This window comes from Capricornis sumatraensis, chromosome 13 (assembly GCF_032405125.1).
Source record: "Capricornis sumatraensis isolate serow.1 chromosome 13, serow.2, whole genome shotgun sequence".
Classification (NCBI taxonomy): Eukaryota; Metazoa; Chordata; class Mammalia; order Artiodactyla; family Bovidae; genus Capricornis; species Capricornis sumatraensis.
The window spans coordinates 6,679,067-6,751,155 of record NC_091081.1 but is presented as its reverse complement, the minus strand read 5'-3'; the positions used below and the strand labels follow the sequence as shown (position 1 = coordinate 6,751,155).

Genomic DNA, 72,089 nt, shown 5'->3' with positions numbered 1-72,089 from the left:
TATACAGCCCTTTGTCAGCAAAGTGATGTCTTTGCTTTTATACTAAAGTTTAGCGGCTTTCAAATGGTACGAGCTTTTCAATGCCCACATAATATTGGCCCTGGAAGACGTAGCACAAGGAAGACCTTTTCAGAGGGCAGAGTCAGGGAGTATGTAGAGAAAGTGGGCATGGGAGATCCTTCTGGATATGAGACTTTGCCATCAAGGGTGCCAGATGAGTTAGTCAAAGAATTTAGGTGCTAGAGAATGAGCCTTGTCTACCAGTAGCAATATATCAGGTGTTTGGGAAGCAGGTAGCTTGGCTACATCCAGACTTGATGGAGAGGACTGAATAGCTCTGGGAGTCTTGGACTTTGAGCTGGACAATGTAAATGGAAGAGATGGATGGAATTTGAGTGGTTTCTCCCAGAAGGTGAATCTGTTGTGTGTGTGAAGAAAAGACTGGACATGGGTATTTGGGTGGCCCATGGAGGGCATTGTGGCTGAGATGCTAATGTGTTCAATTTCTACTGTGGCTGAGACAAAGTACCGTAAGTTTAGTGGCTAAAGACAAGGAGATTATGATCCTACAGTCAGGTCAGAAGTCCAACATTCTTGCTACTGCACTAGAGTTAAGGTGTTCCTTTTGAAGGCTCTGGGGGAAAATCTGTTCCCTTGCTTTCTCCAGTTTCTAGAGGCCATCTGCATTCCTTAGCTCATGGTATCCTTCTTCTTCAAAGCCTGTATGGAATCTCTGACCTGTCTTCTGACCACAGCCAGGAAAAGTTCTTTGCCTCTTTAAAAAAAAACATAATTTTACCTACTTATTTATTTTTTGACAGTGCGGGGTCTTCATTGCTGCAGGGCTTTTCTCCAGTTGTGGCACGCAGGGCTACCCTCTAGGTGCTGTGCGCGGGCATCTCATTGCGGTGGCTTCTCTCGTTGCAGAGCGTGGGCTCTAGGGCGGTCGGGCTTCAGTAGCTGTGGCATGTGGCTCAGTAGCTACGGCTCCCACGCTCTAGAACACAGGCTCAGTAGTTACAGCTCACAGGCTTAGCTGCTCTGTGGCATGTGGGATCGTCTTGGATCAGGGATAGGACCCGTGTCTCCTGCATTGGCAGGCAGACTCTTTATCATTGGGCCGTCAGGGAAGCCCAAGTTCTCCACTTTTAAGAGTCGATGTGATTATATTGGGCCCACTTGGATGATCCAGGAGAATCTCCGCATCTTAAGGTTCCTACTGAAAGGTCATTTCTCCATAAACAGTAACGTATGCACAGAAACACCCTGAGAACTAGGATATGGGTATCTTTGGGGGATAATTATTCTGTCTACCACAGGCATATATCTCAATATCTATTTTCCACTTCTTCAGAAGTAAGACCTCCATGTTATTTACCAAAAGCAGGGGCTATCACTGCCCAGAGCAGAGATCATGTTGCCCAGTTTCCTCTGATATGTTTGACATGATTGAATTCTACCATGTGATGGAAGTGGAAGTGATATGCGCAACCTCTGGAAGCTGCCTTAAAGAGAGAGGGCATATCTTTCCCTTCCTTTCTTTTTATCCTTTCTGCTGGCCAAAACGCACATGTGAAGAATGACGCTGGATCAGGCATTGTGGAATACGACAGAGGAGGTGCATAATGAAGAGGAGAGAGTCACGGGAGACAGCATCCCAGAGGATTGTGAGCTATCCCACTGACCCTGTGTCATTAATGCAAGCGGCAGGGCGGGCAGAGGAATTAACATCTGTCTTCTTAGCTTCTCTTATCAGGGGGTTTGGATGCTCAATCAAACCTGCTCCTATCAAATACACAGGATGCAAAGACGCTGCCAATCCAAAGTATAGGAGACGAGATAAATGAAAAGGAAATGAGAAAAAGGGATTTGAAATTTCTCCAGTCTTTGGCCAGCTGAAGAAAAAGGCATGAGTATGACAAAAACACAAAACCTCAGGAGGAAAGTGTAACTGAAGAGACACAACAGAAGAACAGGGTTCAAATGAAGCTACACTGGGGGAACCTCTGATCAATGTCTCTCTCTGCAAACTTCCCAGGAGTTAAATTTTCATTTTAAAAGTTAAACCCTGACCAGTTTTCACTGGGGGGGAAAAGGACCCCAAGATCTTAGTGCCTTAAAACAACAAAGGCTTATTTCTTGTTCACTGCACATGTTCAATGTGGGCCAGCATGGAGCATCACTCATTTTAATAATTCAGGGACTCAGGCTGAGAAACGCTCATCTTAACATGTGCCTTTTTGCTTGTCACAGCAGGAAAAGGGGCTCTTAAAAATGGTGCTCAGCAAATCAGCACTATTCACAATAGTCAAGAGGTGGAAACAACCCAAACACCGATTGATGGATGAATGAATAAACAAAATGCGAGAGACACACACAGTGGAATACTATTCAGCCTTTAAAAGGGAGGCTATCTTATCACATGCAACAATGTGGATGAACCATGAGGACACTATGCTAAGTAAAAGAAGCAGTCACAAGCAGTCACAATCAAGCAGTACGCTTGATTCCAGTTACGTGAGTTAGCCAGAGCAGTCAAATTTATAGAGATCGAAAGCGGAATGGTGGCTATATGGGGCTGAGGGGAGGGGAGGATGAGGAGTCGCTGTTTAATGGGCATAGAGTTTCAGTTTTGCAAGGTGGAAAAGTTCTGGAGACCTGTTTTACCGACATTCCCATGAGTATGCTTCACACTACAGACATGTACACTTCAAAATGGCTACGATGGTAAACTATACACTACCGGGTTTTTAACCACAACTTAAAAAATGTTGCTTAGGAAAAGTCTGGCTTCTGCTCACAGTTAATTAGCAAAGTAAGTTACAGTAGCTGCGCCTGACTTTAACAGTAGGGGGAGGGGCGGTATAAACATAGTATGGGCCCATTAGCAGTAACGCAAATCCATTTGGTGAACAGTTATTTTTTAAATAATTTTATTTATTTTTGGCTGCGCTGGGTCTTCGTTGCTTCACAGGCTCTTCTCTAGTTAGAGCAAGTGGGGGCCACTCTGGCTGTGTGCACGGCTTCTCCTGTGGTACAGGCTCTAGAGTGCTGAGCCTCGGCAGCTGCAGCCCCAGTTTTCTACAGTACAGGCTCAATAGGTGCTCAATACACCCTAACCCTAACCCTAACTAAGCACATGGGCTTAGTTGCTCCGAAGCATGTGGGATCTTCCCGGACCAGGGATCGAACCTGTATCTCCTGCATTAGCAGGCAGATTCTTTACTACTGAGCCACCAGGGAAGCACTGGTGAACAGTATTATTATCACAAGCTCTTCTTCTGCGTATGAAATAATTCTTCTACCCTGCTTCCTGCATGTAAGATGCATTAATTCACTCGCTTTCCAGGAAGTCCCAGTGATGGCATCAAGCTCAAAGCCCAGGGTCTCTGGGTGATGCCTGGGAGTTTGTATCAGAGGGGAATGTGCAACCAGCCTCTCTCACAGGGCCAAGTGCAGCTCCTCTTGATCCACAGACTCAAGCCTCCCCTAACATACACACACACTCCAGTGGTAGAGCAGGATCAGGATAACTGCAATCAACTTTACTGACACTTCCCTGGTGGTTCAGCGGCTAAGAGAACTAGATCCTGTGTGCCACTACCAAGACCTGGTGCAGCCAAATAAACAAACAATGTTTCAAAAACTAAAAGTAAAAATAAGACAGATGGAAAACACACGGCAGTCACTGGCCTATGACAATCCTGATATTAGTCTGCACCGAAGGTGCAGGACCCCCCTGGCAGGGTGAGGAGCTCTCCCTGAAGAGGCTTCATTTGAGTTTCCTAGGAGGGAGCCCCCTGTCTGTTGATCTCCACAGGGCCTTGGATTTTCCTTTTGGGAGGCTCTTCCCTTTCCATAATTCTTCTTCTTGGCCTTGTCTGAAGTAGGTATTGAGAAATACAGTCAGCCCTCCATATCTGGGGGTTCCGCATCTGAGGGCTATAGGTACCACACCATTTTATACAAGGGAAATCCTTGATCACTGTGGAGTTTGGTATCCACGGGAGTTGTGGAACCAGTCGCCCAGTGGATACCCAGGGACAATGATTTTATCTATTGTAGAGGCTGAGCTGTCTTGTCAGCATACTTCTTACCCATTCTGATAGGAATCAAGGATCATTTTAAGTTTCAAGAGGCTTCAACTGCCTTTAATCCAAGTTGGTACCTCTTTTAACAGTAAAACAGTTTTTCAGATTAAACCTTGTTTGACTTCTTACTTACCCCCATGTTTCCTTTCTAGACATATTTCTTTGCCATATTTCCCTGCTTTCTCTCCCTCTTTCTCTGCCTCCCTCCCTAATTGTGGGTTCCTTGAGCTCAGCAGTGAGAGCAATATGTCTTCCCCTGAACCGTGTTTAAGTCATTTGGAGCCATTTGGTCCAACTGAAGGGGATATCAGCCACCATGCCCTAATCCAATTCCACTGTTCTGATCCTCACTGCAATGCTGGGTTTTAATAGACTTCATGGCTCAAAGTATCAGTTTTATCTTACATTGTTTGGGTTGAGAAGCCGTTGCCTTTCCAACCTTGTAAGTCCTTGAATTTGCAAACTCTGTCTCTTTTATGCATCTTTACCAAAACTGACCATCTCCTCCTCATATCTCTTTCTTGCAATATCCTGTCAAATGCAGTCAATAGCAAGCAAATAAACAGTAATGATAATAATTTGCTTTCAGTCTCTTCCCTAAAGTTAGGTATGCCTTTTACTTTCCAGTTGACCACTGGCAACACTTTACCGACTTTTTGCCCACTAGAGAACATGGATTTCCAGGGATTTCCGTGGTGGCTCAGTGGTTAGGACTCCATGCATTCACTGCAGGGGCATGGGAAAAACTTATTTAAAAAAATAACATGGATAGACTTTCAGTCCTTCAAGAATAGTTACCTTGATTCCTTTGACCAGTGGTTAAGCCAAATGCCACATATTTTAGGGTTTATTATTAAAGTAGCAGCTCACTCTTTCAAATTCTGTGTCATTTCAGGATAATATAATTCCATGGTGACAAACTTCCCTCCCATATCAACAGCTTAAATAAGAGGTTTCTTTTCTATTGTGTCCCATGTCCATTGGAGGGGTCTTGAGATGATTCTGTTCAAGGTGGTCACTCGGGAAAACACACGGCCAGTTTCTGTCTCAACAACTGCTCTCTTAAGCAGAGCTCTGGGGGAAGAGAGGGCGCCTCTTAGAGCTGGAAATATTTGGTAAGCAGCAATCCGCCTGCCAGTGCAGGAGATGCAAGTGACACGGGTTCAATCCCTGGGTCAGGAAGATCCCTTGGAGTGGGAAATGGCAACCCACTCCAGTATTCTTGCCTGGGAAATCCTATGGACAGAGCAGCCTGGAGGGCTACAGTCCATGGAGTCACAAAAAATGGGACACGACTGAGCACACATACACAAGAATAGAAGCTCTATAGCTCCGAGTTCAGATGCAGGGAACAGAACCCACTGTATCTAATTCAAGGAGGAAGAGAGGGATTCGAAGGTTCAGTGGTTTGTGGACAATTGGGAGGAATAAAGAAATAGATTGTAGGTTGAGCTTTCAGAAGTCTCCCAAAGTCACACCCCAGAACCAGGTCATCAACGGAGCTGTGTCTCCCCTGCAATCAGGAGTCCACTAGCATCAGGACCCCTTGAGGATGAAAACTCCCCCTCTCCATCAGGAAAGCAGCATTGCCACTAGTTCCAGACCACACCACACCACACCTGGCACCGTCTAGGTCCACAGGCTGGGTGCCAGGAAGCCCGCCTCTCAGAACCCACAGAGCTGGTGCCTGGTATCTCTGCTGATACTGTCACAGGACAAGAGAAAGTAGCAGACAGGACAGACAGATGCAAGCATGGCCTTCTAGTCTCACTTTTCTAAACCCATGCTCAGTCGCTCAGTCGTGTCCAACTCTTTGCAACCCCATGAACTGCAGCACGCCAGGCCTCCCTGTCCATCACCATCTCCCGGAGTTCACTCAGACTCATGTCCATTGAGTCCGTGATGCCATCCAGCCATCTCATCCTCGGTCGTCCCCTTCTCCTCCTGCCCCCAATCCCTCCCAGCATCAGAGTCTTTTCCAATGAGTCAACTCTTCGCATGAGGTGGCCAAAGTACTGGAGCTTCAGCTTTAGCATCATTCCTTCCAAAGAACACCCAGGGCTGATCTCCTTCAGAATGGACTGGTTGGATCTCCTTGCGGTCCAAGGGACTCTCAAGAGTCTTCTCCAACACCACAGTTCAAACGCATCAATTCTTCAGTGCTCAGCCTTTTTCACAGTGCAACTCTCACATCCATACATGACCACAGGAAAAACCATAGCCTTGACTAGACGGACCTTAGTCGGCAAAGTACTGTCTCTGCTTTTGAATATGCTATCTAGGTTGGTCATAACTTTTCTTCCAAGGAGTAAGCATCTTTTAATTTCATGGCTGCAGTCACCATCTGCAGTGATTTTAGAGGCCCCCAAAATGAAGTCTGACACTGTTTCCACTGTTTCCCCAACTATTTCCCTTGAAGTGATGGGACCAGATGCCATGATCTTCGTTTTCTGAATGTTGAGCTTTAAGCCAACTTTTTCGCTCTCCTCTTTCACTTTTATCAAGAGGCTTTTTAGCTCCTCTTCACTTTCTGCCATAAGGGTGGTGTCATCTGCATATCTGAGGTTATTGATATTTCTCCCGGCAATCTTGATTCCAGCTTGTGTTTCTTCCAGTCCAGAGTTTCTCATGATGTACTCTGCATAGAAGTTAAATAAGCAGGGTGACAATATACAGCCTTGACGTACTCCTTTTCCTGTTTGGAACCAGTCTGTTGTTCCATGTCCAGTTCTGTTGCTTCCTGACCTGCATACAGATTTCTCAAGAGGCAGGTTAGGTGGTCTGGTATCCCCATCTCTTTCAGAATTTTCCAGTTTATTGTGATCCACACAGTCAAAGGCTTTGACATAGTCAATAAAGCAGAAATAATCTGATTGGCCAGATTCAAAGCACACCCAGAACCCGAGCTGCAGTGGGCTCTGGGATCTGGTTTTTAGACTCTAGCATCTATACACATGGGGGCCCACCAGAGCGAAGATGAGGTTGTTAGGCAACACATCCATCCTTTACGACTCGGCAGCAGGCCACAGGTGGGGCAGCAGGTGCTATAGCAACAATAAAGCTTGTTTATAATTTTCACATACCCCCACGCCCCACCTACTTTAAGAGGTTTACACTGAACATCCAAAGTCAGGCCCTTAGGGATTCTGGAAAAATTAAAATTTTTTTGTGTTATCTTTTACAATCTATGGGGGAAGATAATATACTTAAAAAAACCTAGATTTTTGATGTAATGTCTTTATTGAGTTTGTTACAATATTGCTTCTATTTTTGTTCTGGCTTTTTGGGCATGTGGGATCTTATCTCCCCAACCAAACATCAAACTGCTGTCCTCCCCCATCTTTGGAAGACAAAGTCCTAACCACTAGGCCAGGGAAGACCTGATAATACAGTTTCATCAAACACAACATGTTAAGGACTGTGCTTCAGGCTTTTATGCATTCTCATAGCTTAGTCTCCAATTCTGACACCAATTCTATGAGGTCGTGCATCAGTGAGGGATTGTGTTTAGCTGTATGTCACAGGCACCCAGCTGCAGCGGCTTGAACAAGCAAAGCGTTAATTTTCCATATGTAATAAGCAGTCTCTATGTGTTATGCTCAGTCATGTCTGACTTGTTGGCACCCTGTGGACTGTAGCCCACCAGGCTCCTCTGTCCATGGGATTCTCCAGGCAAGAATACTGGGGTGGGTTGCCATTTCCTACTCCAGGGGATCTTCCTGACGCAGAGATTGAACCCTCATCTCCCATGTCTCCTGCATTGGTGGATTCTTTACCACTGAGCCACTTGGGAAGTCCCAGTAAGCAGTCTGCAGGGGAGCAAGCCAGGACTAATATAGAGAGCTAGCTGCCTTTCTTTTCTTTAGTTCCAATCTTCTGGCCCTGATCCTCACAGATATAAGACCACCTCCAGACATTACTAGAAACTTCCAGAATGGAAAGGAGAGGTTCAAAGGCAGAAGGCAGCAGTGGGGTAGGTCCACCCAGTTACAGGTGGTGTTTACACTACAACCTCTTGACTTCTGCACACATCTTATTTCCAAAACAGTGTTACATAGCAACCTCTCTCTTCTGGGGAATTGGGGGGACTAAAGGTTTTGTTTTGGTGACAGCTATTACCAAAATCAGAATTCTGTTAGTAAGAAAGAAAACCACTTTGAATATTGGTCAGGTAACTGGTAGTGTCTGGCTCAGATAAACATTATTTTCATTCGACAACAAGGAAACCAAGGTTCAAAGAGGTTGAGTAACATGATAATAGCTCAATGACTTGGGAATTCAAGCTCTGTTAAGTGCAAATTCAGGGCTTTCTGATAAGAATTTATTTATTTGGCAGGAGGAATTTTTTTTATTGAAGTATAGTAAATCCGATGGACAGAGAAGCCTGGCAGGCTATACAGTCCATGGGATCGAAAAAGAGTTGACACAACTTGACTGAACAATTAACATAGTTAATTTACAATGCTGTGTTAGTTTCAAGTGTACAGCAAAGTGATTCAGTCGTACATATACATACAAATTTTCCTTTTCAGATTATTTTCCATTATACTTTATTACAAGATACGGAGAATAGTTCCCTGTGCTGTACAGGAGGACCTTGTTGTTTATTTTCTATTTAGTAGGGTGTATCTGTTAACCTCAAACTCCTGATTTATCTATCCCTTCCCCCACAATTTCTTTGGTAACTATAAATTTGTTTTCCATGGCTGTGAAAGAATTTACTTTTAAAATAGTTAAATCAAAAATATTTTGACCTATGAAGGGATAAACTGAATTATTCAGAAAACAAACAAACAAAAAAGAAACCATTTGCTAAATATTCTGGAGAAGTAGAAGTAGGAATGAAAAAGGAGGAAAGGATGAGATTTTTGGTGGGAATAGCACAATCTCATGCTTAAACAATAAAAACAACAATGATAAAAACCCTCCATGCTTAAAAGCAACCTTAAAGATTATGGCATATTTTCAGGCTAGTTTCCCACTGTGGGTAAAAAATTCACTGCCTTGTGGCTAGAACTCATTCTGACCTGGCAGTCATTTTATTGCTTCTATTAACTCTAAACTAATGCCCGAGAATTAGAGCAGTTCTTAACCAAGCTAACCTGAAGACCTTCTCCAGTTGCTATATGGTGTTTTCCAGAATGATTCATTTGATTCTCATTTCCCTAAACCTAGATATTTTTATTTCTTGGTTGGTGTTGTTTTGTTTTGTTTTTGCTACCATTGAGGAAAGGAAATGGTTTGATCTGCCCTGAAAGACAGGAGCCCTGTGAGTAGTGACGGGGGTGGAGCTATTGGATGCTTTGTACAAGCTCGCAAGGATATTGAGGTTTGAAGAAAATGCAGGAGACATCAGAAATGGGTACTAAGATCCCAGCTGGGAGGACAGAGGTGGGTCTGCTTGAGAGTGCATTGCCCTGGCCATAGTTTGCAAGAATGTGCAACTCAGGGGACTTCCCTGGCAGCCCAGGGGGTAAGACTCTGCAATCACAATGCAGGGGGACCCGGGCTGGATCCTTGGTTGAGAACCAAGATCCTGCACGCTTCACAGTGAGGCCAAAACAATAAATAAATAAAAATTAAGACACCAATTAAAAAAAAAAAAGTACAGCTCTGCCTGGGAGCCTGACAACAACCCCTAGCTGGCCTTGGGCACCTGGCAGGCTGTGGCTTCTGCCTTAAAGGGATAGGACGTGTCCTGACTTGGCTGTGTCCTTGCCTTGAACCTTGGGATTCCCCCACTTTCAACACCTTGAACTTGGCTGGCTCCTGGCACAGGACACAGGGATCATCCAAGCCGAAAGGGACGGCTGAACAAATGCAGTCCAATCCCTGGTTCTAGTTACAGAGCATGGCTAATTTCTGCCCAAATAGTCTTTGGAGAACTACAAAGAGCAAATTAATTACACTCCTGTGAGTTTAAGCAGCAGCAAGAAGAAGGAGGAGAGGTAAATAACACAGAGATGGAACCTGAAAAGGACCAGGGGGTGGGGGGAGGTTGGGAAAACTGTGTAAACCACATTTGTTGAAGGCTGGGAAAACAAAAAGGGGGTTACTGTTGGAAGATCACAGAACACCCTGGGCCTCCTCGTTAATGCAGTTACAAGGTGTGCTTGTCCAGTTGCTGAAATAATAGAGCGTTGGAGGCATGGCTTGTGGGGTTTTGCTCAGGTTGCGTACCCTTTGAGGATGCGAGGCCACGGAATTTAACCTTGCCAGAGGCTGAGGAGCTGCCTGGGAAGCTGGGATGAGGTGCTTTTCTAAGATCTCAAGGTGGGACATTTTTACTCTCCTTGCAACTAGAGAAGGTGGTAGGTAGTGCCTGGCAAAACTGGAACTGAGCAGGGATGAAGCCCGAGCACAAGATGAGGTCTGGGGGGCAAAATTTCACCCACAGAATGAAGGTCCTACTTTGGAAGTTAACTTTAGAGGCTTTCACAGATATACAGTCTAAGTACCAGCATTCAGGTCCAGACTAGAATTCTCAAATTCTAGTATTAAAAACACACGAGAAGCTTATTTGAAACTTATGTTCCCAAATCTAGCCATATAAGATTCTGATTCAGTAAACTGGGGTTAGAGTGACGGAACCCCACAAACGTCACAAAGAACTCCAACTCTTTGTGACCCAGGCTCCTCTGTCCATGAATTTTCCAGGCAAGAATATTGGAGCGGGTCGGCCTTTCCTACTCCAGGGGGTCCTCCCGACCCAGGGATCAAGCTTGAGTCTCTTGCACCTCCTGCATTGGCAGGCGGGTTCTTTACCACTGCGCACCTGGGAAGCCATGGACCATTCTAGTTACTTTGTAAAAACTATGGTCTCTTCAAAAAAAAGCACTCAGTCCAATTAGAGACTTGACTGATAACAATACCACCACCACCAACAAAGGAGTACTCTTTTGCCACCTCTCGTTCATTTACTTCTGGAGTTCTTTGGCCTATTCACTGAAGAACAGTAACTTATCCAGGAATTACAGATCTATCAGGAGCAACAAAATATGATTCTACTTTTGATTTCTCCACAGCTACCATTACTTCAAGCAAAACCTGTCCGTGCCTGCCTGAAAGAGGGAAGGAGGGACAGAAAAAGGAGGTGACCTCTCCCTTTCAGATTTTCTTTCCAAGACTTGAAGATGAAGCATCTTTCCTCCAGAGGAAGAAACTGCCGGAGCCCCCAAAACCACAAGATTCATTAGGGCTATTATTGCTCATCACTCAGCTGTGCCCAGCTCTTTGCGACCCCATGGCCTGCAGCACGCCAGGCTTCCCTGTCCTTCACCATCTCCCAGAGCTTGCTCAAACTCATGTCCATTGAGTCAGTGGTGCCATCCAACCATCTCATCCTCTGTCATCCCCTTCTCCTTCTTCCTTTAATCCTTCCCAGCATCAGGGTCTTTTCCAATGAGTTGGCTCTAAATATCAGGTGGCCAAAGTATTGGAGCTCCAGCTTCAGCATCAGTCCTTCCAATGAATATTTATTAGGGCTGTGCAGTAGCTTCAAGATTTTTCACCAAGACCCCTCCTAAAAATAAATTTCAAGTCACAACCTAGAACACACACACACAGACACACTCCACATATGTGTATCTAAGTGTGGCATGTGTTTACGTGGAAACATATGGGAAATGGAAACACTTTCTAAAACATGACTTGCCTTTATCATGTGACGTGCACTCTAGTATTTTCTACCCTCTGCCCTTTTTTCTTTTCCCTTCTCCCTCCCCTATTTTCTTTAATGACAGTCATGGTACCACATATGGTTTCACCCTGGTGTTTGAAAAGTGCTGGGGTCCATGTAAGATTCCAACCATTATGGGAAGGAAAGAAGGCAAGAGGAGCTGGAATTGGAAAAGAGGTCTGTTCACTCATTTTTCCTTCTTCCTTCCTCAGGCAGTAACCCTCTTCATTTATCCTTTGTCTATCTTGGCTAAAACAGCATCCACAACCTACAGAGAAGACTTTACAGTCTTAGAGGTGGATCGGTCAAAGTAAGTGAAACACTCAGAGGAATTTACTGATAAACCAAGGAGTCTTCTTACCAGGTTGGCCTTCTCGCTGACTTGCAAAGGGCATGCTCACTTCTGCTTGGGTGTCTTTACCTCCTAATCTGGAATCGCAGCTACCTGCAAAATCATTCTCCTTGCTTGCCTCCTCACCCCTGGGGCTGCCAGTGAAGGCTATTGAAGGCACAGGGAGAGACCTTCCTTCCCTAACATCCTGCTCAGGCAGGTACAAGTGCCTTCAAAGTAAAAAGAACCAATGCTGTTATTTATTTTTACAACTAAAGCCATTATTCTTATCACTGGTGAATGAATTCTGGGGCTCAAAGGACCCAAGGTCCCCACAATCAACCCTCTTTATCCAATTAGCAATGCTCATTTTCACTGAATGGCTATCCACTCCGGTACTGGGCTTAAAGAATTCCATAAACCAGTGCCACTATTTAATTATATGCAGTAAAAACAGTCCCAGTTGTGTTTGCTGTTGTTGGTTGAGTGGTTAGTCTTGACAAACATCAGCTAAAGCAGCCAACTTCATGAATCACTTTTCATCACAAAGGGGAAAAAAAAATCACTCCAGTCCCACTTTTGTTGTGACATCATTTTATCTCCATAAAGAAAAACAATTCAACCCAGATTTCAAGTGCTACTCAGCATCCTTCCCACACATACCTTATTTTAAAATGTTTTCATTGGTTTAAAATACACTTTGCAAGGACTTCCCTGACAGTACAGTGGATAAGACTCTGTGCTTCCAAGGCAGAGTTTGATCCCTGGTCAGGGAACTGAGACCCTACATGCTATGCGGTTCAGCCAAAACAAAAATTTTTAACTGAAAAAAATAAAAATAAAAAGCACTTTGCAAGTTAACTGTCTTTCAAAACAATTTCATTATAAATTAATTACCATGGTAAAATTATAAACAAATTCCATCCAGTGTTGAAGCAAAGAACTGGTTTTATCCCAGTTCTTTTGAGTGTATTGTGATCCACTGAACACCTGAAAATAAGGAGTCTATCAAAAACAATTGGGATCATGTCAAAAGTATACAAGCACTAATTTGAAAAAAGTCTCTCACATTGGAGCAATATGAGTATCAAAAAAAGTAATAATGGCAACAGGTTGAAGCATGCCAAAAAAATATCCATGCCAAAAAATCCATGCATTCCTAAAGATATTACAGAAAAGAAAGTCATTGATCACTTCTGTAGTTTTCTAGGATACTAATTCATTATTGTGAAAATTAACAAAGAAAAATGTCACACATTAAAATTAATTACTTGATGATGCTATTTAATACATATTTGTAGCCTTTGGGTAACTAAAGGGGATTTGGCCATATTTGTAGCGTAAGGTCTCATTAGTGTTTTCCTATAATGTGAACTTTTGCCTTCCAACATGATTATAAAACTAACTATGTGTAATTTTGCTTTAAAAATTTTTATGTAAGTGGAATTATTCAGTATGGCCTTTTATACTTGCCTTCTTTCACAAAGCATTTTGTTTTTGACATTCATCCAGGGAGGAATATTTTATTCCTCTTCATCAAGCTGAGTAGTATTCCATTGTATATAGTTACTAAACTTTGTTTAACCATTCACTAGTGCTTTTCCTGTATCTGTTGAAAAACTGTTTTTTTTTTCTTTATTCTATTAATATGTTGAACTACTTTGATTGACTTTCAGATGTTAAACCAATTTTGCATTCCCAGGATAAACTTCACTGGTGATGAAGTCTTATCCTCTTAAATGTTGCTGGATTTGACTTCCTAAAAAGAACTTTTTTAATTGAGGTAGAGCTGATGTAGAATATTATATAGATTCCAAGTATTCAACATAAAGGTGATTCACAATTTTTAAAATTTACATTTCATTTACAGTTAATTTACTAAAATATTATTCAAGATTTCATGTCTGTGTTTATGAAGGAAAGTGATCTCTAGTTCTCTCTACTTTTGAGGTTTTATCACTGGTTATGGTATCAGGTATCAGAGTAAGAATGATTTCATAAAATAAATCCAGAGTGTTTATTTTATATTAAAATACTTTATATTTTATTTTATATATTTTATATTTATATTTAATCCAGGCATCCAATGCCTATTGAATGCCTTGCAGAACTTTGAGAAACATTAAATTGTGCATATTTGAATTGTCATTTAAATATGTTCCCAAAAATAAAATAATCCTATCTGACCTTGTTCAGTCTTTTCTAATTTCCATAGTGCTGCTGCTGCTGCTGCTAAGTCACTTCAGTCGTGTCCGACTCTGTGCGACCCCATAGACGGCAGCCCACCAGGCTCCCTGGGATTCTCCAGGCAAGAACACTGGAGTGGGTTGCCATTTCCTTCTTCAATGCATGAAAGTGAAAAGTGAAAGTGAAGTCCTCAGTCCTGTCCGACTCCTAGCGACCCCATGGACTGTATGTAGCCTACCAGGCTCCTCCGTCTATGGGATTTTCCAGGCAAGAGTACTGAGTGCGGTACCATTGCTTTCTCCGAATTTTCATAGTAAACACACCCTATTCACCTTCAAGCCTAGTTTGCTGGTGACTGAATTAGTAAGCGATATGAAATCAGATTTTAGGAAATTATTCCTTAGCAGTTTTAGAGTTTACTGTCACTAGAAATCTAGAAGGGGAAACTGAGACCCTTAGAGACTGCCAGACTGTCTCAGAACAGAGTACCTTCCCACTTTCAAAGCTCTGCACCACATAGCACTCATTACAAGCTTTTACAGGAAACAAAATGCTTGCTGCGTATACATTTACCTTATAAAGTTAATGTGTCCATCCTTACTCTTTTTCCTTCTTATGAAGGCCCACACTTCCTACTGATAACAATCCAAATACGGAGCAACAAAACAATGAAACTCCAGGATCCCGTGGCTTGCGGGGGTTACTAGTTGAACTGGGCATGCTCAGTCGCCAGGCAGATTTTTCGGTGAAGTGGAAACTACAACAGCGCGTACCCTGCGCGCGGAGGTGGGCGTGCCCTCGTGGAATTTAGAACGTTGCCGCAGCCAATGGGGCCTCGCGGCCGGCTGCCGGGGCTCCTCATTGGAGGAGCGGGGAGACCAGCGAGTAGAGGGCCCCTGGAGGGAGCCGCGGAGGTTGAGGTCCCGGAGGCCGGGCTACGCCAAGACCTGCGCGTGAGCAGCTGCGGCGGCGGCAGCATCCAGCGGCGGTGCCAGTAGTTCCAGCCCGTTGCTTTACTTTTAAGCTGCACGAATACAGTCATTATGCCGAAGAGAAAGGTAAGTCTTACCCAAAAAGACTTCAAAGGCCTTCAGACTGTGAGAAGAACAAATCTTGCCATTGCTATGGATGGCGCGGAATGCACTCGGTAGTAACTCGGGGGCGGCGATCCTCTTTGCTCCTTCAGGCTTGTTTTCAGGTGCCTGTTGCAAATCTTGCTCCCTCCCTCTGTCTTCATCGGTCTCTGGATGTTACTTTCTTTACGGCGACGCGACTTCCCTTCTTTTCGAACTCATTCTAGCCGGAATGGTTTCTACCTCGAACAAGAAGCAAAAGCGCTTTGCACCCCCCCGCTTCCAGAAGGGGAGTTTTCTCTTTCCAAAACTGCCAGGTTGAGGTTAGTGTGCAGGAAAAAGCAGCGAGACCGGGGGCGGGGCGGGGGTGGGGGGGCAGAGGGGAAGGGAGGGGTAACAAGTAACACGCAGAGGGAGATCGAAAATGAATCCAGTAAGTCGGGCAGATGTCGGGGTTATTCCCTTGTGGGCCGTGCCCACGCCGGTGCGCCGCGAAGGCGCTCAGGCCACGGCAGAGGGAAAGCCATGTTTTAACAGAGCGCTCACCCCGCTGCCGCCCCCGCTGCAGACCCGTATGTGCCCATTCCAGTGTCGGGCAGGGCAGGGCGGCTGGACCTGCGTGCAGTTGGCGGCGGGGACTCGCGGAGTTGGCCCTGCGCAGGAATGGGACGCCTCCGGGGGCGCGCGCAACTGTGTTTGCAAAGGGCAGGGGTCACCGGGTCCGATTCGGCGACCCGAACTCACACTCGGTCCGGGAAGGCGGGCTCCGCGTGCTCTCGCGCCCCTGGGTGCGGAGGGGGGACCTGGGGTCCCTCCTGGAGGACTATTATGTGTCCCCTTCCGCGCAGGCCCCGGACACCCAAGTGACTCGCACCAGGGACGCACGTTTCCCTCGGAGTCCGGCTGCGACTTGTCATTGTCCCAGGGAAGGAGGGGAAGGCTTTTTTCCACCCTGAGGAGAAACTGCAGTGTGGCGGCTGTCGCTGAGAAAATACTTTGCACCCTCCCACCGCCTGGTCTCGCGTGTCCAACAGTGTTAAACAGTGAGGGTATTAAATTGGAAGCAAAAGGGCAAATAGTATGTTGCTATATCAGTTAAAGATGGTGGAATGATTTGTGTTTGTAAGTGATCTCATTGTTTTCAAAATCTTGCAGCTTTAAAAATACAGAGGCTTTTGCCTTTTTATCTGTCCTTATTTAGAAGTTGATGGAAACTTGTCTCCATTTGGAAAAAGAAATATTATAATTAAAAGTTTTTTTAAAAAAGAGTTTATTGTGCACATACTATATGCCTCATACTGTGGGCGGAGTTTGATTTAACGTCGCATTTAAACCTCAGAACCCCTTGAGAGATGGTGGTATTGCGATTGAACTGGGGCTATGACAGGAATTACTTAAGAATCTCAGATACCAATAACTAGTACCAAAGGTTTAATTAGATGCTGTAGGTAAAGACCTTTCTTTCAGACATTGTTTACTCATTCTCTTTATTTACTCATTCATGGGTAGTGAAGAGGAATTTCAAATGCAAAGAAACGCCCAGCCTGAGAAGATGAATGGCATATTAAGAGTACTAATATTACAGATTCATTAGTTAAACTTAATTATTATGAAAGTACGGTTTTTCCAGTACTACAATGAGGATGTTAGAATGATGCCACCTTTTTCGGCATTTTAACTTTGGTTTAATGATGAGGTTGGGAATTCTAGTAGAGTCACCAAGAACTGGGTTCCAGAGTGAGTTGATATCATCTCCATTCTGGGAATTATTAACAAGTGTAGACAAATAGTTAGATGGTACAAAGTCTTTATTATAAGAGATCCTGATGTGCTGGAATCCTGTTGTCCAGGAGTCAGAGTTGGTGAAACCATTACTCTTACTTTTTCTCACTACCCTCCTCTCTCAAGGGAACAGAAGGGAAGAACAGAAGAGCAGTAGAGAAACTGGCCTTTGATTATTGTTCTATTTCCCTAGAAAGCAGAGAAGAAGCTAGCCAGGCATCCTGGGACTAAGGGCGGACCTGTGTGCAGGCACCTGTGTGTCACTCTTCTTCAGAGATAGGAAACCTCTCCTTGATTAATAGAAATTCTTTTCATTTATACATACAGCTCAAAGACCTGGGTTGTTACTTGGATAGGAGCAACCACAAATTAAATGTGGCTCCCATGGCCATCTTGTTCACCAGGCAAACCTTGATGCTGCCCCATAGAACCCTGGAACTGCCTCATGCAACCCTGGGCGGGTGGGGGGGGGGGGTCCCTGAAACTTATATAGGAAACTATAGTCATTAGATAAAGCCTGCCTAGGTGCAAAGAAGAGAACTGGAGACAATCTGTGCTTTGCTCTTTGAGATCTGTAAAGCTGGGGTATCTGCCAAAGCATTTACATACTACTCCGTGGTATTTTTCTTAGCTAAAGCACTGCCTGTTTTACATTGTAAGTTTTCAAAGTGCCCTCACAATACTTTTTTTTTTTTACCTTCTTGGCCCTTTTTTTTCAGCTTTTTCCAGAAATCAAGAAATGTTATTTAATGAGCACTGTTGAGGCTGCAGAGGAAGAAATGGCACTAACAAAGTCAGTAGAAGCATCTGGAATCCTAGCACTGCTTGAATGCCATAGGAATACAAATTTTGCCCTCATGGAGCTTATGTTTAATTTGATGAGTAATGGGCACAAAACAATTAAATAATATTAAACCTGTATATAGGTCCCAGAATATACAGTATAGATTCTAAAAACTATAGGATAGATAAGGAAAGAGGTTGAATTGGGGCCAGTCTTGAAAGTGTATGTGTGTGGGGGAGACTCATATACAAAGAAAAAAAATCAGTCATTTTCTATTTTCAGGCGTTTGAATGCCTCTTCTGATTGTATCTAACATGACTGGGCTTCAGGTATATGCCTTAAAGTCCATAGTGTCCACATTAATATAAAATGTTTTTATGGCATTTGTTTTTTTAAAATGCTGTATAATTAAAAAAAAATTTTATCCAGTTATAAAGGTTATGTTCCATTTACAGTTAATGCAAAATATTATCTGTAGCCCCTGTGTTGTACAATACATCCTTGGGCCTCTCTTACCTTTATGAGTTTTCTCTGCATCTTTGTGTGGTAGTCATAGCTACATGAAAGCAAGTGGTTTTTGGAACTGCAGTAGTATTTTTCAGTGAGTATATCACTCAGTAGTGACGAGTTCTTCAGTTAGTGAGACGGCGAGATTTAAATAAAGTTGTTTCCTGTATTCATTACCTAATGGATAGTGAGTGACCACCCACTAATAGTGAATGGAGCAGCAGGAAAAATGATAATATTCCTGGACCCAGGTGGTGGTGGGACAGTGAGTGACTGAGTTCTAGACTGTTCCGGTCAGACATCCACAAATGCCTGATCACATTGAATGCAGTGATCACGTTGTTATGGAATGACCTGATGGTCTACAAAGAGGCCTCAGCCAGTGAGCCCTCTAGCCATGGTCCTGGCATGACTAGCAGCAGCGGGCACATTTTCACATCCTTCTTTTTATTTTTCCAATTCCTCATCACCAGAACTATTGGAAATGTCAAGTGTATCACATCAGAAGTTTTCTCTAATGAGACAGTTTTCCAGGAATTTGGGATGTCAACACTAGTCCCTCTTTACCCGTAAAGGTTAAAGGCAGAAAAGTCCGTCTGCCTCCAGCTTTGAGATTTGAAATTATGTTTTATCTCTTTTCATAAAATGGAAAGGCCTAGTAACGCTGGGCTTGGGACAGGGGATGCTTACCTAATAATACTCAAGGTTTCTGATTAATCTTTCAAAAGGAGATTGCATATTGTAACACCAGAGACAGACTCTGTAAATGAAAATACAGATAAATTTGACTACATGAAAATGAATATGTCAGTATGGCAAAGAAAAAGAAAACCATGTTAACAAAATTTTAAAACTCATGTAAAACTGGGAAAAAAGATTTCTACCACATACCACTGAAAAAAGCATGCTACTTTAAAAAAGATGTCCTTATGAAATAGATGTATATCTTTATAAGAAAATAACAGACCCAATAGATGAAAATCTTTAACTAGAAGTCAAATAAATGTATATTATTAAGAATAATGAGATGTGAGTTTTTTAAAAGTCTTGTTTTTTTAAAAAAAGATTGTGTCACTGTGCAGTGTTGAGTGGCCCTGATGTTTCACCAACTCCCAAGCAATACGGATGGGGCTATAATTTCCTTAAAAAAAAAAGCTTTATTGAGGTATGATGTACTTACCATAGGATACAAATCAGTGACTTTTAATACATTTATAGAGTTGTGTAACATTTCTATAGTCCAGTTTTAAACCACTTCCATCACTCCAGAAAGGTCTTCTCCATTGTTTGCAGACAGTCCCTACTCCCCCCGCCCCAGTCCTAGGCAACCACTGATTACTATCTGTATAGATTTGCTTTTTCTGGAAATTTTATATAAAAGGAATCAAACAATATGTAGTCTAATAGTGTCTGGTTTCTCTCACTCAGCACAATGATTTTGAGGTCCATCCACAGAGTAGCTTGTATCCGTACTCCATTCTTTTTTACTGCCAAATAGTAGTCCATTATATGGATTTTTGACTTTTTGTTTACCCTTTCGCAGGTCAATAGACATCTGAATTGTTTTCATTTTGAATTGTTATAAATAATGCTGTCATGAATATTTATATGTAAGTCTTTGCATGGACATGTTTTGATTTTCTCTTGGGAAGTTTCCTAAGGGTGGAACTGACAGGTGGTATGAAAGTATGTCTTTAATGTTTTAATAAACTTCCAAACTGAATTTGATGGTAATTGTATCATCAGTGCATGAGGGTTCCAGTTTTCTCTGCATCTGTACTCATAGCTAATATTGTTGGGGTTTTTTGCGTATAGGTTTTTAATTAGCCTAATTTACATTTCCATAATAAGTAATGATGATGAGCATCTTTTCATGTGTTTACTAGCGTAATAGATACCTTAGGTGAAATGTCTATTCAAATGTTTTGCCCATTTTTAAGTTGGATTTTCGTCTTATTATTGATTTGTAAGAGTTCTTTACCTGTTCTGGATACAAGTCCTTTATCATAAATGATTTATAGATCTTTCCTTCCAATCTGTGGCTTTTTAAAAAGTATTGTCTTGATGTCTTTGGAAGAACAGAAGTTTTTTTTAATTTTGATGAAATCTGTTTAATGTCCTATCTAATATATCTTTGCCTAATCTAAGGTCACAGATATTTACTTGTAGAAGTTTTATAATTTTAGCTCTGATGTTTAGATCTATGATCCATTTTCAGTTAAATTTTTAAATAGTGTGAGATAAGGGTTTCAGTTTTATATTATTTTCGTTTTGGTATATGTGGATATCTACTTGTCACAGCTCCAGTTGTTAAAAAGACCATCCTTTTTCACTGAATTGCGTAGGCACCTTTGTTGAAAATCAGTTCATCATAAATGTAAAGGTTTGATGTCTGTTCATAATCTATATATTTATTCATATATTAATACCACATTATCTTGATTACTATGGTATAGTAAGATTTGATACTGGTAATATCAGTTTCTCACTATGTACTTTTTCAAAATTGTTTTGTCTTTCATACAAATTTTTGAATCAGCTTGTCAATTCCTACAGCATGCCTGCCATGATTTTGGTAGGGCTTGAATTGAATCTATAAATTGGTTTGGGCTTCCCCGGTGGCTCAGCGGTAAAGAATCTGCCTGCAATGCAGGCGGTGCAGGAGACATGGGTTCTATCTCTGGGTTGGGAAGACATCCTGGAGGAGGAAATGGCAACCCACTCCAGTGTTTTTTGCCTGGAAAATCCCATGGACAGAGGAACCTGGCAGGTTACAGTCCATGTGGTCACCCAGAGTCAGGCACGATGGAAGCAACTGAGCATGCACGCATGCCATTCTGAGCTACCCAGTCTGAATGTGAAAGGGCCTGGCATGTAGTATGCCATCCATAAATACCTGCTGAGTTTAATTGAGTTGATACTTATATGAAACCTATATTTGAGTAAAGGCTCCAAAATGTCAGGGTTATACATTTTGTTCAGCCCTTCACTCACTTCATGTGACATAAACATTTATCAAGCATCACCTTAATGCAGAGTACCATTACCTTGGGAGAGTAAGTGAATTATTGACATTACAAACTCTTTCTGAAATGAATGAGTAAAGGCCCTTGTTTTTAAGGATCTTTCAGTCTGAGAGGGTAAGTAATATAAATATGACAGTATTTATAATTCATGGCAAGAAATGATAATGAGCCACAAGAAAAAACATGAGCTCTAAACATTCAAAAGTTTGGCCAGACTGCATGTCCAAAGGAAAAACACTGACAAAAAGTTGTTTGGTTAAAAGGGTTGGGGGTTACTTTTTTTTTTTTTTTTTAATCTCAAGGGGATCTTTCTAGTTTGTTAATAGAGGTGGTCTGTGAAGTCTTGGCTTTCTTTGAAGTAGAAGAAAGTTTAATTCAAGGCCTGTCATATTATTAGCAGTTGAGGTTAGATTGTGCACAGTAGGTACCCTCATTAGTGAAGATTCTGTGACTTTCTGGCCCCATGCTTTTCTTGTAACCACCCTCTGATGTTTAAAAGGGGAGGACCATGTTTCTAAATTGACATATATTATTTGATTGATTACCTAATTTTGAATTAATTTTGTAGTCCTTCTAATTTCACTTGACCATGAAGTGTTTGAGGGCTCTGGTCTGTTTTTTAATCCCTGCCACAGCACCTAGCACAGGTACTGTAACTGTTGAACAAGTTCATGAATGAATCGTTTTCAAAAAAAGAAAGCAGTAACTTGAATTACTTCATGTCTTTGTTGGGGAGATCGTCCAGTTTGACCTGGCTTTACTGTTTACTAGCTGTATGTTTTAGGGTAGGTTGCTTAACTCTGTAAGCCTCTCAGGTCTCTGAGACTCAGATTCCTCATCTGCAAAACTGGCCTAAAAATATATTCTACCTTGTTGGGTCATGGGAGACATTAAATGAGGTAGTGAATGAAAAGTTCTTAGCGCAGGGCCTAGCATGTGTGAAACTGTCAGTAGATGTTCCATATTGCGAGACAGGTTTTTTTTTTTTTAATTCATGTATAGTTGATTTACAGTGTTGTGTTAATTTCTGCTATATAGCAAAGTGATTCAGTTTTATGTATATATATCTATCTTTACGCATAGAAATATATATATTTTTTCCATTATAGTTTATCATGGGATACTGAATGATAATTTTTAATTGTTAAGAGAATTGCAGTGAAATAGCCTTGTAGTAATCCAGGCTTTCATTTTACAGGAGGACCAGTGGCACATAGATCTCACCTGTGTGTCCAATTAACTGCAATTATAGGAGTCAGTGTTCAACAACCAGATAACAAATGTAGTGTTTTTAAGAGAACACAAGCTTTCATCTGGTGCATTTTTACATGGTTGATTTTTCTCACAGGAAAAATTATGCTTAAAAATATTGCCATATAACATTAAAATTCCCTTGGCAAATCAGTTATCAAGTGATCCACTTCTTCTATATTTTTTCCCCCTAAACCACTGCCTTTGTTTACACCAAATTTAAATATATTCCACTTTTCTGCAGGTTACAGTTTGGAAATGGCGACTGACATAAACACCATTTAAGCTGTCTGCTTTCAGAGTACCTAGTGTGTTGAAATACGATGTTAGTCTCCTGAGTAATTTAAAAATCAGTGTTGAAGATAACAAACCAAATCAAAATGTTGAATTTTCCCCCCACTGGCTGCTCATTTATTGTGCATTTCACTGCCTTCTTAGAAGAGTTCAATCGAATCATGTATTGGTTGCTGGTCAAGGTGTTTATTGAGTCCAGTATTTTTATATCTTGTGGGCATATCCAGAAAACAGGGCCATTTAGACCTGCCCAAAGCGAATGCTTGTTCAGTCACAAAAGGGAATGATATGCATAATCAGAAGTAGGGAAGTAGAGTAAAAATGTTTTAAATCTCAAAATTGGTTCCAAAATTTAATATTTTAAGAGTAACTTACCAGTAACAACATATACGTATATTTATTACCATTAAAAGTTAAATAGCTACCATTTATTGAATGCCTGGCTGAGCCTTGTGCTTTATAGTCATTAGGCACCTTCTTTTAAATAAAAATATGTGAAGTTGTTAGAAATAAACCTGGGTGGGAAGCATTATGGAGTAATTTCATATTATTTCATTTTATTCTCCCTGCACTTCTGAAAGGCTGGTCTCGTCTCACAGAGTATGATATTGACAGCCATAATAAATAACATTTAGGTAGCTTTCTATGACTCAGGCACTGTTCCCAGCACTTTGCATTCATAACCTGAATCATCTAAGCACCTGGTCAGGTGTGTTCTCCACAATGACATCTTCCGAGGTAGGGGGTGGCCGAGACGGGTCTGCTTCCAGAACCATGGAGCCTGCAGCTGGTCTCAGCCCCAGACACAGTGAGAAAACTGGGACTTAGTCAGATGAAGGCATTTCCCCTGGGTCACACGGCTGGGAAGTGACAGAACTAGGAATTCCACCCCAGCCCTCAAGCATTTTACTCCTAACTGTGACAGCACGGTACTTGCCATACGTGTTCATTTCTAATAATCTCAGTGGTGGTCCTTGCTCAGTTTCTAAGTCGTGTCCGACTCTTTGCGACTCCATGGACTGCAGCAAGACAGGTTTCCCTGCCCCTTCACTAGCTCCTAGTGAATTTTTATTTAAATTCCTGTCCATTGAGTCAGTGATAGGTATTTAAATAAAGGCGCCCAATGAATGAAACAAGAAGGACTCAAGCTATGTAAATATGTGTGTCCATCTGTTTAAAATGTTCTCTTTATTAAGATATAGGCTGATGCCATTGCTTCTAGGCACCAGTCAGAGGAAGTTACCCCACAAGTCATTATTATCTGTGATCACACCCTAAGGCTGCCCTCAGGGTCCAGACCTCTGGCTTCTGAAAGATGCCCATTATCATGAAGCCTTCTGGGTATTTCAGGAACTCATGGACTGCAGGCTCCTATGCAAGGTATTTATGTGAAGTTTCCATCCCTAAGCATTGGTATCTTCGAGTATTGAAAGTCTAAAGCTTCATATTTTCTCAAATTCCACCATGAACTGGTGGATTTACTATTTCCAAGATATATTGTCTTTGTTATATTTCAGTTAACAGGGATATTTGCCTGTCACCAGAAATATGTAAATACACTTGCATCAGTTTCAGTTCAGTCCCTCAGTTGTGTCCGACTCTTTGTGACCCCACGGACTGCAGCACACCAGGCTTCATTGTCCATCACCAACTCCTAGAGCTTGCTCAAACCCATGTCCATCGAATTGGTGATCCCATCCAACCATCTCATCCTCTGTCGTCCCCTTCTCCTCCCGCCTTCAGTCTTTCCCGGCATCAGGGTCTGTTCCAAAGTATAGTTTTCAACTATACTGCAATTAAAAAAAAAAATACTGGCCTCACGATATGACGCATCCATTGACTGTTTAAGAACTTTGCATTCACCCTCTCGTTTAATGTCTCCAGTAACCCAACAAAGTAGAATATATTTTTAGCCCAGTTTTGCAGATGAGGAATCTGAGTCTCAGAGAGCTGAGAACCCCATGAACACTGGCATATTATACAGTAATAGTGACAGGTTGTAATACATGTTTGAAGCCCCCATTGCTTAGGCATTGGATTTAAAAACAAGCAGGTGCTTTTGTGTTTGGAACTCATCAAATAAAGAATAAAAGCCTCATAGCTTGGAAAAGCTGTTTTACCTAGAACTGAACGGATTTTTATTTCAGAGTTCTGGATTACCAGCTGATTAATGTTTAATTACAAAAGTTATTTTTAAAAGGTATGAAGTGACATTATTTTAAAATTATATCTTTATTATTTTGATCCCATCCAAAGATAAATACAAAGTTTACCCCAAAAGATAGGTGTTTTGTTTTTTTTTTTTCTTTTCTAACTTTCTCTTTTTGGGTATAAACTGTGGCTTTTTACAATACTGGACACAATTAGTTAAATTCTGCTTTGTGGGAAGTTGCTGTGAGTCCTAGACCCGGTGTATGTGGGAGGTAAACACACCAAAGACTTAAGTGTGAAGCTTGAAAGACTTCTGACGTTCCATATGTATGCCATAGAATACATTTTTGAACTCTTTTATGTCTCCTCTTCATTGCTTTCCTTTATCTCTTATTTACAGTTTTTAATTTTACTGTTCCCCCTTTTAATGGTCACACGTCCATCACATCAGAGCCAGCTTGATTTCATTTTGCAAAAATATAAGGAGCATCATAACTTGCTTACCATTTAGTAGAAGTAAATTCGTATCTGAGCAAATAGGAAAATTAAGGGATTTGGTAACATCCCTCTAAAATCCCTGGTGTAAAAGTTGAAAGACTGGGGTCTAGGGTGGTCTCCCCGACTCTTTAATGGGGGAAAGTCGCTTGATCTCTTTGAGCCTCTATTCCTCATCTGTAAAATGGGAGTATTGAGACAGTCCTGTGTATCTCAGTGCTGTTGAGATGATCAAATACAGCAACAAGTTGAATGTACATAGAGAAACATAAAGTGCTACGAAAATGATAGAAATGATTTGTTTTGTCTTTACTTTTAATAGTAAGATGAAAGTACTTGTAGCCATGTGTATGAACATTTAAAAACCTAGAATAGTAAATTTATGTGCATCTCAACATGTAATATTTTTATTTTTTCAGAATTATATTGTTTTATTTTATGATAGGTTTAGTCTTTTTCAAATTTTTATGTTTTTATTTGCAGTATAAGTTATATTTCAGTATAGTTGATTTACAATATTATGTTAGTTTCAGGTATCCAGCAAGGTGATTCAGTTAGACGTGTACATATATATTCTTTTTCAGATTCTTTTCCTATATAGCTTATTACAAAATATTGAATTAAGTTCCCTGTGCTATATAGTAGGTCCTTGTTGATTATCTGTTTTATTAATGTATATAATAGTGTGTATATGTTAATCCGAAACTCCTAATTCATCCCACCCTCACCTTTCCCCTTTGTTTACTGTAAATTTGTTTTTGAGTCTGTTTCTGTTTTGTAAATAAGTTCATTTGTCTCATTTTTACAGAGCCCACATATAAATGATGTCGTATGATATTTTTCTCTGCCTGACATTTCACTTAGTGTAATAATCTCTGAGTCTATCGATGTTTCTGCAGGTGTCATTGTTTCATTCTTTTTATGGTTGAGAAACATTGCATCGTATATATATGTACCACATCTTCTCCTGTTTGAGTCTTTATTTATTTGGCTCTGCGGGTCTTAGTTGGGACATGCAGGATTTCTGATTAGGGCCTGTGAACTCTTACTTGCAGCGTGTGGGATCTTGTTCCCAGACCAGGAATCAAATCTGGGCCCCCTGCACTGGGAAAGAGGAATCTTAGCCACTGGGTCACTAGGGAAGTCCCCACATGTTTATCCATTCAAATGGACATTTAGTTCCTTAAAAAACTACAAGCAGAGCTACCATATGATCCAGCAGTCCCGCTCTTGGTCATATATCCAGAGAAAACCGTAATTTGGGAAGATACATGCACCCCATTGTTCACTGCAGATAGCCAGAACTTGGAAGCAATTAACATGTCATATTTCTAACGGGAAATTGTTTCTTGTTATTCTAAAAGTTAAGTCGCTCAGTCATGTCTGACTCTTTGCGACCCCATGGACTGTCGCCTACCAGGCTCCTCCGTCCTTGGGAATTTCCAGGAAAGAGTACTGAAGTGGGTTGCCATTTCCTTCTCCATGTTATTCTAAGAGGCTCACAAATGAGGCAGAGAAGGCAATGGCACCCCACTCCAGTACTCTTGCCTGGAAAATCCCACGGTTGGAGGAGCCTGGTAGGCTGCAGTCCATGGGGTCGCTAAGAGTTGGACACGACTGAGCAACTTCACTTTCATTTTTCACTTTCATGCGTTGGAGAAGGAACTGGCAACCCACTCCAGTGTCCTTGCCTGGAGAATCCCAGGGACTGGGGAGCCTGGTGGGCTGCTGTCTATGGGGTCGCTCAGAGGTGGACACGACTGAAGCGACTTAGCAGCGGCAGCAGCCAAATGAGGCAGAGGGGGAAACACTCCATTTCATATAATGTGCTGCTTGCCCAGCTCTACAGGTTAAGATACTTCCCGGACTGGAACCCTCTTGCTGCCCTAACGTCCCAGATATGCACCCAGTTTTGAATATAGCAAAGCCAGAAGAAAGCACTTAGAGCCTGTAGTGGATGAGAGGATGAACTCTGAGCCCGTCCCCCCGGGTCTGAATCCCAGCTCTTACCCTTACCAGCGAGATTACCAGCTGTGTTGTCTCAGGCAAGTTACCTAAACCTCTCTGGCTCCAGTTCCTCCTTCATACAATGGATATGATGCTGTTTGCCCGCCTCACAGGACTGCGGTGAAGGAGATTAACTCATTTAGATCGCTGCCTTGCACGTGACTGCAGTACAGAATCCATGTTTGTTGAGATGATGATGGTTGCTCTGGGTCTCTTCTCGTATCCCTTTCCAAGGCTTCAGTACCTGACATCTCTGTGATATATATTCCATAGTGTGATTAGTATATATTTGAGTATCTCACTAAGTCAGGCGAGTGAGATCTTTGGATCCAGCCTCTTAGTCTTCCTCATGAAGAAACTCAGGCCCAGGGACATAAGATACAAGCCAGGTTGGGGTCAGGCTTCCAGCCTCAGCCAGGAGCTTCCGGCACCATCCCATTCACCCAACATGGGAAGAGGTGACTCTCCTGAAAAAGGCAGCTCAGACCAAAGAGCTGCGTAAAATTTTTAAGTTATTTCGTATTAATGGTATATTTCCATTTTTAAATTATGTACATTTATACGAAAAAAGGATTTCCCTGGTGGCTCAGATGGTAAAGCGTCTGTCTACAATGCGGGAGACCTGGGTTTGATCCCTGGGTCGGGAAGATCTGCTGGAGAAGGAAATGGCAATTCACTCCAGTACTATTGCCTGGAAAATCCCATGGACAGAGGAGCCTGGTAGGCTACAGTCCATGGGGTCGCAAAGAGTCGGACACGACTGAGCAACTTCACTTCACTTCACTACATACGAAGAAAATTTTGCTGAGCATACTTAAACACAGCTTTTTCTTTGCTTTCATTTATCTTTTGTAATGGAATCTGTGAGATACTTTCCTTAAAAGTATCCCTCAGAAAAGAAAAGCCCATGGACGGAGGAGCCTGGAAGGCTGCAGTCCATGGGGTCGCTAAGAGTCAGACACGACTGAGCAACTTCACTTTCACTTTTCACTTTCATGCATTGGAGAAGGAAATGGCAACCCATTCCAGTGTTCTTGCTTGGAGAATCCCAGGGACGGGGGAGCCTGATGGGCTGCCATCTGTGGGGTCGCACAGAGTCAGACACGACTGAAGCGACTTAGCAGCAGCAGAAAAGAGAATTGCTGTTTATTTCAGTTCATTGAGAGTCTTTTTAAAGCAGAGTCCTTACTCCATTACTTTTATCGTGAACACCAAGATTTTATTTTGGGAAGACATACTAGCCTCGTGGCCTTAATAACCTATTTGGGTTTATAGAAGTTGATGAAATTAATAGACATAAGCCAAGGAGGAAGTAAGAAAAAATTTTGACGTTGGTTTCATTATTAAAGAAGGTCATTTGCATGTGACCTCTCATTCCCAAATAACTGGATTTTTTAAGGGTTATTTTAACAAGCAAGGCAGTATTGGACTTCCCTGGTGGCTCAGACAGTAAGCGTCTGCCTACAATGCAGGAAACCCAGCTTCAATCCATGGGTTGGGAAGATCTGGAGAAGGAAATGACCATATTGGAAGATCCCAAACACACACTTAGAGAATGAACGAAAAACTGCCATTGTGATGTTAAACAGTGGTCCTTATGGCTTTGAATAAAATTGTCAGAGTCTGTTTCATATGTCAAATTCAAATATGTGCATATTTGAGTTTAAGGGAAATATGTGTTGTTTGGAAAACTTCATGAGAATTTCATGGACAGTGCCTCATTTGTGGAGGGAAATGAATGCTGCCTTAAATAATTTAATTATGTGTCAGTTTTAGCAGAAGCATGAAAGCTTAGTTAAAGACAAATTTCAGTCTTTCTCGGGGTGGGTTATTTGGATTTTTGTCATCAAATGGTTTCCCTCTGCTAACCAGCTCACTATTGGACTGCTTTATTTTCTCCAGCTTTTAATTTGTAACAGAAAAATGTAGATTAATTTCAAAAGAAAATGTTTAAAAATTAATTTTAAAAGAGAAATGCTACTAATTTAAACATACTGACCAGCAAGTTAAATAAGAGTCCACTCAAAGTAATACATTCCCCCAGAAGTGATTTTGTTTATTTGCAGTGTTATATCTGCTCCCAACTTTGCTGCATCAGCACAGATAATCCAGGAGCTGAGTCTGGATTTGTTCTATGGCAGCTGGCTAATGGGTTACTTGAATTGTGTACACACTCTAAGATTTCAGTGAATTCACTTAAGTTAGAAAACAATAACCCGTGTCACTTAATGTCTTGGAAGGAAAACTCCGAGAGCCTGCACTTAACCGGTAAAGACTATTTGGAACTTTAACACAGGGTCCAGCACTGTTGCTAAGAATCCCGAGCTCTTGTCTTTCTTCTGCATCTGAAAAAGATGGCACCAGGAGGTACTATTCTTCCCAGCTTCCTGCCACACCCTCAGTATTTTTCTCAGAAGTGACAAATTTGGAGGCTAGGACCATCCAGCGCTGTTTCCAAGCAACTGTTGAGGGCCGTAATAATTCTCTCATCTCTGCAGATCCCTTCCTGAGTGTGGAGAGAGAAAGCTGGGCTGATGGTCCCCATAAGAACCCCTAAGTAAAGTGGTAGCTGCTGTTTATTCAATGAGAATCTCAATAAATGGGCATTTGTTCTGTTCTGGATGGTCTGCAGAATGAAAATTCCAAATTTCATTTCCTTCGTTTCCCAAGAAGGACTCCTCGTCCTGTTGCAGCCTTAAGGAAGTACGATTTTGTCCCCTTCGGTGCATTTTCGTGTCCTCAGATGCAGGACTCCGGCATCTTTGTAAGATGGGAGGGTGGAGAAAGTGAAGTTGGTCAGCTGCTGAAGGAACCCTGGCTTCCTTCACCAGCTCTCCTCCCACGCCCGCTCAAGAGGACAGCTCTGAATCCATGTTTCTGATGATCTTGGCTTCCCGTCTTGCCCGACTCCAGATTCCTTCATATCAGCACAAATGAAATGACTGTGAATTATATGTTTTGGCCAGAAGAGGAAGAGGTGGTGTCTGCCCAGACTTGTAAGAAACACAAGAAACACTAATAGTTGTGGAATTTGTGTTGGCAGGAGGTGTGGCACTGCCAACTGGGCTTTACTTCCACCCCTCTTCCCCTTGAATATTGGTAATACTTTGGGAGTTTTAAATACAGAAAAATTCAGAAAATAATATGACATGCCTATTTACCCATCATTCAGAATTCACACATTTGACCGTTTTTTATCCTCTTTGCTTCAGATCTTTCTAAGAATAAAATGTTATAAAGTTTAAGTTCAAGACACCTCCTTGATTCCCTTCCCTTGTGAACCTTCCTGAAGATAACCTTGATCATGAATTGATTGTATATCTTTGCAGGTCATGATTTTAGATGTTCACGATGCGTATGTTATATGTAAATCCATGATAATTGATTTGTGCATGTTTTGAAATTTATAAGTAATCACATACTGCATTCTGTTTCTTTTGTTATTTGACATTATAATGAATGGGTGTAACTTGTTTAGGTATATTATGATAACTAATATATGTGGACTTTTTCTAATGACTTGTTTTGTGGTTTATGTTTATCATGTGTTTTCCTCTTTTCTTCCTTGCCTTTGATTTGTAAAATTTGCTTTATTTCACTCCTCCTGATTTGTTAAGTGTATAGATTCTTTTTATTTTCTTAAAAAGCATAATGCCTGTCTTTAAATTTTTATTTTAGTGTGATCTAAAATGATTCTGTGTCTGTATAATCCTCCAGAACGAAACCAGGACCCTCCCATGCTGGAGGTGGAGATGCTCTGTTCCCCCTCTTCTCATCTTTTATGGCTGTTACTGTCTAGACCTGTGCCACCCAGGATGGCAGCCACTAACTACACGAGGCTGTTAGCCACTGAGAAAGAATGAGCCAAGTTTAAAAAGTTTTAATTTCATCAATTTAAATTTAAAAGCTGATATTCGATTCAGTTACTGGGAGGTTTTAAACATGTTTGCAACAACCTGGATATGTGAAAATACAATATAGTTTATGACCTCTAAATATGGGTCAGATATTCGTAGTGAAAACTTGGCATTTGAGTGGAAGTGTGCTGTAAATGTGAAATACATGCCAAGTTTTGAGGATTTAGTGTGAGGAACGTTTGTCACGTATCTGATTAATAATTTGAATCTTGATAGCATGTTGAAATGATAAAGTTTTTGTTATCTTCAGCTAAATATACTATCAAAATTAGTTTCACCTTTGTCTTTTTACTTTCTTCATGTGGCTATTAGAAAATCTAAAATTATGTTTTATAATTTTATAGGGCAACACTAGTCTGTGATTTCTATTGAAATATTTTAAACACACAAAAAATAGATATTAGTATCTACAATTAATAGATTTGCCAGTATATTGTATACTTTTTTCTTACACATTTTTCTTTCGTGTCAGTTCTCTTTTCTTCTTGCTGGATTTGCTCCTTTAGGTTTAGATCTTGTTGAAAGAGAGACTCTGTTGGCAGTAAACTCTCTTAGTATTTATGTTATGACATACCTTCATTTACCTTCACTCTTGAATGATAGCTGGGTGTAAAATTTTAGGCTGACAGTTTTCCTCAACTCCTTGAACATTTCTCTGGAGTTTCCTGCTTACAGATTCTGGTGAGAAGTTAATTCTTTGAAAATAATCCATCTCTTAATTCTGGAAACTTTTAACGGCTTTCTTCATTTTCTTCGATCTTCTGTGGTTTCATTATGTCTCATTGTATATGTTTGCTTTGCTTTGTTTCCAGTTTGTTCCTTGGTGTGAGTTTTTCATCTGGAGACTCATGACCAGTTTGGGAAACTTCTCACCCGTTATGCCTTTGCCTTCCTACCAGTGTCTCTGGTCTCTGCTTCTGAAAGTCTATTAAACATATGTGGATCCTTGCAGTTAACCACCATGTCTCCTAACCTCTCTTTCATACTGTTTATCTCATTATTGCTGTTTGTTACATTCTGGGCTAGTTCCTCAGCACTCCATGACAATTCATTATTTCTTCTGCTGTACCTGGTCTAGACTTTACCTTTTGAGTTCTTTTTAATTTCAAGGAGCCTGCTTTCATTTTCAGAACTTGCAGTTTTAAAAAGTTCAACTACCTGTTGATTTTTGCCATGCACAGTTTGTGTTCTCAACTGATTCTCCTTTTTCATTGGGTTACCAGGTGATCCAGCTGCCTGCTGACTTGTGCCACCTGCCACCTAGGGACTCCCCCAGAATCCCCGCTGTGCCTTCCATCAGGCCACCACATGTGTCCCCTACCCCTTGCTGGTTCTCAGTTCAGCCCCCATCCAGTTGGATGCTGAAGGAGCCTCAGATGTGTGAATAAGATCTTTTTTGTTAAGCCATGGTTCTCTGCCTTCTTGGCCATTCTGCATTCAAACTAGATTAGCGTGAGGCTGCCCTGTCTAGGGGAGTGGGCAAGAACCCGTCTGCCTTGGAACCCCCTGCAGCCTGTCTCACTCACTTCGTCCTTCCCTTCTGTTCACAAGGTGGTTGAAGTATATCTGAGATCATCTGTGTACACCCCCAAGCCTTATTTCTCCCTTTTCTTCATTTTTATTCCTCAAAATCTTAGACGAAAGCTTTGGGCTTCTCTTTTGATTCCTTTATACCATGACCTCCTGCTCGCTTCAGCCTCATGGCTAAGTGTTAGCAGTGTGTGATAAGACAGCCTGAAAGGTGGTAGGTCCTTCTGAAATTGTATGCCTGTTACTCTGTGTAACAGAAGCAGATGACAGGGTTGCAGGGAATCTGGTGTAGGGGATTGTGTTCAACCTCAAGGCTCCATTGAATTTAATATATCATATTTGATAATTTACAGACTCATTAATAATGACAAATATGGCTGAATAGATATTAGTCACAAATACGGAAGTCTAGAATTTCAGGATTAAAAGGTGGTTATTTTACCTCTATGCTCAAATAAAAATTGTTGCTATAAAAAAAGACTCATTAAGGTCTTATATATTTTTTTATTATTTTTTTAAATATAAATGTATTTATTTTAATTGGAGGTTGACTACTTTACAATATTGTATTGGTTTTGCCATACATCAACATGAATCCGCCACAGGTATACACGTGTTCCCCATCCTGAACCCCCTCCCTCCTCCCTCCCCGTACCATCTCTCTGGGTCATCTCAGTGCACCAGCCCCAAGCAGCCAGTATCCTGCTATATGTTTTGTTGTATAACATTTGTATAGCCATTCGGTCTATGAAATGCTCTCCCCAGTATCTCGCTTGATCGTAAAGATGACCCTTTGAGTTAGGTGTCACTATCATCGATCAGAGAAAGAGACGGAGTCACATGATCAGGTCACTGTCCCAGACCACATGGCTCTGAGCTAGGGAGCCGAGAGTGAAGTGTGTCTGGACCTGCATGTGTGCCGCAGAACCCCACTGACGCCAGGGTGAAGATCATTTGGGTTGTTCCTGCCTACCAGTTTGCTATGTGCTTGTGTATAGAGTGATCTCGGGGAGTAGTTGCCAGAGAAACCAGCTGTGCTACAGTTGCCTCTCTTCCGTCTCCAGGCTTAGGCTCATTCATTCATCTGGAAGTATTAACATAGTCAGTTATACCTGCCTTTTTTTGGGGGGAGGGGTGGTTCCCAGGTTTCTCTTTTTCAGTAATTGGCATCCAATACGAACAATATTAGGTCAGTTTAGAGAGTGATCAGTCATATTGCTGTCACAAATCCACTGCCTGGAAGCATATTGAACATAATGTCATTAATATCAGTTTAAGGGAAAAAAAATTGTGGATAACATCAGTTTCAGGAAAAAAGATTTTACTGTCATTTAATGTCAATAGAAGCTGTGTGGAGACTTCCCTGGAAGTCCAGTGGTTAAGACTCTGCGCTTACAATGCAGGGAGGGTGGATTCAATCCCTGGTCAAGAAACTTAACATCCCACATGGCCAAAAAACAAATAAGTAGTAGCTGTGTGCTGCTGCTTTAAAAGCCTGTCAGTTACAGGTAGAGGGTAGCCCAGATCAGATCTCCTGAGTGGCCTGATAAGTAAGGATGAGAGCCCAGCACTTCAGACAACACAGCGTCTGGTTGTGGCCAGGCGGGTCACATTGGTAACTGGGGAAATGGGCAAAGCCAAATGGCTCGCCTATTAGACTTTCTCAAGATTTTCCTGTCTCTAACTCAGCCGGCTGATGCAGCACAAGACCTGTGAGCCAGACATTCCTGCGCCAGAGAGTGGGGAGAGGAAAGAGAAGCTCTCTTTTCCTTGATGATAGAGAGGATTGCACGGATGAGGGGGAAAACGGTTGGTGTGGAAACACGAGAGAACTCCAGGGATCTGGGAGGTTCTGAAGAGAGAGAAATCCGTAAACTGGCTAACAGGCAGCCCCAGGGAAGAAGAGGCTTACTGTGTTGTTTGCATTGAAGAAAAGGTTTTGTCTTTCTCAAAGACTTATCTACTTCTGACCTGACTTTTACATATTACTTTATAATCCAAGCGTTTATTTATTAATAGTTTTTTGGCCGCACTGTGCAGCTCACGTGATCTTAGTTCCTCTACCTGAGATTGAACGCAGCCCCTCCGCAGTGAAAGTGTGGAGTCCTAACCACTGGTCTGCCGGGGATTTTCCTGTAACCTAAGTGTTTAAATTTAATCTTACTTTATGTGGACTTTCCATATGTTCACATAGCTTAACTATTTTTAATCCCATAACATTAATAATTACGTTGTTTATCTAAACATTTGTCTGTTATTTACTGATCCTGTGAGTTGTTTCCAATTATTTCATATTAGAGTACAAATAAAATGGTATTTTTACAAAGCTTCTTGTTTCTTTCTGTGACTCTCGGTTCCAGAGTCAGAATTACTCCATCATTACATCAGTCCTCTGTGTCTTTTTTATATTGCCAGATTGTTCTTTGAAAATAAATTGATTTACAGTGTCACCAACCCCAGCAAACAGTGGGTTTGAGGAGCTTTTAAATGTTTTTCTCATTTTATCAGACTAGGCATTACCACACAGCTGGTTTCTTTTCCTAAGCCATGCATTGCGTCAAATGTCAGTTTGCTATTTGTATTTTTTTTTGTCCTGGGAACTCTTCCTCTGTGTGTGTTAGTCTCAGTTGTGTCCGACTCCTTGTGACCCTGTGGAGTGTAGCCCCACCAGGCTTCTCTGTCCATGGAATTCTCCGGACAAGAGTACTGAAGTGGGCAGCCCTTCCATTCTCCAGGAGATCCTCCCGACTCAAGGATCAAACCTGGTTCTCCTGCATCACAAGCAGATTCTTCAGCGTCTGAGCCACTCCTCTGTTCCTGCACGCTTTTCTGCTAAGTCACTTCAGTCGTGTCCAACTCTTTGAGACCCTAGTCGTAGCCCACTAGGCTCCTCTGTCCATGGGATTCTCCAGGCAAGAATACTGGAGTGGGTAGCCGTTCCCTTCTTCAGGGGCTTTTCCCCACCCAGGGCTTGAACCCACGTCCCTTAGGTCTCCAGCACTGGGAGGCAGGTTCTTTACCACTAGCACCACTTGGGAAGCCCACTCTATTCCTGTGTTGTGTCAAATAGTTTTAATTTTCTGATTATTTGAAGTGTTTTCATCTTATTTATTGTCTAGCCAATAAAAATATATGGACATAATTGATTTGTCTTATAAATCTAAGTGTATTTATGGAGTCTGGAAAGGAGCTGTCACAAGAGTGGGCAGATGCTTCCCCGGGGGGATGGATCAAACTCTGGAAAGAAATCAGCTAGCATGGCTGGGTGCTGGGCTGTTCCGCTGGGGCTGGGAGTGTGGGAGAGACCCTGGAGTTACTGATGGAAAAATGGGAATTCATGATAAATGTGTCAAGTCTTATCAGGAAATGGGCTAGAAATCAAAGCTAGCTGAGTATGGGGTGAAAATAACAGTTTTGCGCTTGGCCTGGGCTTTTCCTGCTCTCATCTTAGGGAACAAAGTGACTATTGGCTCCCTGTTCTTCCCCCCGGTGGCAAGAGAAATCAATGAAAATTGCTTCAAGTGAATGTACATTGAGAACAGGGGCTCAGATCAGTTCTTGCAACAATTCTGGTGTAATATTAGAGCAGTTATGCAGATAAATGCTCTGTGTGTGTGTGTGTGTGTGTGTGTGTGTGTGTGTAAAACATATCCTTTTACAAATTTACTTTTCCCTGGAAATTATCATTGGCTTATGTAGTCTTTTAATATGCATTTTCCAACTTAAATACAATTCACCCAAATATTTTCTTTTTAGTCTCCAGAGAATACAGAGGGCAAGGATGGATCCAAAGTAACTAAACAGGAGGTAAGTGTGTCTTTGACATCCTGTATTCAATTATTAACTGGAATTTCTAGTATTGTTATGACTGTCTGCATCTGAATGACTGCTCTTCTAAACTGGATTGTTGAGACTACGTAAACCAGAGATAGAAGTGTGGCTGTGTTTCCGCCCTTGGCCCGGGCAGATTTCAGTTAGGGGCACTCAGGAGGTGTTTTCCACTTAGCATGTTTATGTTTCTACTTGTCCGTACTGCTGTCTGTTAAAGCAGATACTGAGAATTCCTTCTGGGCAAAGAGTGAGATAATAGGTAAATTCATCAAGGAGAACAAAGTCCGCCTTTCACAGTACGGAAATGAAAGACTGTTGATTTAATAAATTCTCCACTCCAGTGAGTGAACTATAAATTACCGTTTGGGCTCTGAATATTTGCCTAAAAGCAGTCGTCTTTTAAAGTCAGAAACTACAAAAGATATGTAAAATGCCAGAATTTTAAAGTTTTTTACTTCGAACCAGGAAAATTCGTAGGTTTGGGGATAATTAGATAATAAGTCAAAGAAGCTCTGTGTGAAAATACAGAAAACTCCAAAAGGCTAGGAACTTGGAAGAGATACTTGCCTTTGACCTTCCGTGGCAATATCACGAACTTCTGAAAGGAGACGAGCTAGAAAAGTAGCGAATGAGATGGTAACTGTGATGACAGCCATTCCCTTTTGCACAGAGCCTTACGGTGTGTGGAAACACTGCGGCTCTTAACCCTTGAACTTACAAACTCAAAGGGGTCAGGAGAGAGACGAAAACAATATCTAGTTACAGAGTCTGATTGGGTGACTCATATTGTGTTAATAATTCAGAGGTGGTCATGAGAGCAAAACCCCTACACATGGTTTGTAAAAGGAAGTTCGTTCTGCCGAGTGGAAAATCTTCAACAGAATCTGTAAAGAAATACTTCAAAACCAGAACAAGCAGAACTGCTTATAGCCAAGTCCCCGCCGTGCATTTACCCAGTTCTCAGTGTCTAGCAGAGCTTGGGAGGTAAAACTGGCAGTCCAAGGTCAAGTCACTAAACAGATGGTGAAAGTGAAAGTGAAGTCGTGTCCGACGCTTTGCGGCCCCGTGGACTGTGGCCTGTCAGGCTCCTCCGGCCATGGGATTTTCCAGGCAAGAGTGCTGGAGTGGACTGCCATATGAAAGTCACTCAGTAGTATTCAACTCTTTGCGACCCCATGGACTGTACAATACTGGAGTGGGTAGTCTTTCCCTTCTTCAGGGGATCTTCCCAACCCAGGGATCAAACCCAGGTCTCCCACATTGCAGGCAGATTCTTTACCAGCTGAGCCACAAGGGAAGTCCAAACAAATGGTAGAACCAAACAAAAAAATGTTATACCAAAGTTCCAGTGCTTGAATTTTCTGGAAAATGGTGAAATATAATCTGTAGGACAGTTGACTAAGTGTAATACGCCTTAATGTTTTTAGGTTTTCGGCACAAATGCAGTTGGGTTTCTCCTTGGGGACTGCTATTTAAATTGATCTGTCAGAAAACCTAGAAACCATTACATACAACAGATCGTGGACAGTGAGAACTTTTCCCTCCTTTCAGCACTAAAAGCAAGCTGGTTAGAATATATGAACAAGATTCTTGCTCATACAGTTGTCTTATGCATATTCTTTTAGCCTCAGAATTTTTACTACTTATATTTTTACATTATTATTTTTAATGTTTTATCTGATTGCATGTATTATCTTGCTGCTATCAGAAATCTTTCCTAGAAAAGACTCTTCCTATCATTTAAATCAGGATCAGATTAAAACTTATGATTTGTCTTCAGGACACCAACACAATTGTTTAAAAAGTAAAAAGGTTGGTTAATTAGAAGTGCTTTGGGATAAGAACTGTTTAATCATATATTGATTGATTTTCCCTGCTGAATTGATGGGGTTTTCTAGTTATGTCACTGAGTGTGCCCAACCTAGTCTACAGTCAATAAATATCAGTTACAAAGGAGGATCTCCTTTTGAAAATCTTCTCAGTGGTATTTGAAGGTCATAGTGCAGAGTATAGTATCTGGACAATAAATGACCAAAGTGATAGGCTACAGTCATTACACTGGGCAGAGTCCTAAGCCCTTTCACCTCCATTGTTTGAGCTGACCCTTAATTTAACCCTGGAACAAGGGGAGAGAGCACTTTGGGATTTCCATAGAGCTAGTTGGCCACGCACAGAGCCGACTCATTGGAAAAGATCCTGATGCTGGGGGAGATTGAGGGCAGGCGGGGAAGGGGGCAACAGAGGATGAGGTGGCTGAATGGCATCACTGACTCAGTGGACATGAGTTTGAGCAGACTCTGGGAGATGGTGAAGAATAGGGAAGCCTGATGTGCTGGAGTCCAGGGGGTTGCAAAGAGTCAGACACGACTGACTTAATGACTGAACAACAGCAAGAGCATTCCTACCAAAGCAACCGAAAGATGTATGGAGCACTTGATGCACCAGGCTGTGCAGATTGCGTAGTGACAAAGGAGCAAAAGTCTCTGCCTTCATGGAGCTTCCACTTAGAAGGGAGAAAGAGAGAGCAAATAAAATGATCAGAAATCTGCTATGAAGAAAAAGAAAGCAATCAGAGGGAGCAGTTTATGTCAGAGAAGCACTGTTTTGGTCAACAGAGGCACGAGTTATTATCCCCATTTAACAAGAGTGAGAAAGGTTCTCAGAGAAATAACATACTTTTCCCTCACTTTGTCAGTTGCGGCACCAGGAAAGCCGTCTGAGTCTTCTGACTCAAAATCCCCTGTCCTCATGCCCCTTTTGGGGTCATCGTAAATCTGGTCATGGGACTTCGTGGTGGTCCCGTGCAGGGGGCCCGGGTTCAATCCCTGGTCAGGAAGCTATAAGATCCCGCATGCCACACGTCATGGCCCAAAAAAATTGAATCTGGCCACCCAGTGCCTTTTCTCGGTCTTCTCCATCCTCCAGTCAAGACCCTGATACGCATCCTGCTCCACTTCTCAATTCTGCAAAGAAGGGAAATTCGACCTAGCTCTTCATTTGTTTTTGAAAGTTAAAAGCAACTTGACTTGTGGGCTTTGCTTGGAAGTGCATGGCGAAGCACAGAGGCATTAAGAAGTCTCATAAAAGTAAAGGTACTTCTGAATTCCACTGGAATGGCCCATATGTTTTGAGCAGTGTTCAGCTAAGTCCAGTGATTTTACTTGTCCCTAGCTCTCCCAGGGAATTCTGTCATATTGAGATCAGACTTCTGTGTTGCTTTTGCAGGACATTAAAGACTCCGTATCTTTCATAGTAGCCCTCACTATAATTTTGTCCAGCCTAGGAAGTTTGTCAGGTAAGCAGTCAATGCCTACTGAATAGTTCCATTTTGTCCAGCACCTGTGTACCGCAGTGACAAACCTTCACGTGGTTTCTATAACTCTTAACGACCCATCATTCTAAAAGCCTGCCTTTTTTCCCCTGAGAACTGCTCTTTCGGCCACTTTTCCTGCGGATTCACAATCAACAAATGGAGAGACGTTTTTTTTTAAATTGACGTATAGTTGATTTACCACATTGTGTTTCAGGCACATAACAAAATGCTTTGGTGATACACGTATATGTATACATCTATATTCTTTTTTAAAATTCTTTCCACTATATTACAAGATATTGAATATAGTTCCTTGTGCTACACAGTAAACCCTTGTTTATTGAAAGAAATTCCTAAATCTTTTTTTAAAATAGTAGTTCTGCCCCACAGTGTGAGTCTCAAATGAATACTTTGAATTCTAGTGTTTGAAAGAAGGGAGAAGAGCAGCCTGGTCTATTATATATCCAGTAAATACAGTCCAGTCATTTATAGGAAGATTTGTGAAATGTGATGAAACTTTGCAGGAAGGTATACACACCTGCTGCAAAGTCAGTACTACCGACTGTGAGCGAAAGTTTGTTTGAGCCTCCCCTCTCTGCAGTGAGAAAGAGCATCTCTTAGGATGGTTTAAGAGAAGAATATTTAAGAGAAGTTTGGGTTTTTTTTTTTTCCCCCTCCCTGACATAGAAAGAAGAGCTGGTAAATTTTAGGCAGGAAGTCATAAAATCATTTTACTGTAAAATATATGCTTTTTAGATATGGCTCCATTTAGACAGCCTAGAAAGGCAGACTTTGTTTTGCATGCGTTTTCTAGACTTTTCATTTTGAAACTCTTGTGCTGGACCTGAATTATGAAAAGGTAGTGAGTCATTTGGATGGGAACAGCTGGCAGGCCAGTGCTCTGTTGGAACGCCTCTGGAAATCCCGGGGTGGGGGTGGGGTGTGACATCACTCTGCCTCTTGCCTGGAGAGGGAGGGGGCAGAGAACCGTCGAGTTGGGGAATTTTTCACAAGATCTGGCTTCCCTTCAATGAGCTCTTACTCAGGACAGCTCGTTGGTTGATAGGGAGGCAGTTGTAAATAATGGTTAACCTGTTGGCCCCTTTTCAGGCTCCAGCCTGGATCCTGAGTAGCCAGTGGCCTTGGCACCGCTCCCTGGGAGTTCACTCTTGCTGTGCGTGTCTGGTGCTCACCCAGGCCAATCACTTCCATGTTTGCTGAGGGCCCCTGCGAGGCATCAGAGCTTCAGGAGTGCTAGAGAAGATGGTTCCGTGCAGCAGGGGCACAGACAAGGGGCAGGAGGGAAGGCCCACATGGTGTGTCGCGCTGTGCACCCCCTGACCCTGTGCCGTGATCAGTGTCTGCACAGTCTTCTGACTCGACACTTCTGCCCGCCCACCTGAAGTCCAGCTCTGAGCTGTGCACACGAAACCAAGGTTAAAGTTATTCCTGGAGGCTCTGGCCTTTCATTTCCTTCTGTAGTTTAAAGAAAGACGGCTTTAGCTTCTTCTGGCTATATTCAGCAAGAAAATTCTTCCATGTCGAGATGGCAAGAAACACTCCAAGGCCCTTTCTTCTTGACCAGCTCACCCAGACTGACTTGAGAATTCCATGTCCTTGGAATTGTGACCCAGGTTCCTGCTGACGATTTGCGCTTACCGTCAAAAAGATTATTTGAGACCTTTAAGCTATTGTCATGAGGCAGAGTCCGCATAAGACAGCAAATTAGGGAAAAGCTTGCGTTCCTTTTTTTTTTTTAATGAGTATTCTTGCATATCTACTATATGTGAGGTGGTACGCGGTTCTAGTGGAAATAGAGCTACGAACCGAAGAGAACGGGAGGAGTATTTGCTCCTGGAACACTTAAAAAGAAAGGAAGTTGTAGAAAGTGAAATCCCTTCAGGCTCTGTCTTTGGCTGGTGAGGAGCAGAGTATCAGTTGTATGTGTGTTTTTCTGAAATATGTAGAGCATTTCTGCTCTTAGTAATTTTCTTTGCCATCTCCTTTGCTGTGAAGTTGCACCATCCTTAGGGAAGATTTCCTTGAAAAATTCTAATCTCAAGAGAGTCTCTAAATTTGTGAACTTCCAAATGAAAAGAGCTTTATACTCTATTTAAATCTTTCAGCGATGTGCATTTCATAGATCAATCATTGTGTTTATTTTGTTGCAGGTAAAAGGAAGCTGTGGTTGTTAACTGCCTAAGATTTGTAGTCATTCTCTTTTCTAACATAGTAACCAGGGAGGGGACTCCTGCTATTTCGGTTTCTGCACAATTATATAAGTCTCTTTTTGTATAAATGTATAAGCTTTGGTTCCGCTTGTAAGGAATGCGCGTCAGACTGGACTGGTTCTGAAATAGCGCCTCAGTGCTGCTGCTGCCCGTTTTATCACACAGTAGATGATGGTTTGGGTGGCAGCCTAAACGCGTCTTCCCGGCCTTGCCCATGGCGCCCTCCCCTGCGAGAGGCCAATTCTTTGAACAGTGCACCTGCACCTCTTTACAGACACTTCTGGAATGTTCCAGTGCGCAGGGCACTTGGGGTATGTTTAACTGTGCTCACAGGGGGTTGAGGTGGGGGATTAATGGGACTCATGCGTACTATTCTTTCAACAAAGTAAGACAGTAAGAATGAATTTTAAAAAATCAGCTTGATTGTGCAAAATCACGAAGAATTATGTTTTGTGTTTCTTTTCATTTGCAGCCCACCAGACGGTCAGCCAGGTTGTCAGCGGTGAGTACTTTGGGCCCCACTGTTGTTAGCTCTTAAACACACATTCCTTCTGTCCACGGCAGCAGAATGAAGACTAAGGTGGTGTTTCCTTTGAGCTTTGTTTAATTTCCTTTTTGGAAATTACCTGGGTCAGAATTTCGAGCAGGTTTGACAAGTGTTGCCAAGCAATTCACTTAATCAAATAGACTGGTGAAGAACAGTGGCCAGCCCAGCAAGCAAGCATATGAAGCCCAGGAAGTTGTTTGATATGGCTGGAGCTGTGCGATGAAGAGTGACGTTATTAGCAAAGCCCTCATCTCCTGTTCTACACCTGATGTACCAAAGGAGACAAGAAGTCTTGATTCTGTCTCGATGAGAAAGAGAAAATCCATACCTTAGTCAGAATGTTCTGGAAGTCCTCTGAATCCATAGACTGTCACCTTACTTCAGAAGCAGAGAATCTTTTTTTAAAAAAAGAACCATTTCCAGTCTGCCACCTGGGGTCTCCCTCTCCAGGCTAAGCCCAAGGAAGGGTCGTGGGTTAAGAGCATTGAAGCTGGGATGGGCAGGGACCAAGCCTTGACAAGACTGCCCCAGCCCTCCTCACCCTGCCGTGCTCCTGGCTGAATCTGGTGCTCCTCCCACCCAGCCTGCTGGTGTGCCCTGCCTCCTGCTGCTGAGACCGGTCAGCCTGGCTCTCTGGAGGGGGACGTGCGCTGCCCACTGAGATGTAGGGGGAAAGGCATTGACCTCTTGGCTCACAGCCCATACTAGATGGCACTGGGACCTTCAGGGGAGCCTGGCTTTCTTCTCAGCCCACACCTGTGCCTGGCACAATGCAGGGAATCCAAGCTGAAATGGATATTGGAAACTTTTCACAAATTAAAAAAATATATATCAGTTTCTGGCTTTTCTTCTCAATATATTTTTGCTAAACTTGTTTCACAAATTTAAAAGAAAAGGAAAGAAGTAGGTATTGGAACCATTCTCAAGTTGGGAAGTATAGCCGGGTTTAGGTTGGGTTGAGCCAGTGTTCCGGATGTGTGCGTGCTAAGTCACTTCGGGCGTGTCTGACTCTTTGTGACCCCGTGGACTGCAGCCCGCCAGGCTCCTCTGTCCATGGGTACTCCAGACAAGAACACTGGAGTAGGTTGCCATTTTCTCCTCCAAGGGATCTTCCTGACCCAAGGATCACGTCTCCTGTGTCTCCTGCGTTGGTAGGCAGGTTCTTTACCACTAGCGCCACATGAGGCCCAACCTAAGAAGCAACATCGGAGTCACCTAGAAGGCTAAGACCTGGGAGGTTGTGTTTGTGTGTGTACGGAGTTAATCCAGATTCTGCTACAATACCAATACAGTACACCAACACAAAAGGTGTTATGCTTGTCCAATGGTGTGATTTTCACTGTGGTTGGAAAGCTATGTCTTAACTCTTTTAGATTTCACTGTAGATTATGCTGAAAGCTGTTGTATTGCATGGATATCTAGCTTATCAAGGGTGAGGGGGCAGACCTTTAAGTTAAAAACCAAAATATAAAACAAGGCCTTTCCTGAGCACCAAGGTCCAGCAATATAATACCTTCCACTGACATCATGGCCCGCGGTGCTGGCGCAGAGCCTCGGAAGCCAGTGGGATTACAGACTACAAAAACATCACCATTTCCTCTCCCATTAAAACACCAATACTGAGTTTAGGAGGAAAAGGTCCATCTTGCTGTAAATTGAGAAAACAAGGACATGTTAGTACAATGTATCAAAGCCTGAAGTGAAATGTTTTATATCCTGAAAATTTAGGAGCTATGCAAGCTGATATATTTGGGGAGCAAATTTATGGTGGTCAGAAGATTAAGGAAAACAGCCCCTGCTTTTCAAGCTCAGTTTCCTTTTTTTATTTGAGAGGTTATGTCCAACGACCAGTCTTCCGGAATTGAAGTGATTATAATTTCAGTTTATGACCTTGATGGAAAGGGCCAGATTCGGTATGGTCCTGGACACCTGGAGGCACTGGCGAAACAAGTGTTTTTCTCCATGGGGGGTGGGGGTGGGGTGGGGGAGTGGAGGAGGTACTCTGGGCAGTGTTTTCTATTTAAAAACCATGCTCCCTGGTGCCAGGAGAGAGGTATAATTTTTTCCTAGCTCCATGAGAGAGAAATATTTGCCCTAAGATAGCTTTAGAAAAACCACAGGTTTAAACTTCCCCCGTGTCTCTTTGTACCCATCTCAGGTCCTTAGGAAGCAGCCAGGCTGAAGGCTTGTGTGGAGGGGCCTGGGACCCCAGGGCAGGGGGACACTGCTTCCAGGAGTGGGGAGAAACACACAAGGCAAGAAAAAAAAGAAGTCGCCTGGTGGGCCCTTTAGCTAATAAGGACTGTGAAAGATCTTGAACTTTGGGAGCTAACAGTATACCTTGTGGGCTTCCCAGGTGGCGCTAGTGGTAAAGAACCCACCTGCCAGTGCAGGAGATAAAAGAGACACAGGTTCGATCCCTGGGTCGGGAAGATCCCCTAGAGGAGGGCGCAGCAACCCACTCCAGTATTCTTGCCTGGAGAATTCCACAAACAGAGGAGTCTGGTGGGCTACAGTCCATAGGGTCACAAAGAGTTGGACACGGCTGAAGTGACTGAGCGCACACACACACAGCGAACATTGCATCATTATAATTGTGTTCCTAACAACAGACTCTAGGGAGCCCAGGGTCTGGGTGGCCAGGAGATTCTGTTCACCTTGAACTGGCCTTGGAAGAGAAAAGCAGGAAGAAGCTCAAGCTCAGACAGGCATTTGAAACCCACATCAGAGGTGGGAGAATCTGGAACTGGTTTTGGAATACCTCATGGGCGGCTCTCTCCATTCCCACATGGGCTTCGCCTGTGACGGTGCTAGGATTTCTAGACTGTTTGAAAGGCCGGTGTGAACCAAATTCACAGAGTCATTTGGCCGAGGGCCTGGTTCCTCTTGTTGCATGGCTGTGATAAAAGGAAATGAAGAGACATCAGACAGAAGCTGAAACGTGTTCCCAGAGAGTTATGCTGGCCCAGGGAATGGTGAATTGACTTCCAGATCTCACCTGTCGTCGACTTGAGAACCCAGGATGAAACTAGTCATGAAATGCGGAGGTCTTTTTGCTGGTGCTGAAAATAGGACATTTTTTTCTTTTGAAATGAACGTCATAGTCAAAATGGACTGTTGTCTTTGGCTGCCTTGTTGCTGTTTCTTTTGGTACTGAGGGTTGTCTTTTTCAGTATTTGTATAACTTCATTTATCTTTGCAGAAACCTGCTCCCCCCAAACCTGAACCTAAACCAAGAAAAACATCTGCTAAGGTAAGAGGTGCTCCCTCCCCCGCTTTGGCTTTTTCAACAGTGAATGAATTATAATTCCATGTCCCAGAGTCATCCAAGGAAAGATCACATTTAGTGATTCAGGCTCAGTGCCTGGACCAGAAAACTCACCCGAGCTGGAGACAGGCTTTCTCAAAAAGCAGAGAGCACAGTTCTTACACTTTACTGGGAGTCTGTTTTCCGTTTGGTCCGTGCAGCAAAGGGAGTCAGAGCACATGCTGCTCTGAGAAGCCTCACGTCCAAGGTGGAGTTTGGTGGCTGCCTCATGAGACACACAGTTCAGATGGTTCTCTGGAACAGTGAGCCTGGGCCTGCTGCCAACAGCTGGTGGAGGACTTGTGGGGGCTTCTGGCTTCCTAGAACTGGTCTTAGGAGGCCAGTCTGCTGACTAATAATTAATCAATACTACCAAATAATTAAGGCTTGCTTGGTAGCTCAGACGTTAAAGAGTCTGCCTGCACTGCAGGTAAGTGTCGGTGAAAGGCGCTCAGTCGTGTCTGACTCTTTGTGACCCCATGGACTATGGAATTCTTCAGCCCAGAATATGGAGTGGGTAGCCTTTCCCTTCTCCAGGGGATCTTCCCAACCCAGGGATCGAACCCAGGCCCCCTGCATTGCAGGTGGATTCTTTACCAGCTGTGCCACCAGGGAAGCAGGAGACCTGGGTTTGATCCCTGGGTTAGGAAGATCCCCTGGAGAAGGAAATGGCAGCCCACTCCAGTATTCTTGCCTGGAGAATCCCATGGACAGAGGAGCCTGGCAGGCAACACCCCACGGGGTCATATAGAGTCAGACATGCCTGAGCGCCTAACACACACAGTAATAATAACAACACACAGCAAATAATGAATACAAGCAAACAGTTACATAGCCCTTGTCCTGTGTGCGTGTGTGGTCAGTCGCTTCAGTCATGTCCAACTCTTTGTGACCCCATGAACTGTAGCCTGCCAGACTCCTCTGTCCATGGGGATTCTCCAGGCAAGAATACTGGAGTGGGTTGCCATTTCCTTCTCCAAGGGATCCTCCCGACCCAGGGGTTGAATCCATATTCACTTCCAGCTCCTGCATTGCAGGCAGATGCTTTACCCACTAAGCCACCTGGAAAGCCTCTTGTCCTATGTCAGACCCTCATCCTATGCATGGGCCTCCCTGGTGGCTCAGCGGGTAAAGAATCCCCCTGCAATGCAAGAGGCCTGGGTTGGGAAGATGGCCTGGAGAAGGGAAAGGCTACCCACTCCAGTATTCTGGCCTGGAGAATTCCATAGACTGTGTAGTCCATGGGGTCACAAAGAGTCAGACATGACTGAGTGCCTTTCACTTTTGGATAGACACTCACATCAGTCCTACTAAGGTAGGGATACATTGCAGAATTATCGGGGGTAGGAAGTGTACCCCCAGATGGCCTTTCTTTACTTTGCCCTTCAGAGCGTCACCCCTTGTTGTGTGTGCATTGTTTGAAACGATGTGCATTGAGGTGTGAAAAGACGATTGTGAAGCGGAACTCATTTTTGTGGCTTTGGTCTCTTTTTTGGGGGGGATCCACGCCTCATGGCCTGTGGGATCTGGAATCTTAGTTCCCAAACCAGGGATGGAGCCTGGGCCCCCTGCTTTGGGAGCACATTAGAGTCTTAACCACTGGACCACCAGGGCAGTCCCAGCTTGGTCTTAAAATCGGGATTTTTTCTTCGTCTGGGCCTGCCTTCTCAGGGGCTCTCCCAGCTTTTAGCCCCAGGTCCTCACGTGCAGCGGTTCCTCTCGCTGGGTCTGCCCTGACTTCACTGTGTCCCCCTGCAGCTGCTCTCCCCACGTCAGGACCGCTTCTCACTGCATCAAGAGAGGATGCTCACCAGACACACACTTGAGGAGAGGCCAAAGTCCGGTGGATTTCCTGAGTTGCCTGTTACATTTTCACGGGAGCCTCCATGTAACCCACTCAAAGCTCAGCAGAACCGGGTTCCCTTTCTCCCCTGAGAGCCACCCCTCCCCCTTGTTTGCGCTTCCCCTTGCATTTGGATGGAGGCCGGCTGAGTTTACGCAGCCTCCCACCCTGTCTCACACACTCTGTCTCCTTGTGCTTTGATCCTCTGTTAGAAAGAACCGGCAGCAAAGGTTAGCAAAGGTGTTAAAGGGAAGAAGGAGGAAAAGCAGGACGCTGGAAAGGAAGGTCCCGCAGCACCGTCTGAAAATGGTGACACTAAAGCTGAAGAGGTACTTTCCCCAGGCACCTCCCGCTGATTGAATCAGTGTCATGAAAGCAGTCGCTGGATCCTCCAGCCAGTGACCGCACGTTCATAATGTGTCTCTTTACTGCCCGTAATGTGATTGCAGATCCGCATCTCTCGCTCAACTGTTCATGTCTCAGCCTCCAGAGGTACCCCACCCAGCACACTGTCAGTAAAGGGGCAGACTGAAACAGTGAGAGTTAAGGGTACAGTAGACAGTTCTGCACGTTTGCAGTGACTAGCATCAGATAGTAGTGTGGTGTTCTTTCTCTTTAATCGTGAACCGCGGGAGCCCCGCAGGCGAAGCTTTTGTGGTCGTTTGCAAAGCAGAAAGCAGCAAATGCAGCCAAGTGTTTGTGTCATATATCCCTGCCTTGTCTGTTTTTACACCCAGAGTTGAACTTGGTTTTGCAGTAGAGCCGCTAAAAGCAGACGTTCCAAACTGCATGTTGCTCGGGTGGAGTCTTCTTTGGCTTATGGTAGTTTTAATAGTAACTCTGTCTTTTTTGTCTTCCTTTCTTTTTTTCACAGGCACAGAAAACTGAATCTGTAGCTAACGAGGGAGAATGAATGGTCATGAAAATTGGGGTTGATTTTATGTACCTCTTGGGACAACTTTTAAAAGCTATTTTTACCGAGTATTTTGTAAATGCTAATTTTTTAGGACTCTACTAGTTGGCATACAAAAATATATAAGGATGGACATTTTACCTTCTCATAGTCGTGCTTTTTGGAAATTTCCATCATCCTTGAGTAAAATAAATACCAGTTTAATATTGGAAGCTGTCTATAAAATTGATTTCAGTGTTCCATGCTCTCGCTTTAAAATTTTAGTCCTGTGCATTCTGTGGTGCTTTTACTGTGCGTATTTGAATTTTTTCATGCCGTTTTTCTAGAGCAATAATCAGTGGTGCTTTTGTACCTAGGTTTTATGTGATTTTAATGAAACATGGATAGTTGTGGCCACCTGCTGATTATTTGTGGTTTAAAATAAAAGGTTTTCCTGCCTGCAAAATACCTGCCTTAGTAGTGTCTTTGCTAAATTTAGGCATTGTTTCGTTTTCTTGTTGCAGAAGATGGAAAGAATTTGTACAGTCTGTCCCATGCTGGTCCCTCTAATAATTCATATAGGGTTTTTTCTTAATTTTCTGGCCTTTAAAAATGTTATTTTAATAGAATCATCTATGAGTGCCAGTGTAGAATTATTTCTAATATCCTTAATACCAGAAGTGGCCAGCAATAGTCAACCATATAATAACACTTAATGCAACATTATTTTGTTGAAATCCTTATAAATAGAATGGCATTCTGCTAAACCAGAACTAGTGAAAAACCGTAAACTCAGCCTCATCCTTGAAAATGTTCCCACTTTCAAAAAAAACTAAGTCGTGCTGTGTTGTGCTAAGTCACTTCAGTCGTGTCCAATTCTGTGACCCTAGGGACAGTAGCCCACCGGGCTCCTCTGTCCCTATGGATTCTCCAGGCAAGAACACTGGAATGGGTTGTCATTTTCTGCTCCAGGGGATCTTCCTAACCCAGGAATGGAACCCACGTCACTTAGATATCCTGCATTTACAGGCAGGCTCTTTACCACTAGTGCCACCTGGGAAGCCAGTACTAAGTTACATTCATGTTAAAATATTTCCCCATTCATTGAGAATTTCACAGTTTTGGATGCTCTTTACCCAAGTGGCCACTTCTGGGAAAGGAGTTAAACATGATCTTTTGAATAGCATCTGTCTTAGTCTGTTCAAGCTGCTGTAACAAAATACCACTGATTGGGTGGCTTATAAACAGCAGAAATTTCTTTCTCACAGTTCTGGAGGCTGGAAGTCAGATCAAGTGCCAGCAGGATTGAGTGAGGCCCCCCTCAGATCTGAGACTTCTCACTGTGTCCACACATGGGGCAAGGTGCTGGGAATCTCTCTTTTATAAGCACTGATGCCATTCACAGGGGCTCCAGCCTCATGAATTAAGCCTCCCCTTCTACTACCAGCATCTTTGAGAGTTGAAACTTCATCATAGGAACTTGAGGGGGACACAGGCATTCAGGCCGTAGCAATGTCTTTGTTTCTGGAAGGACAGAGGTGCAGAAGAGCTGTTTTCTAAATGCAAATTTGTTTGTTTGCATTCCTAAGAAGTTGGGTAACTGCATGAACACCTCCAGAAAGGCTGAAATCTGCAGATTCCTCTTGGATGAAGAAATGGAGAATAGTTATTGCCTGGGCTGCTCTGGGACTCTTGCACAAAGGCTGTTGTTCCTAGGGCCCTCCATGCTTTTCTCTTATCAACAAAAACAAGCTCCCTCCTCCAAGGTATAATTTCAGGACTCAGAATTTACACCTGTGTCATTGTCCCAAGTTTGGCATTAATCTCCTGCAGGTCGGAACTGTATTATATGGAGGATAATCTCATGTATAGTTTCTTTGGTTTCTGATTATGAAATGTACCTTGACTGATGAGTGTTAGATATGCCAAGAACTTTTACCCCAAAGGAAAATAGCTGGTATCCTATGATCACTTGACAAAGATATTTTCATCATGCAGTTAATACGCAGTTGAAGTACATTTCTGGCTAGCTTCCAGTTCCAAAGTGAAGTAGAAACTTCATAGGTTTACATTTAATTTCTAAAGTGCTGCTGGTGATCTTTCTTTAAAAAAAGAAGATTACAAAGATACATAAAGTCAAACTCCTCCTTTTTCCCCTTCATATCTCCCAGAGATAATCACTGTCCCATGATTTTCTCTATTTTACTGTGTATATGTGCATATATAAGCACTTGTGTGCGCATGTATACATATGTGCATATAATTTTAAAAGAAGGAATCATACTATGCATTCTATTTGGAATTGAATTCAACCAATAAATTGTATTGGGTATAAAGATTATCTCTAACAGTGCAGTATCGCCAGTAGTACTGCAGTAAACATTCTTGTACACAAAGTTTTGCCTACTTACGTATTTCAACTCAGATAATTTCCTAGGAGTGGAATGTCTGAATCAAAGGGAATATACATTCGATGTTCTCGCTATGGCCAAAAAAATGGTCCCTATCCACTTCCATCAACAGGGTATAAATGCCATTTCTTCCTGCATTTGTCAACACCCTTATTTTGGTTAGTCTCATTAATGAAACATATGCTGTACTGTTTAAGTTTTTAAATTTATTACCAGTAAAACTGAGCTTTTCCTATGTTTAGTGTCGCTTTAATTTCTTCTATGAATTATGATGTTTTTCTCTGAGGGAATCAGTGTGTTTTAAGTCCTTATTTGCCATGGCCGCTGCTGTCGTTACTTTTTATTCAAACACAAAGATCAGGGGTTCTGTAGGCCCCTGGTTTACGTCTCTTAAAGTTCTGGGTATTATTACTGCCACATTGACAAAGCAAGGGAATACTGTCGAGCAGACAGCTACCCAAATAGGAAGCCCGCATTGCTCCCCAAGAACTTGACCAAAGGATATGCTGCCAAGGGTATGAGTGTGCTGCCAGCAAATGCAACAAAGGTTTGGGAATCCCATCCACTGCCACATTGCTTACCCCTTCAGTGAATGGACACAAGTTAGAAAAATGTGTGTTGTCCAAAATACTTGTCTGCTTGTGTTCTGCTGTGCTGTGCTCAGTTGTGTCCAGCTCTTTGCGACCCCATGGACTCTGACCAGCCTCCCCTGTCCATGGGAGTTCCCAGGAAAGAACACTGGAGTGGGTCACCAGTTCCTACTCCAGGGAAAATGGCAACCCATTTTCCCAGGCAAGAGTACTGGAGCGGGTTGCCATTTCCCGATCAAGGTATTGAACCTCTGTCTCTTGCATCTCCTGCATTGGCAGGCGGATTCTTTACCACTGAACCACCTGGAAAGCCCACTTGTCTGCCTAACCTGCTGGAAAATCATCACTCTTTGGATCTACAGTGACTTTGAGTCAAATGGCATGGCCTTATGGTTGAGCAGTGCACTGCTTGTTCAGTCGTAAGTGGTAATCCTAAAATTCTCCCTGAGGCCAGCCCATGGATTGTGGTGGAGTAAGAGTGGGCTTTGAGAAGTAAGCGGCTCTATAATTCCCATTTTTATGTTCTGTGAAAAGATCGTGTGAACTGAAAAGATACATCAGATACATCAGCCTGACAGGTGAACTGTTCTATAACATCTTTGGTGGACATTAAAATGATTAAGTTTGAAACAGGTTTACGAAACGAAAGTTTTTTTCCCCTCTCCTCAAATTTTAGGAGATGTTTTTCTCAGCTAGAGGTACAAATGCTGTCCTTCAGGTTTCCAACCCCAGCAGATATAAGGAGGCCACCTCAATTTTTAGCTGTCAGCTATGCTAATGTATCTCTTTGAATGCCTCTCTCTTAATTGTGAGCTCTGAACTTTTATTATTTTCTATTATTTTATCCAGGACACTGATATAAAATATCTTGCAATAATTATAATGATTAAGATAATAATTATAAGTAGCCACAATTTATTTACTACCCTGTAATAAGCACTTTTCATAAATTAATTTGGGAGAAAATTTGTGAATTCTTTAAATATATTAATATGATGCTGCTCTGCCTCAGTAAAAATGAGCCTTTTTTTCCAGTGCCAAGTAGAGGTTCAGGCTCTTTTAAAACTGCAAAGGGAATTTGGGATTATACATCTCTCCCTTGTATGAGAAGAGGAAGTGAAAGCCGATTTTAGGATTATATTTATGAGTAAGCTTCATGACCTTGGTTAGGCAGCAGTTTCTTAACTATGAGATCCAAAGCACAGCAGCCAAATAAAAAACTAGATAAATTGTACATCAAAATTTATAGCGTCAAGAAAGTAAAGGTACAATCCACAGAATGGGTGAATATTTTTACAAATAATATATCTGATAAGGACCTATTATCCAGAACATATAATAAAAATTTTAAACCCAACAATAAACAATTTTAAAATTTTAAATGGGCAAAGGATTTGAATAGACAGTTCTCCAGCTTGTATCAATAGCCAGTATTTAAATGAAGGAGTGCTCAAAATAATTAGGGAAATGCAAGTCAAACTCATAAGGAGACAATAGTTTACAGTCACTGGGATAACTTTTTAAAAGTTGAAGATAAGTGTTGGAGAGCACCTGGTGAAATTGAACCCTTCATTTGTTGCTGGAGGGAATGTAAAATGGTGCAGCATCTTTGGGGAACAGTTTGGAAGCTCCTCAGAAAATGAAAGAGTTACCAAATGACCCAGGAGTTCTATATATACCCAAGAAAACTGAAAACATATTCACTCAAAAACTGATGCATGATATGTTTATAGCAGTATTTATTTTCCCCAAAGTGGAAGCAGTGTAGATGTCTATTCACTGATGAATGAATGAACAAAATGTGCCTCGTGGTGGAATATTATTCAACCACATAAAAGGATGAAGTTCTGATACATACTTTCTCAAGGATGAACCTTGAAAACATCCTGCTCAGTGAAAGAAGGCTGTCACAAAAAAACAATTATATGATTTCATGCATGCAAAATGTCCAAAACTGACAAATTTATAATGACAGAAAATAGACTCATGGTAGGTAGTGGGAGGGGAGAGTGGGAACTGACTGAAAGTGGAAACAGTTTCCTTTGGGGAAGATAATGAAACGGTTCTGGAGTTTAAAAATGGTTGTACATCCTTGTAACTATACTAAAATCCACTGACTGTACACCATTAAAAATGACATTTATGAGGCTACTAAAAGCACGGGACTTCAGGAGGTTACCATTGCTCACCTGTGTTAAGCCAGCCAGGTCATTTAACTTCTGCTTCTCAGCTTCTCATCCCTAAAATAGAATATCTGTTCAACAAAGCTGTTAGTGGTGAATGAGGTAGTTACTGTGAAATCACGTAATGCAGTGCCTAAAATGCAGTGGATTTTCCATAAATGCCAACTGAATGGAAATTGGATGAATACGAATGGGCCTTGTAGGTGTGGGCTGATGCATACATCAGGTATGTCTGTCATAGGTGTGCAGAAGGAAAAACTATGCTTCATATCAAAGGCAATATGATATAGTGGTTAAACTTGTAAACTCTGAAACCAGACTCCCTAGGTTCAAGTCCTGTCTTTATTTCTTACTCTCCATATAACCATAGACAGGTTACTTAGTCTCTCTATACTCTGCATATCTTAAGAGTTCCTGTCTATAAACGAGAATAAAAATAGTACACTTGATTGGGTGTTAAAAGTGTGAAATGATATAAAATAGGTGTTCAGGAAGTATGAGTCAAACCATGCAGCAGGTGAGATGTTAGTCCCTGGGGACCAGTGACCATTGTCTCTTTCACCTTTGCAACATATGGTTAAGGCAGAGTAAATACTTGTTGGACTCAGTGTGGTCTTCAATAAACAAGAACCAAGCTCAGGATTTTATCATTGCTCTATGTGTCTCCAAATTAAGCTAATTGGACAGTGTAACCCAAACATATGAACCACAATTCAGGCTCATATTCCTTGGAATTAATCAAAAAATTAAATCATCTTTATTTTGTGTGAAAGTCACTCAGTTGTGACCCCATGGACTATACAGTCCACGGAATTCTCTAGGCCAGAATACCGGAGTAGGTAGCCTTTCCCTTCTCCAGGAGATCTTCCCAACCCAAGGATCGAACCCAGGTCTGCCGCATTCCAGATGGATTCTTTACCAGCTGAGCCACCAGGGAAGCCCAAGAATACTGGAGTGGGTAGCCTATCTCTTCTCCAGAAGATCTTCCCGACCCAGGAATTGAACTGGGGTCTCCTGAGTTGCAGGCGGGTTGTTTGTATTTAAACTAAAGCCTTTTAAAATCCAGTTTGGGGCTTCCCAGGTGACACTAATGGTAAAGAACCTGTCTGCCAATGCAGGAGACATAGGAGACATGGGTTCAATCTCTGGGTTGGGGAGATCCCCAGGAGGAGGGCATGGGAACCCACTCCAATGTGCTTGCCTGGAGAATCCCATGGACAGAGGAGCCTGGCAGGCTACAGTCCATGGGGTTGCAAAGAGTCAGACACGACTGAAGCAACTTAGCATGCACCCACACAGGCACATCATAACTTAAGGAACATCTTTTTTGGTTGTGGTGCTATTCTTGGGACAATACTAGTTTGATCTGTGTGCTCACATTTTCTTTTTTAATTTAGACCCAACTTCACTTTTCTACAAAAATTATACCATGTTCGTTCTGTGTAATATCTTTCTTTCTAGATTACAAATTGCTTAACAGTTTAACAGAAAATATTCACATAGAGATAAATACACCTAGACCTAGGTTGCGGAGAAGGCGATGGCAACCCACTCCAGTGTTTTTGCCTGGAGAATCCCAGGGACGGGGGAGGCTGGTGGGCTGCCGTCTATGGGGTCGCACAGAGTCGGACACGACTGAAGTGACTTAGCAGCAGCAGCAGCAGCAGACCTAGGTTGATGGGTCTCACTGAGTTGCTTGAAGCCAGGTTATCAACTCTGAAAACAGGAAGAACCCCTGAGATCATCTTACTCCCTTCCAAGGAGGTTTAAATCCCCTTTACAACATGACAAAGAGTTTCTTAGACTTTTGAGTTCCTTCAGTCTTGACATTATCACTCAAACAGCTCTGTTACAAAGTACTTTCTTATTGTTGAGCAAAGAACTGTATCCTTGTGGGTACCTGCTCAGTGGCTTCAGTTGTATGACTGCAGTACTTTGGATTGTAGCCCACCAGGCTCCTCTGTCCGTGGGATTCTCTAGGCAAAAACACTGGAGTGAGTTGCCATGCCCTTCTCCAGGGGATCTTCCTGACCCAAAGATCGAACCCACCTCCCTTAAGTCTCCTGCCTTGCAGGCGGATTGTTTACCCACTGAGCCACCTGCCCCATCCTTGAACCTGCCAGCTGTTAATGTCAGGTCTCCCAGGACCAGAGACGCATAGGACTAACATTCTTCATCCGGTGACCCTTCAAGTGTCTGAAGACACCTGTTACGTCCCCCTGGAAACACTTTGGTTTCTCAAACTCCTCTATAAAGATAGGAGGAAAGATCTCTTTTTAAGATATAATTGTACTTAAATTAGTCTCATAAATTCACACTGATTGGGAAATGAGAGCAGAACATTTTTAAAACCATCACATTAGGCCTAACTGTATGAAATGCCTATCCTATTTTCTCTTTGGACCTTCAGAAACAGGGATTTCACATGATTCAACTGATCCTTTTCCTCAGTCTTTCTCCTTTGTGGAAATTTGATTTAGTGTGTCTTCTGTGAATAAGTATGTTTTCAGGACAAAGGACATATCAGGGTTGCACCAAAGTCTGTCTTCCACATTCATCTATTCATCAAAAACATACTGAACATCTAAACGCTGGGCATTTTGCAAGGTATTAGGGATGCAGTATTGAGAAGGTCATTGTCCTGCTGTTACGGAGCTCAGAGTCTAGTGGGGAAGCTAACATTATTAGTTTCTTAGTAACACAAATGTGTATTTATAAAAGCCATTACTGAATCCTAACCTTTTCCACCGTAAAACGTTCATATAATTACTCTAATGGATTTCATTTTGAGAACAGATTTTAGTCACAAACAAACATACATAAAACTAAGTAAGTTAATTTACTGAATAGCACTTTAAAATATTATTTACCTGGTTGCTGTAGAGTGCCTGTGAAAAATGACTCCTTGGACTTGGAATAAATGTTTAGCTATATTTCCAGGAAATAATTGATCTTGAATAATACTTCTTGTGACTCTTGCACTGATGTCATTTTGGGCTGGAAGACTCCAGCCCATTGCACCCAACAACCTGTGGAACTGGAGTGATTTGAAAGCAAAACGGAATTTGGGGAGAATAGAGGATGGGAGGAAGGAAACAGGTGGAACTGACCTGTATGGGTACCTTTATTTTTAGAGCCAAGTCTCCTTTGAATTCCAAAAGAATTGCTTTTTTACCTTGAAATTTTTAAGGTCTTTTCATAGTAGCATCTAAATCAGGATAAGATAAATTTTTATAGTATTCATTCATTCTTTTTGGTTGAGTTCAGCTTGAATAATTGGTGAACAGTGCTCTTAAAAACTGGTTTACTTAACATATACAAAGCCCCCAAGAACTACATTTAACCAGCAGTTGCTGAGCTGCTGCTGTGTTCTGAGCACTTTGCTAAAGAATTGATAACAACCCAGGAAGAGATGTAATTTGGGGCTTCATTCTTACGAGTCCAGACAGACCTTTAGCCATATACACTTCTAGGTTTTTTGTTTTCTTTCTTTCTTTTTTTTTTTACAATGAGTTGAATAATGATTAATCAAATTGTGTAAAATCTTCAGTTGATCAGTTTAGCTGTTGAGTGGCTACAGTGTCCCTATGACAGAAAGAAAGAATTGGACACTTGACTGATCTTTTCAGTCATAATGCGTTGCTTTGGCCTTTTGCATTCTTAGAGCACCTTCTTGACCTATATTTTATACTGATTCCATTCTGTCTGATACTATAATACCATAAAAGACTCTAAGGTAAAAAATCAACCATTATATATGTGTGCAATTCAGTCTAAAAATGACTCTAGGAAAGCAAAGCAGGGAACCATTTTGAGTAGCTGTGGAAGGATTATGGTGTATTATGCACATATGCTCCTGATGTTTGAAGGAGGTCTGAATGAGTCTTGAGCGTAGCAGGAAAACTTGTCAGATGGGGAACAACCTTTATAAGGCTGGAGGGAAGTACGTGGAGTCACATCTGGATTAGGTTCGTCTCCTAAAACCATGTTTTGGGTACCTGAGCGAAAATAGATTCACTGTTTCCTGCTTCTATTTTTTCCTGCAAAATGATAGGTTGGGTTTGATTAATGGCTTTTAAAACCATTTTTCAAAGTAGTGCATGCTAAGTCGCTTCAGTTGTGTCTCACTCTTTGCAACCGCATGGACTGTAGCCTGCCAGGCTCCTTTGTTCATGGAATTCTGCAGGCAAGAATGCTGGAGTGGGTTGCCATGCCCTGAACTACAGGATCTTCCCAACACAGGGGTCAAACCCACATCTCCGGTGGATCCTGCATTGCAGGTGGATTCTTTACCACTGAGCCGCCAGGGAGCAAGCAGTAGGATACTGATCATTCTTTGGGGATGTTGGTGAGGGAGGTGGACCCGGCCCTGAGGCCATCACCTCACCTCTTTGGGCAGCTCCTAAGGCTCATTGGGTGAGCTCACAGGACACAATTTGAAGACTGATGAACCAGAGGAATCCTAAAGGCCTGAGTGACAGTTTGACTCCTCCCGGCTATCAGTGTGCACAGATCTGCAGGAAAACAGAAAAATGCTGTGACTGGAGGAGAGGGTTGCTGGTGGGAAACAGAAGTGGAGCTGGGCCTGGCACACAGTAGGCACTAAGGAAATGACATGCCAGTTGTCCGTGGGTATGTACTGTCGTAGGCTGGGAATGTGCTGTCCACATGGTCAGAGAGGCCTTGAATTGTGGTCACCAGTAGCTTAGCTTTGAAACATGGAGCCACCCTAGCTTCTTCCGTGGGGTACTGACAAAACGAACACGGTATGCAGGGAAAAGGAGCCCGGGAATGACCTGGATTCCTCACTCAACTCCTATTCTCCTTTAATTGGGATGTAGTCTGGATATTGCGTACTAGGGAACTATAGTTCATTTCCTAAGGTAAAATATGGTATTGTAGTTATTCTTAAGAAAGGTGTGTGGTGTGCTGCAGGTTTTTGTTTTTGTTTTTTAGCGATGAAAGCATGTGAGAGCTGCAACTTATTTTCAAACAATTCAGATATAGAAATACACCTATATCTACATCTGACTTGTTTGAAAATAAGTAGTGTATATAGTATATATATGGGGCTTCCCAGGTAGCACTAGCGGTAAAAAATCTGCCTGCCAATGCAGGAGACCTAAGAAACCATTTCAATCCCTGGGTCAGAAAGATCCTCTGGAGTGGAAAGTGGCAGAGGAGGAGGACAGAGGAGCCTGGAAGGCTGCAGTCCACGAGGCTGTGAAGAGTCAGACACAACTGAGCACACAGTGTACATATGATGTATATATTATACATATACTGTTTATGTACATGTAATAATATAATGTATATATAATATATAGGAATATATAATGCATGTATATACAGTGTGTATTATATGTATTCACCCATTCGTACACATATATTTATCTACATGGATACTACAAATACGGCAAAATATTAATTGTTGGATCCAGTGGTGGGAATACAGGTGCTCCTTACACTGTAATCATACCTATTAGGACAGTACTCGATCTGTGCCAGTAAAGAATCTGGCCTGTGTCTCTAGCTTCTGAGGGGTAACCTTTAAACCTTTGAAATTCTGCAGTTGATACTAGTGTCTTTGATATTCAGGGTGAGCCCCTGGGCCACGTGGTTTCAGTCCAATTTGGGGGTGGGGAGAATGGAAACCAAGTTCAACCACAAGGGCAATCAATCATCAGGCATCCCTCTATAATGAAACCCCAGTGAAACCTCTGCACATCAAAGCCCTGGTGAACACTCCAGGCCCGTAATCCTCCCTGTGAATTGTCAAGCAGCAGTCAACAGTTCCTGAGGACAATGAAAGCTTTGCCTTTGGAACCCTCCTGGGCTCTTCCCTAGGTGGCTCTTCCTTTAGCAGGTTCTAATGTGTATCCTTTATCATAAACCATAACCATGAGTTAATTGCCTTCAGTGAGCTCTGTGAGTCCTCTCAGGTTTATCCCATTATCAAATCCGGGGGTGGCTTTGAGAACTCCCAAATCTGCAGTGTTCAGAGGTGAGGTTGGGGTCAGAAGTGAGGATCATCTAGGGGACTGTGTCCTTAGACTTTGCAGTTTGGCTACCTAGGGCTCAGGCCTTCTATGTTATACTTATGTATAACTACTTAATATTCCTAACATGAACATTAATGAGTTGTGATGGGGCTTTCTATTTGCCTGTCTTACAGATTAGAAAAATTTAGAAACAGATAACTCCCTTGCCAAAGGTTATGCGGTGAGTAAATGGTGGAACTAGCATTTAACCCTTGCCAGGCTGCACCAGAGCTTGTACCTCTTGCTAATAAGGAAGCAAGCTCATCTCAGGGAAATAAGTGAATAGAATTCCAGAGTAGGTAGGTCCAGGTTAGATCCTGTCTCCTCCATTCTCTACCTACAGTTCTGTACAATAATAATGGATCTTTAGGATAAAGACCCTAAGGCATAATAAGACAGCAAGCCCTGAAAGATTCAGTGATGTTTAGTACTACACACTTTGTTTGCTAAGGGCATTAAGTGGACTAATTAATTTTGTAAAGAAGTCCAAGAGTTCTAACAGAATGGGCTTTCTCATAAACTTCTCCCTTGTCCAAGTAACGAGACCTCCACATTCTCTAACCATCCCGGTTAACAGGAGGCTTGCTATAAAATGTCAGTGGCATGGAAAAAATGCTTTAAAGAGAGAGCAGTCCCACACCTCTCTCTACTAATTGATAGTTGACAATAATCCAAATCAGAATGGCATGTTCTTCAGAATTCAAAAATAAGGGTGGTAAAAATTTCAATACCCTAAAGAAAGTATATGAGGGAAGAAGATTTAACAAGTGAAGCTCCCGAATGCTCTTCTTTTGCAGGAAAGGTTTAATTATAACAGGCCACAAATGTCACAATTTTGCCAGCACGTTGGGAATTTTGTAAACCCAACTAGCTGAATGTGCATTAAATTTTAATCAAATCGTCACAAAAGCTTCCAGATAGATGGTACTGTATAGATGCAAGCAAAAAATGTGAATGACCCTCTGCAGTAGTCATGAAGTTGGGCATTTGCTCTTTGAATATGTGCATTGATGCGTGAGCAACGTCCTGACACAGGTTGCAAGGGTGCTGTTCTTCCCTGGCCACCCCCCAAAAAGCCTGGAGGTAAGCAATTCACTAGTGAGGGAAAAACTCAGCAATGCCAAGAGCGCAGTAAAACAAGAGAAATCCAACAGATTAAATCTGCTGCTGCTTTATTCTGCTAACGTGATCCTGATGGCTGAATGATTCTCTAAGAGGTTTTAGTTTGGGCTCTTCCGTGGAATTCCTAAAGTGGCTTATATTTCACCTAAGACAAAACGAAGCCAAAAAAACCCCTGCAACTTCAAACATTGTGGTTTGAGATAATGCTTTGCTCTGATCTCATTTTCCAGTTTCTTTCAATGATTAAAAAAAGTCATTTTCCAATTTTCTCAATGACTAAAAACTTGGTTTCAAATTATCCATTTTCCAAATTGTAGTCATTTTCCAATTTTTTTCAATGATTAAAAAAAAAATGGTTCCAAAGTGTTACTAGGCACAGTCCTAAAACCTTATGTAGGGGGGAAAAAAAAAGAAGCAAAAAGAAAAGAAAGAGAGAAAGGAAACACCACCAAAGGAAATAGGAAATGGTATTTACGTTTTTCCTCATCTATTAAATAAGAATAAAAGTGCCGAACTCATGGGGCTGTTATGAGGATTAAATGAATTAATATTTTTAAAAGTGCTTAGAAAAAGTGCTGGTCATGTGGAAAACTATATAACTTCATTTAATAAAAATGTTTAAACACAAGTGAAAGAAACTCTGCAGGCACCAGTGGACTGAAGTGACCGTCAGAGAAGCTGCCTTTGTTTTCCAGAGAAGTGATTAAGTACCACGAGGCAGAGAGAATTGAGGTGCAGCGGGAGAAATGTGTTTCCAGCAATTCTTAGCTACATGCGTTATTTCTGGGTTTATTTTCATAATATGAGTTTTTGATTCCTACATACTTTGAAGTTTGCCTCAAGGGAAAAAGTTGAATTGAGACTCTTTGTGACCAAAATCTTTTGGCCTGGCAGGTTGGCGCCTTCAACTGTTTCTCATGCCAAGCCTGGGAGATTCTGTTCCCATTCCAAAAGCTGACAGGAGCTTCCTTGCAAATTTTTCTGAAAGAAATGAATGAGACTAAACTCCAACAGATTTCTGCCTTTATGGACCCTTAACTAGCCTAATTAGCTTGGTGAATTAGCAGTGCGAAGGCCAGAATACACAGCGCAGTGGGCCCAGCCCCGGGGGTGGAGACTCAGGAGGCTCCCGGATCACGAAGCAGGAACCTTCCCGCAGCTGGCCAGGGATGCTCACAAAAGGCTGCAGGGAAGAGACTGCAGAAAAGCTGCTGCCGTCTTTTGGCTGAGTCCACAGGAATGTGGGTTTTGAACTTTAAGCCACGCAAAATTATATTTACACCCAGAAAAGACTTCGTAATGCCAACCTGGTGAGCGTAAGATATTACATCATTTACACTTTGGGACATAAACAAAGAGAATTTTAAGGTTGTTTTCAGTAGCTATTTTCCATCTCCAAAGAGAGAGGGGGAAGACTGAAAATGTAAAATGGCATTAAACTGTGACAGGAGGGATACAAGTCTAATACAAAAAAGAACCTTCAGGCCTTCAGTTGAATAGTTGTGTTCAACTCTATCAGACCCACCCACTTTGTATAACAAATATTTGTTAACATTCCTTTTACTGTCCTGAGCTAAAATTCACAGACAATATACCATGCTACATGCATTCAAAAGTTAGCATCATTGGTGGGATTGTAAATTGGTGCAGCCACTATGGAAATAGTATGGAGGTTCCTCAAGAAATGAAAACCTGAACCACCATCAGTTCAGTTCAGTTCAGTCGCTCAGTCGTGCCCGACTCTTTGCAACCCCATGAACTGCAGCACGCCAGGCCTCCCTGTCCATCACCATCTCCCAGAGTTCACTCAGACTCACGTCCATCGAGTCAGTGATGCCATCCAGCCATCTCATCCTCTGTCGTCCCCTTCTCCTCCTGCCCCCAATCCCTCCCAGCATCAAAGTATTTTCCAATGAGTCAACTCTTTGCATGAGGTGGCCAAAGTACTGGAGTTTCAGCTTTAGCATCGTTCCTTCCAAAGAAATCCCAGGGTTGATCTCCTTCAGAATGGAGTAGTTGGATCTCCTTGCAGTCCAAGGGATTCTCAAGAGTCTTCTCCAACACCACAGTTCAAAAGCATCCATTCTTCAGCGTTCAGCCTTCTTCACAGTCCAACTCTCACATCCATGCATGACCACTGGAAAAACGATAGCCTTGACTAGACAGACCTTAGTCGGCAAAGTACTGTCTCTGCTTTTGAATATGCTATCTAGGTTGGTCATAACTTTCCTTCCAAGGAGTAAGCGTCTTTTAATTTCATGGCTGCAGTCACCATCTGCAGTGATTTTGGAGCCCAAAAATAAAGTCTGACACTGTTTCCACTGTTTCCCCATCTATGTCCCATGAAGTGATGGGACCGGATGCCAGGATCTTCGTTTTCTGAATGTTGAGCTTTAAGCCAACGTTTTCGCTCTCCTCTTTTACTTTCATCAAGAGGCTTTTTAGTTCCTCTTCACTTTCTGCCATAAGGGTGGTGTCATCTGCATATCTGAGGTTATTGATATTTCTCCTGGCAATCTTGATTCCAGCTTGTGTTTCTTCCAGTCCAGCGTTTCTCATGGTGTACTCTGCATAGAAGTTAAACAAGCAGGGTGACAATATACAGCCTTGACATACTCCTTTTCCTATTTGGAACCAGTCTGTTGTTCCATGTCCAGTTCTAACTGTTGCTTCCTGACCTGCATACAGATTTCTCAAGAGGCAGGTCAGGGGGTCTGGTATTCCCATCTCTTGCGGAATTTTCCACAGTTTCTTGTGATCCACACAGTCAAAGACTTTGGCATAGTCAATAAAGCAGAAATAGATGTTTTCCTGGAACTCTCTTGCTTTTTCCATGATCCAGCAGATATTGGCAATTTGATCTCTGGTTCCTCTGCCTTTCCTAAAACCAGCTTGAACATCAGGAAGTTGACGGTTCACATATTGCGGAAGCCTGGCTTGGAGAATTTTGAGCATTACTTTACTAGCGTGTGAGATGAGTGCAATTGTGCAGTAGTTTGAGCATTCTTTGGCATTGCCTTTCTTTGGGATTGGAATGAAAACTGACTTTTTCCAGTCCTGTGGCCACTGCTGAGTTTTCCAAATGTTGCTGGCATATTGAGTGCAGCACTTTCACAGCATCATCTTTCAGGATTTGAAATAGCTCAACTGGAATTCCATCACCTCCACTAGCTTTGTTCGTAGTGATGCTTTCTAAGGCCCACTTGACTTCACATTCCAGGATATTTGGCTCTAGATTAGAGATCACACCATCGTGATTATCTGGGTCATGAAGGTCTTTTTTATACAGTTCTTCTGTGTATTCTTGCCACCTCTTCTTAATATCTTCTGCTTCTGTTAGGTCCATACAATTTCTGTCCTTTATCGAGCCCATCTTTGCATGAAATGTTCCCTTGGTATCTCTAACTTTTGTGAAGAGATCTCTAGTCTTTCCCATTCTGTTGTTTCCCTCTATTTCTTTGCATTGATCGCTGAAGAAGGCTTTCTTATCTCTCCTTGCTATTCTTTGGAACTCTGCATTCAGATGCTTATATCTTTCCTTTTCCCCTTGGCTTTTTGCTTCTCTCCTTTTCACAGCTATTTGTAAGGCCTCCCCACACAGCCATTTTGCTTTTTTGCACTTCTTTTCCATGGGGATGGTCTTGATCCCGGTCTCCTGTACAATGTCACGAACCTCATTCCATAGTTTATCAGGCACTCTATCTGTCAGATCTAGGCCCTTAAATCTATTTCTCACTTCCACTGTATAATCATAAGGGATTTGATTTAGGTCATACCTGAATGGTCTAGCGATTTTCCCTGCTTTCTTCAATTTCAGTATGAATTTGGTAATAAGGAGTTCATGATCTGAGCCACAGTCAGCTCCCGGTCTTGTATTTGCTGACTGTATATAGCTTCTCCATCTTTGGCTGCAAAGAATATAATCAATCTGATTTTGGTGTTGACCATCTGGTGCTATCCATGTGTAGAGTCTTCTCTTGTGTTGTTGGAAGAGGGTGTTTGCTATGACCAGTGCATTCTCTTGGCAAAACTCTATTAGTCTTTGCCCTGCTTCATTCTGCATTCCAAGGCCAAATTTGCCTGTTACTCCAGGTGTTTCTTGACTTCCTACTTTTGCATTCCAGTCCCCTAGAATGAAAAGGACATCTTTTTTGGGTGTTAGTTCTGAAAGGTCTTGTAGGTCTTCATAGAACCATTCAACTTCAGCTTCTTCAGCATTACTGGTTGGGGCATAGACTTGGATTACGGTGATATTGAATGGTTTGCCTTGGAAACAAATAGAGATCATTCTGTCGTTTTTGAGATTGCATCCAAGTACTGCATTTTGGACTCTTTTGTTGACCATGATGGCTACTCCATTTCTTCTGAGGGATTCCTGCCCGCAGTAGTAGATATAATGGTCATCTGAGTTAAATTCACCCATTCCAGTCCATTTTAGTTAGCTGATTCCTAGAATGTCGACGTTTACTCTTGCCATCTCCTTTTTGACCACTTCCAATTTGCCTTGATTCATGGACCTGACATTCCAGGTTCCTATGCAATATTGCTCTTTACAGCATTGGACTTTGTTTCTATCACCAGTCACATCCACAGCTGGGTATTGTTTTTGCTTTGGCTCCATCCCTTCATTCTTCCTGGGGTTATTTCTCCACTGATCTCCAGTAGCATATTGGGCACCTACTGACCTGGGGAGTACCACTTTCAGTATCCTACCATTTTGCCTTTTCATACTGTTCATGGGGTTCTCAAGGCAAGAATACTGCAGTGGTTTGCCATTCCCTTCTCCAGTGGACCACATTCTGTCAGACCTCTCCACCATGATCCACCCATCTTGGGTTGCCCCACGGGCATGGCTTGGTTTCATTGAGTTAGACAAGGCTGTGGTCCTAGTGTGATTAGATTGACTGGTTTTCTGTGAGTATGGTTTCAGTGTGTCTGCCCTCTGATGCCCTCTTGCAACACCTACCATCTTACTTGGGTTTCTCTTACCTTGGATGTGGGGTATCTCTTCACGGCTGCTCCAGCAAAGCACAGCCACTGCTCCTTACCTTGTGATCCTGCAATTCTACTCTTGAGTATTTATTTGAAGAAAATGAAAACAGTATCTTGAAAAGATATATGTTCATTGCAGCATTATTTACAATAGCCGAGATATGGAAACAACCACTGATGGATGAATGGATAAATAAGATGAGATATATTAAAATGGAATATTATTTAGCCATAAAAAAGAATGAAAGCTTGTCATTTGTGGCATGGATAGATTTGGAGGGCATTGTGCTAAGTGAAATAAGTCAGAGAGAGAAAGACAAATACCACATGATCTCACTTATATATGGAATCTAAAAAACAAGACAAGTAAAAACAACAAGAAAAACCAAGATCATAGATAGAACAGACTGGGGCTTCCAGGGTAAGGGTGATTTGGGAATAGGTCAAGGGGTCAAAAGGTACAATCTACCAGCCAGCTATTAAAAGAAAGTAAGTCTTGGGAATATAGAGTACAGCATTTGTGTTGCATATTTGAAAGAGAGTAGATCATTAAAGTTCTCATTACCAGAAAAATGTCTGTGATATTACGGTGGAAGGACACTAACTAGACTTACTGTGGTCATCATATAACATTGGATACAAATATAGAATCTTTATGTTGTGCACCTGAAACTAATATTGTATGTCAATTAGACCTCAGTTTAAAAAAACAAAAAACCTTGGTAGACTGCTCTAACTGTAAAATAAAGAAGAATGTAAATGAAAGTCATTTATGATGACCTATGTATTTCAATATGTAAATATTTGGGTGTGACTTCACAAGAAGATATAATAAACTATAGATAGATGCATTAAATAAGGTCATCTCTAAGAAAAGTAAGACATATTCAGTGAGTTATCAGCATATTTCCTTTACACTTGAGACTTTAAAATAGGAGATAAATAGGTTTATTTCTAAGCTTAGAATCACAGCAATGCAACAGCTGCATTGGCATCAGAGATTCAGACGCTACAAATGGCGTTGGTCTTGGTGATGTGATTTCTTGAAATGGTGCACAATGCTTGTTAAAGTTTTCAAACTAAGCACAACGATTGCTGCTGCTGCTGCTAAGTTGCTTCAGTCGTGTCCGACTCTGTGTGACCCCATAGATGGCAGCCCACCAGGCTTCCCCGTCCCTGGGATTCTCCAGGTAAGAACACTGGAGTGGGGTGCCATTGCCTTCTCTGAGCACAACGGTTAAAACTGTGCAAAATGCAGCCAGAATACTCAGTGTGTAGATGTCAAAACAGAGTTAGATTCTAGGCTCAGAAACTTATAAACAGGATTTTTTTTAAATCCTGGACTTTCTACGTGAAAGCCCAGGTGGACACGTGAAATTCATGAGAGATGCAGAAACAATGTGACATTGTGCAGGACTGTTCACACGTGGCAGAATGTCTGGCATCCCTGGATCCTGCCTAGGAAGTGCCAGTCCTCCTCTGGGGACCACCCTCACTCTCCTCCCCACTCTGGCCATTGTGACAACTAATGATGTCTCCCCACCCTCCGAAGCAGAGTACAGCCCATGGTAAGATGTACTGCTCTGAAACCCCAGTCACCTCCCCTGTGAAGTCAGGGTGAGAGGTCAGGCCCCAAGGGGTGAGGTCTGTGCTCTTCCTTGGGAGTAGGATGGAATGAGAGGTTTGAGATCACAGGTAAACTTCCTTCTCTATGTTTTTCCCTTCTGACTTAAAAATTTTAATTTATGGTAGGTCCCCTACGTATGAACGAGTTCCATTCTGAGAGTGCATTCATAAGTCCAATTTGTTCATAAGTCCAACAAAGACAGCCTAGATACCAACTAACACAATTGGTTACATAGTGCTGTACTGTAGTAAGCTTATAATACTTCTCACACAAACAAGACATAAAAAACAAGCACACACAAAAAGAAAACATTTGTAATATTACAGGATAGTAGCACCTTGAACGGAGAAGGCCATGGCACCCCACTCCAGTACTCTTGCCTGGAAAACCCCATGGACGGAGGAGCCTGGTAGGCTGCAGTCCATGGAGTCGCTGAGAGTTGGACATGACTCAGTGACTTCACTTTCACTTTTCACTTTCATGCATTGGAGAAGGAAATGGCAACCCACTCCAGTGTTCTTGCCTGGAGAATCCCAGGGACGGGGGAGCCTGGTGGGCTGCCGTCTATGGGATCGCACAGAGTCGGACACGACTGAAGCGACTTAGCAGTAGTAGTAGCAGCACCTTGCAAAGCACAGTAGTACAGCACTGCAGCTGGTTTCCAGGGGCTGGCATCGTGTGAGCAGGCAAGAAGAGTTACTGACTGGAGAAGAGGCGGCAGGGGATGGGAGAGCTGAAGGCTCAGCACGGGCAAGCTACAGTCTCACTCACACCTGACATTGATAGCACAGGTTCTGGCTCCTTGCTGGATTCAGTTCTATCTACCCTCTTAAAAAAAAAAAAAAAAAAAAAAAAACAGAACAAAACTCTCCAGTGATTCTGGGTAGAAGCATGTTCACATGTTTGAAAGTTCACAACTTTAAGATTCCTGTGTAGGGGACTTACTGTACATTGTTGTTTTTTAATCAAATGCTTTAAAAGTCAAGAAGTCTAGTCTATTATGTTAAATAATAGATTTTTTATTGATGTATAGTTAATGTACCAGTGTTGCGTTAGTTTCAGGTGCACAGCAAAGGGATTCAGTTATATACACACACATACAGATATTCTGTTTCAGAGGCTTTTCCGTTTTCGGTTATTACAAGATATTGAATGCAGTTCCCTGGGCTATGCAGTAGGTCTTCGCTGTTGCTCTGTTTCGTTTACAGCAGTGCATATGTACTAAGTCAAAGTCCTAATTTATCACCCCTCCCACACCCCAACCCCACCTTCCCCTTTGTTTTCTATGTCTGTGAGTCTATTTCTGTTTTGAAAATAACTTCATTTGTATCATTTTTTTTTAGATTCCACTTAGCGGTGATATCATATATTTGTCTTTCTCTGTCTGAAAAGTCAAGTAGTCTTAACACTTCCCTGCTACACACTACCCCAAGCCCTCTCCCCAAAGACATATATTCTCAGATATTTTCTCTCATATTTGCTTTCATAATTCTAAATAACGTGCTTTCCTCCCCCTAAAGTGTGATTTTTAAAATCATAGTCATGTTAATTACACACTATAATAATATGTGGTAGGTTATACAAATAATTTGTAATCATAAATAGTATCTATTGGCTTTCAAATAGGGAAAATAAACTTTCAGAACATGTGTATAGCAGATATTACACTTAAGCTCTTCTCATATGGTGTTTTAGAATTTACCAGTGAGTTTACACAGACACTGTATCATGTGACCCTTGCAAAAGTTTTGAGAGGGATAGCGTGTCATTCTCATGTAAAAGATAGGCAATGGGAACACAGATAGGTGACAGCCCCAGACGACACGGTTGTAAAATAGCAAAGACAGGACCAGAGCCCAGGAGGTTTGCTTTCTTAGGCTGTTTTTAACCTTGCTTTGATAGCTGAAGTGTCATGGGACTATTCTGCTTAGATTCCCTTCTAACAAAAACTTCTTTGAGGTCCCCATTCCCATGGCATCTTCTTCCTGAAACCTTTGGTGACCCTCCCCATGCAGGTCTTTTCTCTGAGCTTCAGTGCGTCCATCTTGGCACTCATTGCAGTAACTCATTAGGTGTCTTTTTCACACTGCCCTAAGTCTTTTTCACACTCCCTCCTCTTTCTGTCCGCAGACCCCAGCAGGTCATCAGTTGGAAGTTGTGGCATCTCTGTGCTGGGTATTTGTTGGAAGTTGTGGCATCGTCTGTGCCCAGCTACACTAACCAGGACAGAACACCTTCCCTCCTTCCAAGCCTCCAGCTGGTAAACCTGTGAATGTGTGATATAGTCTCTGAAATGGAGACAGGACCAATGACTTCAGTAGGACAGCTACACAGAGACCAATGTCTTCTCAGATTTGGCTGCTTTGCACTTCAAACTTGCAAGATTACCCAAATCAGACCGAAAGAGACACGCATACAGACAAACCTGATTCACAAAATCATGAAGATCCTGCTAGGGGACTGAAGTTAAGAGGAGGCCAGTAACAGTCTTTTCTTACAAGGGCAACGATGGAACGTGAGTTTTGGTGAATGGAAGTGATTTATAAGTAAGGCTAACTGGACAACTTTACTTTAATCGAGGCGGGAAATGGTAACTGTATGAATGGACATTTCTTCTGGAACAATATTGAGTAGTTTTATTTACTTATTATTATTTTATTTTGGCTGCACTGGGTCTTTGTGGTGGCGTGTAGGCTCCCTAGTTGTGGCACGTGGGCTTAGTTGCCCCATGGCATGTGCGATCTTAATTCCCTGACCAGGGATCAAACCCACGTCCTCTACATGGAAGGACAGATTCTTAACCACTGGACCACCAGGGAAGTCCTCTTTAGTAGTCTTAATAATGGAGAAAATATCATTGGCTTTCTAGATGGTCAAGGAGAAAGAGGGAGAGGAACAATGAAATGATCAGGTTAGCAGCAATATGGTGAGAAAAAGGAGTGGGACTTAGTACTAAATTAGTAATGGACATGGACTTAAAGGGGGTTGATGAAGTTATCAAGTGCTGTTGAGAAATTATGAAGGAAAAGAAAAGAGACAGTTTTGTAGGGGGTGAGTGATTCTTTCATTGCCCAGTTGGGTAAGAAGTGATGTGATGAATACCTGGTATCCACAGGTGCATAATGCATAATGCATAGTGCATAACTTATACTGTGTACATAACATATAACATGTTATACCCATGAAAGACAGGTTACACCATAAATGCCATTGAAAAGTATTTGAATTGCCAGCCTTTCTCTTTCAGCCTAAGAAGGGAAACATCCTCATTAGCTTTGATAAATAACCACAGTTATAAATAAATAACTGTGAAGGGATAGCCTATTCCTGAAACCAAAGAATAGGCTCTTGATTTTTATCACTTGCCATGCACCAGACCCGACTGACTGAGCACACACACACATACCCTCTAAAGGCTTGTATGAGCCAAGATCAATACCTCCTACAAGCACCTCCTTCCCATGAAAAGACTAGATTTGATGTATATGATTGGATTAAAAATTGGGGGAAAAGTAAAACTGTCTTTATTCACAAACAACAGGATAGAAAATCCTAAGGGAAACACACACACACACACACACACACACACACACATACACACACACAAACTGTTAGAACTAAGGAGAAAAAAATAAACTCAACAAGATCTTAGGATGCAAGATCAATATACAAAAATCAATTGTATCTCTATGTACTAACAATGAACAATCCAATATGTTCTAAAACGGGGACTTTTGCAATGGTTGCAAAATTTGGTAAACTAACCCCCTAAAAATCATTTTTCACTTAAAATGAATATATTTTATGGTATGTAAATTATTCCTCACTAGTTTTTATTAAATTGGGAGATGTCAAAAATAAATAAAAGGTTTTTTTTTCTTCATAAAAAGAGGATTTACTCATTATCTATTCCTGATTTCTATGTTGTAGTCTCTTGTGTCAAATACTCTAGCCTTGAGGGGTGGAGCCTGGCCTGGGGTATTTCTAGGTCATACCTGGAGTGGAAGTTGAGGTTTGAAGCATCATAAAACTCAGCACTGACACCAGTGGGCAGG

General features: G+C 42.3%; 1 protein-coding gene across 3 annotated transcripts; it reads left to right on the top strand.

The window, feature by feature from the left end:
* Positions 1–15,200: 15,200 nt before the first annotated feature.
* On the top strand, positions 15,201–49,513 carry HMGN3 (high mobility group nucleosomal binding domain 3). Of its 3 annotated transcripts, XM_068985234.1 has the most exons (7): positions 15,201–15,345; positions 36,861–36,911; positions 42,952–42,981; positions 46,229–46,279; positions 48,389–48,505; positions 48,626–48,712; positions 49,051–49,513. In XM_068985234.1, the coding sequence occupies exons 1-7, from the start codon at positions 15,331–15,333 to the stop codon at positions 49,087–49,089; spliced, it is 390 nt and encodes a 129-aa protein (XP_068841335.1). In that variant the 5' UTR covers positions 15,201–15,330; the 3' UTR covers positions 49,090–49,513. The 3 variants fall into 3 exon arrangements, with proteins under 3 accessions (XP_068841335.1, XP_068841337.1, XP_068841336.1); XM_068985236.1 differs by lacking the exon at positions 48,626–48,712; XM_068985235.1 differs by lacking the exons at positions 48,389–48,505; positions 48,626–48,712; positions 49,051–49,513 and adding an exon at positions 48,092–48,364.
* Positions 49,514–72,089: the final 22,576 nt, after the last annotated feature.

Bases quoted from the DNA above. Each gene is read 5' to 3' on its own strand.
- HMGN3 (XM_068985234.1), top strand. The intron at 48,506-48,625 runs GTACTTTCCCCA...ATGTGATTGCAG, and splicing joins GTGACACTAAAGCTGAAGAG to ATCCGCATCTCTCGCTCAAC. The intron at 48,713-49,050 runs GTGAGAGTTAAG...TTTTTTTCACAG, and splicing joins TAAAGGGGCAGACTGAAACA to GCACAGAAAACTGAATCTGT.